This window comes from Carex rostrata, chromosome 5 (assembly GCF_964058835.1).
Source record: "Carex rostrata chromosome 5, lpCarRost1.2, whole genome shotgun sequence".
Classification (NCBI taxonomy): domain Eukaryota; kingdom Viridiplantae; phylum Streptophyta; class Magnoliopsida; order Poales; family Cyperaceae; genus Carex; species Carex rostrata.
In genome coordinates this window covers 14,806,845-14,878,933 of record NC_135922.1, presented here as the reverse complement: position 1 = coordinate 14,878,933, position 72,089 = coordinate 14,806,845, and the positions used below count along the sequence as shown (strand labels likewise).

General features: G+C 33.7%; 1 protein-coding gene and 2 long non-coding RNA genes across 3 annotated transcripts; 1 reads left to right on the top strand and 2 right to left on the bottom strand.

Moving 5' to 3' along the window:
- Positions 1-18,549: 18,549 nt before the first annotated feature.
- LOC144553913 (uncharacterized) lies at positions 18,550-33,925 on the bottom strand. The gene is made up of 6 exons (XM_078302093.1): positions 33,434-33,925; positions 33,151-33,330; positions 32,977-33,042; positions 32,829-32,894; positions 32,188-32,260; positions 18,550-18,713 (listed from the first exon to the last, which is right to left on the bottom strand). The coding sequence occupies exons 1-6, from the start codon at positions 33,923-33,925 to the stop codon at positions 18,550-18,552; spliced, it is 1,041 nt and encodes a 346-aa protein (XP_078158219.1).
- A 12,355-nt stretch (positions 33,926-46,280) lies between these two features.
- LOC144553681 (uncharacterized) lies at positions 46,281-64,720 on the top strand. Its single transcript, XR_013511432.1, has 3 exons — positions 46,281-46,381; positions 46,461-46,662; positions 64,581-64,720. It is a non-coding gene; the product is annotated as an uncharacterized LOC144553681 (long non-coding RNA).
- On the bottom strand, positions 47,492-49,635 carry LOC144554592 (uncharacterized). Its single transcript, XR_013511658.1, has 4 exons — positions 49,497-49,635; positions 49,245-49,320; positions 48,650-48,731; positions 47,492-47,720 (listed from the first exon to the last, which is right to left on the bottom strand). It is a non-coding gene; the product is annotated as an uncharacterized LOC144554592 (long non-coding RNA).
- Positions 64,721-72,089: the final 7,369 nt, after the last annotated feature.

Below are 72,089 nucleotides of genomic sequence, written 5' to 3'. Positions count from 1 at the left end.
TAAGAAGGAGAAATTTTGTAACACTCGATAATTTTTACTATTTACCTATAATCTACTTTTGGACTTATTTATAAATTGAGAAAAAATAGGTTTAAAATAAAAAAGGGGTAACTTTGAAAAAAAAAACCAAAAAGAAAAATGAGTTGGAATTATTTCCACGTGGCTAATGCATGGTAAAATCTTTAACCGCCATTGACCTCATATATCATCATATATCTCTCTTTTTCTTTTTCTTTTTGAAAACCTACAAAGAAGTTGCGAAGTCGTGAGAAGGAATCAAACTCTCGACCTTTGAATACAACAACTCTAGGATTTTTTTCTAGCCAATTGTGCTACCTCCCCTTTCATCATATATCTCTCTCTCTCTCAATAAAATTCAGAACAACAAAAAAAAATTAAACAATGAAAACCGAAAAAAAAGAGTGAAAAAGAAAGAGAAAATGAAAAGAAATATTTTGATAAATATTATAATATTTGATTTCATATCCGATTGAAATTCCGACTACGTCGCATTGATTCTAAACAGTTGTTGCAACTTGAATTGGATTTCTGAACTGATCGCTAACATGTAATCAGACTTCTCTATAATGTGTGTTTTCGATTTGTTTGGTTTAATTTGATTTTGATTGGGTATTGAATTGGGTAATCAGATTATGATAGTATATTTAGCCGAAATATGGGGTCTAGATACTAAAATTGTTTTTAATGGACTGGAATACTGAGAATCGCCTGTTTCAGGGATTTCAACTGGAATGGAACTGATTTTACTAAAAATCTAGACCCAACTGATATTGTCAGTTAAATATGCATACTTAATTTGATATTTAATTGTGTGGATTAATTCAGTCCTGTTGAAATAGTTGTTTACTGTTATTAAGTCAATTATAGAGAAGTTGCGTCGTTAAATAATTGGTTACTCGACTTTGTAGCTGACCCCGTATTGTTTTTGTTTCTTTCTGTTGCGACGTAGGTTGACAAGACGATGGATGGATGCGAGGATGTCATTCTATCATGTCGGGTGACAAATTTTAAAAACAAGAATGCAGTATCGTGGCATGGCGTCCCTGCGTGCCATACTTCGGTTCTACGGGAAAAAAAAAAACCAATTAATTTGCTGCGGGACGCCATGCGCTACATCAACCCAAAAAAAAAAGATTAATATAGGACGCCATGCTATACATCAACCCAAAAAATAAGTTAATGTGGAATGCCATACCCTACATCAACCCCCCCCCCCCCCCCCCCCCACACACACACACACACAAAAGAAGTAACGTTTACAGCAAAGCAACATTGTTTCTATACCTTTTGTCAAAGCAATAATTATTGGTTTATACCTTTTATCAAATTGCGTTGTACTTGTACCAGATTGTAATACACACCTCTCTTGGGCTTCTCCCATGTAATTGGTTTTTTTTTTTTGGGTTCATGTAGCACATGACATCCTGCAACAAATTAACTGATTTTTTTTTTCCCGCAGAACCGAAGTATTGCATGGTGTCCCTGTGGGACGCCATGGCACGATACTGCCTTCTTATTTTTAAAATTTCTCTGCAACATTTCTTATTTTTAATATTTTTAATTTTTTTTTCTATCCATAAAAATTGCGGTGCCTGTCACATACTACGTCCAACTCCGCTGCTTTTCAAATAAGAGAGTAGGATTCTATTATTCTAAATCCGACGACTCATATGTGCATGTTACGATTCGTACATAAAAAAAATTCAACGGTTAGATTTTGAATAACAGAATTCTGCTCTCCTAATAAGAGAGCAGCGGAGTAGCATCCGTCACATGCTCACATGACAAAGTCTAAGGGCCGCATGAGGTACGGATACAACTTTGTAGGATGAAAATAAAACAGAGCTAATTATAAAAAAAAAAAAGATGCTTCGAATGATTACTTTAGATTTAGTAGTACTTGTATATTGTTAAGCAAGAATGCAAGATAAGCTAGAATAGTCTGCATTAACTCAAAAAAGAATCTGATAAGCTAGTCAAATGAGGAATTTACCTGTATAATGTACCTGGACTGTTTAATTCATTTTAAGATGCTTATAGATTAGATCTACAATAATATAAAAAAAAAACTCTTGAATTTACCTGCTCATGAAGGGAAAACAATAATTTTTCTGTTAACAATTTTGTAGTAATGATGTGATAATTAAACTTAGTGACACTACTACAAAATTTCAAATTTGCACCGGTTTTTTTTTACATTTAAAATCGGTTTTCAAACCGGTGCTAATCGGGCCGGTGCTGATTCCATCGATTGATTAGCACCGGTGCTAAATGTAATGCAACAACACCGGGTTTTACGTAAAACTCGGTGCTAAATGTAATGAAACAACACTGGTTTTTACGTAAAAACCGATGCTAAATGTTATAAGCTAAACCGGTTTCTTCATAAAAACTGGTGTTATAAGCTATATTCAACACCGGTTTTGTTAAATAACTGGTGTTATATATCAATTGAATTATTCAATAATTTTTTTCTTATTATTTGGAATTCAGTTTTATGTCTGAAATTAGTCCATATTGACTGGTCTATTTGTCCATATTGTCTGAAATTCAATAATATTTTTCCACAAAGAAATTAGTCCATATTGTCTGAAATTGTTTAAGATCTTCCATCGAATACGGCGACGAACTTCTGCATCAAATTAAATTTAACTAGTACCTTATTTTCATATCTCAAAATAAGGGGGGGGGGGGGGGGGGGGGGGGGGGGGGGGGGTTAAATCAACTTTCTTCTTTTCCTCTTTTTCGAATTAGAGCTTCTGGAATCGCCGTTGACATCATGTGACAGATTGAGGATGCCAAATTGTTGCATCCTCTCCTTATTAGACTTTATCCTCTCTGCCCTGACCTTTTCATAACCCACTAAAGCTTGATCCATCTCTTCAGATTCCATCAACGGATTAATTCCCATTTGCATTTATTTTCTACAGATTAAGAAAGAGGTAAATTTGTGCTTAAGTGAATCAAATTTATATGCTATGACTATTATAATTTGTCTGATCCGTTGCCTACAAAAATGATTCACTGCCGTCTATTTGTGATCATACATACACAAATCTTGATGCCAACTCTATGGTTTATATAAGCCCTGCATGTCTCCGCAAACTCAAGTTGACATGTGTGTCACATGACAAAGTCTAAGGGTCGCATGAGGTATGGATAAAACTTGAAAATTGTGGAATATATTTTTTAATGATGTGCAAAAGGAGAGATATTATATGTTTACATTTTCAATATTGATTGATAAGAACTCGTTACTTTCCATTGCGTTCTTCTTTCTGCCATATATTGCCTCAATTTTTTTCCCCATCTTTTTGAACATTTTTCAATTTCTTAATTCTTTTTTTTTTTAATAAAAGTTGGAAGTCAAGCCATTTAACTATGTAATATCTACAAAGAAATCTTCCATTTAGATTTGAACCCGCAATCTCTCACGCAGAGATCTTTGCATTTGCCACTAGATTAAAGACTGGTTCTCATTTTTTTAATTTTTTTAAGATTATTTCAACTTTGTTTATTGTAAAATATTAAAGTTCTTAGGTGGAATTTTTTATGTGGACTTCTTAAAATTCTCGAAATTATGTATTTCCTCCTCTAAAATTCTTAATTTCATGTTTACTCTTTTAAATTTCAAAAACACACAAATTAACCTAACTTCTCTCAGAAAAATTATTTATTATTTATAAAATGTCCATTTTATCATTTATTAAACGAAAAAAAAATTAAATAATATATTTAAAAGAAATATTTAATCTTCTAATTTATTAAAATAATTAATTTTCTAATTGATGACATACACACAAACAAGCATGTCTAAAGCAGCTGGTAGAGAGATAATTGTGAGGGTTGCTAAAAATTTTGACCATTGGAGAGTCCTCCAGTACCGGGAACTATTGGTGTTCGTAGTGCAGCTCCAGAAAAGGCTGCATAGATTTTGGATGCAGAAGAACTTTCCTGGTCATTACCGGTAGTGCTCTACATACTGAAATTATCGGGAAGAATTTGGAACTGTTTAATTAGGTACTATTCTTGAAAGGGATCAACTAACTATCCCCTAGTCAATTTTCCTCATTTATCCCCCAGTCAATAACTACTTGTGGGGACCATTAACTAACTGCACTTCATTAATTACTTGGGGACCATCTAATATTTGATAGATTTTATAACTAACGCGTGCAAATATGGATACATATGCGCGCAAGTGTTAATATATAATATATCAAGTATTGATACCTACGATACTAAGTAGTTCGAAAAAAAAATTGGACATCACACACACATCTTTTACACGTTTTTAGAGTTGTTTTTTTTTTTCCGTTCAATCTTATCAATATTTCTGACGATCTGTGAGGAAATTTGCAAATCTAAAACCATAGACATCTTCTACATAATTTTTTCTTTCAAATGAGATCCATGATGACATATTTTCGAGCTGTCCTTCGTGAAAGTATTCATACCTTGTCGTAAAAGTATTTATACCTAGTAATGCAAGTATTCATACATCGTCGTGAATACCTTGTCATGTAAGTATTCATTTTAGATATGACGCTTGATACATAAACTATTAACATTTGCATGACAAGGTATGAATACTTGCATGACGATGTATAAATACTTGCACTACTTAATATTAATATTTTTCAAACGTCATCTTGTATCATATAGAAAAAAAATTGATAAAATATGTTAGGTACAAACACTTCAGACATGAATTATATACACATGCATTACAAGAGATGAATACTTGAACGACGATGGATGAATACTTGCTCGACAAGATATGAATACTTGCACGACGGACAACCCGAAAGTACGTTATCATGGATCTCATTTGAAAGAGAAAATTACGTAGAAGACATCCATGATTTTAGATTTGCAAATTTTCTCACATATCGTTAGAAATATTGAAGAGATTGAACGGAAAAAAAATCCAACTCTAAAAACGTGTAAAAGATGTGTGTGCAATGTGTCCAGATTTTTTTTCGAAGTACTTAATATCTTAGGTATGAATACTTGATGTATTATATATTAACACTTGCGTGCATAGGTATTCAGATTTGCATGCGTCAGTTATAAAATCTATCAAATATTAGGTGGTCCCCCAAGTAATTAATGAAGTGCAGTTAGTTAATGGTCCCCACAAGTAGTTATTGACTGGGGGATGAATGGGGGAAATAGATTGGGGGATAAAAATCTTTCTTCTTCTTGAAAAGCTTCTTCTTTTTGTCTAAGCTTAGTTTCCATTTTCTTTTCTGTTTTTTCTATACGTCATGGGAAACATTTTAATTTTATTCTTGTGGTAAAAAATATGGGAGCTGATAATTGTCCCCGCAATATCTCCGCACGTACTACCAAAAACAATTATGGGGGACCAGTCAATAAAATAATAATCGTTAAATATTTATTCTAAAGAATAAAAGTATTTATCATTGGCTGTAGCAGTATTAACTACTATTTGATGAACTCTATTTCTAAAGGGCCATGATAATTGTCCCCCTCCCCCCCCCCCCCCCCCACTCTCATCCTCCCATTATATCTCCAATTTTATTTGTTCAATCTCATCCACATTTAATTTTCACGATCTATAAGTAACTCTATTTCTAAAGGGCCATGATAATTGTCCCCCCCACTCTCATCCTCTCATTATCTCCCCAATTTTATTTGTTCAATCTCGTCCATATTTTTCACAATCTATAAGTAATTTTGCAAATCTAAAACCACGAACGTATTATACGCAATTTTATCTTTCAAATGAGATCCATGATAACATACTTTTGAGCTCGTCATCACACAAGTATTAATATCAAGTATTACAAGTATTTTATACCTATTCACTGAAATATTTATACCTATGTTGTCAACTTTTTTTTTTAGAGAAAGGTTGACGTAGGGATGATTGGAGAAGGTTGATGCGGAGATGAGGGGTCCACGATTGGGGAAGATAAATACTTACAAGTATAGGTATAAATACTTGCACGATGAGGCATAAATACTCGTGTAACGATGAGCCCGAAAGTATGATATCATAGATCTCATTTGAAAGATAAAATTGCGTAGAATACGTTCGTGGTTTTAAATTTGCAAAATTCCTCATAGATCGTGAGAAATGTGGACGACATTGAAAAAAGAAAAAAACAAAAACCCATCTCTAAAAACGAGTATGATTTTTCTCCCCATGTAGTTTGAGTGGTCCCCCCATATAGTCATATCAAGTTAGACATGTAAGTATTAATATCTTAGTTTGCAAATATTAATTTATTATCTTTCAAGTATTTATACCTATGAATTTAATTAAACTTGGAAGACCACATTGTTTTGAATAAATTTAATTAAACTAGTAATTAGTTAAGTTATTTTATGGAAGTTAAACAAGATTGGGGAAGATAAATACTTACAAGTATATGTATAAATACTTGCACGATGAGTTATAAATACTTGTATGACGATGAGCCCGAAAGTATGTCATCATGGATCTCATTTGAAAGATAAAATTGCATAGAATACGTTCGTGGTTTTAGATTTTCACAAAATTTCTCATAGATTGTGAGAAATGTGGACGACATTGAAAAAAAGAAAAAAAAATACACCTTTAAAAACGTGTATGGGGGTTTAAGAGATTGGAGGATGATGAGGGAATGGGAGTGGGAGGATTCATATAATTATTCAAAAAATATAGGGGCAGAATTAGTCCGAATGGCTTTAAACCATAAGCTTGTTCATATATCTACTGCACCGTGTGATACTATTTTCATTACTGGATCATCAAATTATATTAAAACTGTTCAAATTAAAAATAGAAATACATTAAATACATATAGCAACTGGATCCAGTACCTAAGCAAACAGAAATCCATTAATTCTTTCCAAACACATTTTACAACTTTTCATAATAATTTTCTCCCTCAGATTTGTTGTTTTTTTTTAACCAAATTCAAAAGAACATTTAAATCATTATTAGTCTTTTATATATCTGTTTCAAAGGAGGTATAAAATTTGTAATCCTGAGAAAAAAAAAACACTCTTCAAGTTGTCACACCTCTGATTCGGACAGTGCAACAATTCTACGACCTTATATTTATCATTCAATATACGTATACAAAGCACATATATTTTGTATGCAGTGCCAATATCATCTATTATATTTACCACATCCCAATTTAATTTATAATGGATGATGCTAGATAAATATTATCTGCATCCTGTCATATATATAACATAAGCAAAATCCATTTTTTAGTTGGCCCTGCTGTCAATTATAATTATAAAAGTGCTTCTTTGTCTTCGTATAATAAACTTGTAAATCCTACAGGGGAAAATGGTTAAGAAATAATAAATTATTCCTTAGTGCTAATTGCCACTCAGATTATTGGATTCGAAGGAAATCCATATTCATAATGAAATCTGCACACGAGAAATTGATAGTTCATTTCATAATGACGAATACAAATGCTCAATAACATTATCCAATTGAACAATAAGAATTACATAAATAAATCAAAACACCAAGAATCTTATCAGAATAAATAGTTTGTGTCAAAATCTTTTAAACCATAAAGTTTGGTAACGTTTGGAACCTAATCTTTACAACTACTAAATCTGCTAACTTTTGGTTTCTTAACTTTACAATTACTAGTCTGGTAACAGTAACATATATTATAACAAGTGTCTGTTGTGTCAGGTATTATACTGTTCTAACTATCCTGACAATTTGTTAACAAAACTAATATGAAAACAATATTACAATACTGTCATTATTGAAAAGAAAATCAACGATAAGACAGTTATCACAATTAATTAGTTCTACAGTCATAATAAATATTTATTCAATATCTCCTACCTAGCTGGTACTGGATTCAGTTGGGGTTATTCACTGTATGCGCATAAGGGTCCTGGAGTAAAGTCTAGTAGCTAGCTAAATTTTATGATATATTAATTATTTTTCTCCACTATATGGACATTCAAGGATTACAATATTCCATATTCAATCAATTCAATAATGGTAATCTAAAATCTCAATCAATCATTTGTAATAAGAATCAATCAATCGATAAACAATATCAACATGACGATCAACATACTTATCTGTAATTCAGATTCAATTTATTGGGTTATGCATATGATGCAATAGTTAGATCAATGCAGTCAATCAAATAATTAAATTACATAGCAAGTTACGATTTAATTCCTAGTCATGAATCTCAGACTAATTCAATAACCCCGCACCAGATATCGTAGGGCAACATGTGAAGTCGCTAATAGTCTGTTCTTCTTGATCATTCTGTCTCGTCAGTCTTTCTTAATTATACCGAATAGCTACACAACACGGCTGAGGAAGACCAAGAGCATACACAACCATCGATTCAATCACTTCAGTCAGCGAGAGAGAAACTCTTATGTTTTCTTTCATTTTACTTTTCTTTTCCTTGCTCTTATCGTTTCCCGTTTATTTGGTTCTCTGTTTTTTACGGGAGAGGGAAAGAGAAAAAGCCGTTTAAATTAAGTTAATTTAACTAGGTGTTCCAACCACATGCCGCGTGGGTTTGGCCATTTGGTCATTTTTCTTTATTTAAAGTATGCATTTATATATATTTAACCTTCAACTCTTCTATTTTCCGTAAAATAGTCCAAAGTAATTAAAAGAAGACCAAAAATATTACAAAGTTTTAGTTCTATATTTTTGTATCTCATTGAGTTCTACTTCTAGCGTTCAATATTTACCATTTCAACTAATAATATATCTTTATTAGTCAAACATAATTCTAAATGATTGAATTGACAGTAATTCATTTTAATGTAGCTTCATTATCTTTTTAATATGTACCAAAAATATACTTGTTCTTTAAATGTAACATTTTTGTCTGAAAAAAAAATACATTCAGACAGTTCGTATATTATTTTTAATCATTAAATCATGTATGTAGTTTGGATAATGTTACAGAAAGTAGAAAGATCAAGTATAGAATTATTGCTCAAAATATAATTAGCTTTTATTGTTTTTTCTAAATCATGTTAAATAAAGAAACTATTAAAATTCTTTGTTTGAATAAAATTGGAGTGCGTAGTTTTGAAGATCCGTTGAAACTTTTTGTGATATTCAAAGTTTTTTTCATTTCTTCAAAGCGAGTAAAGACATTTGTGATCTTTATCTCTTTTTTTGTTTTGTTCTCATGACTACTTGCACGCATAGTGACAAATGAATTATTCGGATTCGGTTCGGCGAGATCAAAAATTCGTGATTCGGGTATAATTCGGGTATAATTCGGGAATGATTCGGAATTATCCGGATCAGAAATCTTATTCCTGCAAGGGAGCAAAAAAATAAAAAACCAAAAAAATATTTGTTCTTGGAAAAATTCAGGAAAAATTCGTGAATAATTCGTAAAATTCGGGAAAAGTTCGTAAAATTCGGGAATTATTCGGGTTTAATTCGGTCAAAGTTCGGTCAACCGAATAATTCGGTGTTCGGTTCGGCATCACCCCAAAAAAGAATTAAACGGGTATAATTCGGGTATCTTGTCACTATGCGTACAAGTGGGGAGATAGTAGTATAGCACTGCAATATTTCTATTTAAAAATTTCTTGAGTTTGGTTTACATAGTAAATAAGAAATAAAAAATTATTTTCTTACAAGTTTCGGGGACCATTTACAATCTCAAATATTTAAAACAGTTAACTTAATAAGACGAATAAAAAATACTTTGGACGGTGATATAGTCCAAATGGCTTCGGACATAATTCCCTCCCAAAATATAGTATATATATTTAAACATGGACATAGAATTGGTAACATTTTATTGTCTTGGAGTTATCTGGTATATATCTTCAAGAAGGTACATTTTCTTTAAGCGACGAGGGATCTCTCAACAAGTATAATAGAAGCGAAATTAGTGTAAAATTGTTGACACTAAGTATGAATCGTATTACAGAGATTACAAGAAAGCTAAGTGAAAAGGAATGCAATATGTAAGAAGTCACTTGGACCATTCTGATCATTACTCTTTTGATATTTTTGAGAAGTTCAAATATAAAAACAAAGAAAAAGGAAAACATCACAGCAAGTAAAAGTAAATAAATTGTTTGTATTTGTTTATTCCTCCCTCATTGGTGTCAACTCTCCATCATTTTGTTACTGAAGTTACTAGCTATTGACATATATATTCTGTCATCAATATTAATGTTGACTCCGTTATAAGCAAGAGGAGCATACATCCATAGATCGTCTGAACTCAGAAGCTGCATTAACCAAAAGTTCAAAAAAAATTAATACAAAAAGGATAAGTACGTACCAAAACTTACATATATTTATATAAGAGATATATAGTCTTTTTGAGCAAAGCTAGCATGTGTTGTGCTCACCAAGAGATTTAGTGAGTACAACATTGAAAATCTATCGGATTGGATTCAAATGATAAATCTAAACAATTCAAAACTGATCTACTTCACAAGTGAATCATGTACTTGCAAAATTTTAAAATTTTCGAATTCATTTTGTACAAAGTCAACCGATTAAAAAGTGATGAAAAATAAATGCATAAAAGAACTTATAAAATAACTTGCACGTAGGTAACATTTTTACCAGTTGACTAAATTTGTTCTAATTGAATTCGAAACATTTAAAATTTTGCATTTACATGCATTAAGGTCGATCGGATTCAATGGTTTGGATTTATCACTTGATGAAGCCAATTCAATAGGTTTTTGAAGTTATACTCACCAAACTCTCTTGATAAACACAACACACACGAACTTTGCTCTGCGTTTTATTGTTATATATTTTTGTATTATTTTCTGTTTTACACTAATTATATATCGGATACCTTAATTTGCATTTGCAAGAAATTCACATATCTAATTGCCTCTTCCAACATTGTGCTTATGTCAACCTGTCAATCAAATTCAATCCATTAGAAGCAATTTATTCAAAAAGGAAGAGTAAAAAAAAAACATAAATAATTCAATCAAACGCACCTTTGTTCCATTCGGTACAAGATTTTGGAGAATTCTCAGACGCTGATTGATCTTCGCTCTACGCTTCTGCTTAATGATGGAACATCAATTAGGAATGGCCAATAAACACTATACGGATATTTTATAACAGTACTATGATTTGATAATTAAGTTATTATATAATGATAACATACCCTTGCATATAGCTTTTGAGAGTCTGTTTGGGATCCCCAGCTGGCCTTTAATTTGCTATATGAATTACAATTTACATTTGATTTCCCGTTCAATTCATCCTCTGAGCTGCATGAACTTGACTCTATATTGCTACTCTCTTCTTTGCTAGTTTTAGCCCTTCTCGGTGCCTGGAATTTTGAAATACTAAATCAAAACCTGATTCATATTGTTGAGTATATGCATCAATCCATGGTTGAAACAGTATTGAATGTAAGAAAGACACAAACCCGAACAGACGGCCTTGATTTCTTTCTTGGCACATTGTTTGATATACTTTCAGTGACATCATTGGTTTCTTTCTCATTGCAATTGATTTCAAGCTTCCTTTTCTCCTTCAGCTGCAGTACATTATCGGTGTCCACCACCCCATTGGTGAAAACTTGACTCTCGCATTGTTGGTTGACATCGACATCAAGATATGAGTATGACATGGCATGCGGATCTTCTGCCATGCATTCCATGCCTTGTTGGTGGCTCTTGTAACCAAGAGAAGGGAGGAAGGAGCAATTGATAGGATTTGACTCGTAGAAATTACATGGATAAGCATTGTAAAACTCTGGGTTGGGAAAAGAGTTATATGTAGAATCCTCATGGAGAGGTAAGAATTTGGGTTGCATTGGAATGGATTGATTGAAGTATTGCGAATTAAGCCATTGTAGCATTATTTCTGGCTCATCAGCGCAAATATTTTGTTCATATGCTACTGCACAGTGATCCATTTCGTCAAACATTTTTTGGGACTTTTATATTTGGGAGAATGGTAGAATTAGATCAATGCATGTTATGTCTCTTTGGGGTGTTGATATTTATAGTCTGCTGCTCAAGATAAATCTGACGGTCTTATTTGACTAAATATTACAAAAAAAAATTATTCAATGTAAAAAATGTATTCAATTTCTTAGTATTTTTTTTTATTTAATGTAAACAAATTATTCCTTTATTAGTATTTAGTTCCTCTTCTTCGGGCTTTCTGGAAGAGGGAAAAATAATTTTCAGAGAGAGGCAAGATTAGTATGGGCTTGTAATTCTCTATATAATTTCAAAATTCAAGGGGGACAGTTGCCTCCTTCTAGGTCTTACTGGATTTGTTCCCAGCTGAACCTGTGGGCATATCCGAGAATTTTGCCCTGTTTTCTTGTAACAATTTGTGCCCCCATTCTTTTGGTTGTTTTTAAATATCCAATAATTCTGCCCTTCAAGTCCTCATTTTTTTCAAAATCGGATGTTTTTAAGGCTTTGACTAGGTTTTCTCTTCCCCTTCACATTGTGATTGAAGTTGCTCTTGATAGCTCATCTCTTTATTAGGTTCACCACTTTTGATAACATGCTCAGCAACATTTTCATTTAGTTCATTGTACAATGTTTCAAGCTTTATACTAGCAATGACATACAAATCTAAGGGCCTCCAGAAATCATCAACAATCTTCATGGCCTTCACACAAAGATGTCCATATCTATCAAAATGAAACCATTTTTAACTTGTGACAGCAAGCACAAACAAATTGATGAAATATAAGCACATAAGAATTTTATTCAAAAAAAAAAAAAAAAAAAAGCATAAAATGTGAACACATTACCTCTCAGCATCAGACCATGTGGTTTCAACTGATCTCATATCATGATGATATTTCCTCAAACCATAATTTGCCTCTTTAGTCCACCTTGGCAACATGTAACAAGGATGAAGGTCCACTGCATGGAGTTGATTTGACAAGAATGGGAGAGTATTCGTGAGGGTAAAAGTGACTACCTATGAGGGTATACCGACATAAAAGTATTTTTTTTTTCTATTAGCGGCGGTAGTATCTGCGAGAGTATACCGACAATATCAGTCACGGATACTCTCTCATTCTTGTAGTTATATATGACTGTTAAGGAAAGTGAACATAGAAGGCATTTAAATTCAAAACCCTTGCAATTATAAATTACCTCAGTGACTGCTTTATTCACTTGAACTTGGTATGAATATACTTACCAATTAGAAGTTGTAGGACCGTGTATCCTCTTCATCTCTTATAGTTCATCCTAATTCTCTACTTCTTGTACGTCATATCTTGTCCTTTCCCTAAAGAGATTCTTAAAACCAGAATAAATTTGTCAAGTGTAGACCCAACGTGCTTCAACTTATATTGGAGAAAAGGACCATAGTTTCAGTTGTTTTGTGCAAGATCTAAAGTCTCCTTCATCTTCTTTGCCAAAAATCTCCTCAACCATATTTGTAAATTGCAAGACATACTTGTAGATTGACGTGTGTGTGTCGGTCCACAACCTCAAAAAAAAATTAGCACTTTCACTTCATTGTGAAGTGGACATAAATTTCCCAAAAATAAGGGGGAATCCACCTTTTCTCGGGTTTTAAACATGATTTCCAAATGGTGGTAATCTTGTAAGTTGTACTTGTCAAGCATATCTTCCCACCCTTCTTCAAAACCTTCCATCGCCAAGCTTAAATTAATGCAAGCTTGTAAGTCATCTTTGAATCCTTTTATCTGGTCATACAAAACCCCAATTTGTCTCTTGCTTTCCTCATAAGTCATAATATGCCATTAACAACACCTGTGTTTGTATTTGGAAAGATCTCAGCTATTGCTACTCTGATTAACGAGTCTTGGTCAATGATGATAGTTTTCTATTAAGATTACACTCGGTTCCAGCATAACTTGGGGATCAAGTCGAATCCTCTAGAAGATCTATATCTACTCAAAAGAAGGAAATAAGAAATTCAAGGATATCAATCATATCTAGTGAAATAGGCAATAGATAGTATTTGATTATTTGTCATTAATTCTAAAGATTGGTTTCTATGTTTAGCATGATATACAAAATATTTCTAAATTGATAAATAAGCATGTAAGAGCCGTGTAATTCATACAAGGAAAAAAAATCTGGAAGGGAAGGGAGATTCATCGGAGTATTGTGTTTTTGAGTTCTTAAGTTGTTCTATTAATTTTGACATGGTATCAGAGTGTGGTTGCCTGGTCGTATAGCTAAAGAAATTGTTGCCCTTCTTGTCTTTAACTTCAATTTTTCGTGCTATACTACTCTAACGAGCGATCAATATTTGGTAGAACAATGTCAGAATCCAAATCCCAAGAATCAACCACCATTGTTGCGCTAATTGAGCAAATGGCGAGAATGATGACTCAAATGGCAGCTATGCAAACTGCTACCATAAACAATCCTCAACCGACGACACAAATCATATCTCAACCTGTTGCCATGATCGAGGGTATAATTCATTCAAGTGTTATTGATGTAAAATTTGATAGTACAAAACTAAGGTGCACAAACTGTGGCAAAAACCGGCACACAAAAGAGAAATGTTTCGAAGGGATAGCCTACCCAGATTGGTGGAAAGGTGACAAGAAGAATAAGTATGAGGAGAAAGGAAAAGGTGTAGCAGCAACAACTGTGGTTGCAGGTAGTCGGGTAACCAGTAAGCAGCAACCTACACTTGTGTAAGGAGTAGCAGCTGGACCCGAACCAGAGCCAAGGTAGCAGCTAGGACCGAACCAATCTGTTCAGCAAGTAGCAGTCAGAACTAAGTCAAAAACAAAAGAAGATCTTTGTGAAGGTGAAAATGGTATTTTCAAAACTAGTATGGGTAAGTGTAATATCTCGAATTTGAGCAAAAACAGAAAAAATGAAGGTTGGGTCATTGACTCGGGTGCAACCGACCACATGACACATGAAAAAACTGAATTAGAAATCATATGCACTTCACATAAAACTGGAATCATTAATGCAAATGGGGAAGTTTATCCTGTAGAAGGTGCAGGAGAAATTGTATTACCAAATCAAATAAGGTTGAAAAATACACTTGTGGTTCATTCCCTTGCAACAAAATTGATATATGTTAGCCAACTTACAAATGATCAAAATTGTGTTGTACTTATGTTTCATGACCACTGTGTAATTCAAGATATTCTCACGAAAAGGATCATTGGCCATGGTACTAGACATGATTGGTTGTATTACTTGGATGAAGTCAAAACTAGTAGCAATTATATAGTAAGGGGAGATCATATATCTACTAAGAATAAAATTTGAATATGACATAAAAGAATAGGTCACCCGTCTTTTGGATACATGAAAAAGCTTTTACCCGATTCATTTTTGCATTTAGATCCTAAAGATTTTGTTTGTGAAACTTGTATCCAATCTAAGAGTCATAGAACAACTTATTATAGTAGTCAAAATAAATGTAAGAATCCTTTTGATTTGATACATACAGATGTATGGGAACCATCCTCTATAATTTTCAAATCTGGTTATAGATGGTATGTTTTTTTTATTGATGATTGCTCCAGAATGACTTGGCTCTATTTACTTAAAACAAAAGACGAGATTTCTAAAGTTATTCAAGATTTTCATAAATTGGTAAAGACTCAATTTGGGAAAGAAATAAAAACCATAACGAGCGATAATGGGACAAAATACTTGAATCAGAGGGTACAAAATTTTTTTTAGAGAAAATGAGATTATTCATGAGACAACATGTGTAGGAACACCTCAGCAAAATGACATTACCGAACAAAAAACAGACATCTCCTTGAAATGACTCTATCATTACTACTTGAAAATAAAGTACCTCCTATGTTTTGAGATAATGCCATTTCATTTGCTGTATACCTCTCAAATCGTACACCCACAAGTGCAAATAATTACAAAACTCCCATCCAAGTCCTATCATCTCGTATGACCATACCATCTGTCTTAAATTTGCCTCTAAAAATATTTCAGTGTGTTGCTTATATCCATATACAAAAACCATTTCGTACAAAGCTAGAACCTAGGGCTGAAAAATGTGTTTTTCTGAGAATGGAAGCAAATCAGAAATGTTATAAATGCTATAATCCAGGTACTAGATAATTCTCTACTACCATGGATGTTATTTTTTTAGAAAATGAGTCATCTTTTAACAAAATCCAAGATCCGATTCAGGAAGGCAGCAGTCATGATGAACCGGACTTTGATCTAACTTTTTTATCCGATCCAGTAGTAGCTGATTTAGGTCCAGGCCCAGCAGCTGATTCGGGTCCAGGCCCAGCAAATGATTCGGATTCAAGCCCAACAAATAATTCGGGTCCAACAGCAACTGATTCGGGTCCAACAGCAGCCGATTCGGGTCTAGCAGCAGTGGATTCAGGTATAGGCCCAGCAGTTGATTCGGGTCGAGCAGCAACTGATTCAGGTACAGATCTAGCAAATAACTCAGGTCCAGCAGCAATTGACTCAGGTTCGAAAAATGATGAAGGTTATGAGCAACAAAATCCAGCAGAAACCGATCAGTCGGGCTATTCACCAAATGAAAATAAGCCATGGATAGATCTTACTGAGGCAATACCACGAGAGGATAACAACGATGTATGTTCTTCTGAAATCCAGCCTAGATATCCTTCACGTGTTAATCGTGGCAAACCACCAAAAAGATACATCCCGGAAGATGGGACGAGTAAAGACAAGATCATTTGTAATACCAGAGATAAGGTCCTCTGATTTCATTATTTAGTTGCTGGTATTTTGTAAAAGATACATTCCGTCTTTTACCCCGATCCTGTATCGGTATCGGGATCGGGATCGGTCCTCTGATTTCATTATTTTGTAAAAGATTCTATTAGTTTCTAATAAAACTGGTGAGACCCACTTTTCAAAAAGAAAAGGAAAAAAAAGACGGAAGATGCTTGAAATGAAAATCAAATGAAACGAAAATTCATATTAATAAGTTCAGTTTGCATCCTCCTCATTAACGCATCGTTTGAGTTTATTTTCTGACCGTCTTAACAAAATTCATATTAATTAGTTTCCGTCTGTAATGCACTAGTTCTCTTTAAAATTTATGATAATATGTAATAAACAGATAGGATCTAAATTCAAACGGTGCTTTAATTTAATGAAGAGAATATAAATTGCTGTTGCGATAACCGAGGAAAGCAAAAGGATGGATGTCGACATGTATGTCTCCCCAAACTGAACTTACATTTACCTGCCTAGGACTAAAGGGAAGTATGCAAAAAAAAAAAAAAATTTGAAAAGTGTGAACATATTAAAAAAAAAAAGAAAAAAAAAAGAGAGAGAGTAAAAGATAAGCTTCGGAGCTAGGGTTCCAACCGGAATACAGCGTTGGATAGGCTTCGGAGCTAGGGTTCCAGCGCCGAGATGTAGCTCGATTGATTGGAAGTCGCCGCTGAGCTAGGGTTCCAACGACGTGCTAGTGTTCAGAGCTAGGGTTCTAGGGCCGAGCTACTAGTGTAATCTTCTTTGATTCACTTTTTGTTTTTATAATTTATTATTTAATGCAATTCTTATTCATTACTGGACTGAGTTTATGAACTTTTTGTATATGCCCTCAATTAAAGAATTTATTAATTGAGTTTACTAAAATAGTTCATCTCACATTTTTTCAATTTTTCAACAGGTGATTAAAACCATTCCTCATATGTCAGAGTATTCGAAAAGTAAGCCTTACCCTCTTGATCTGTCAGCATAGACTCAGAGATGGATATTACTTGCAGTATATTCCTATTGATATTACTTGCGCATTCAATATTTGTGATAATTTCCTTATTGTAGACATAGGCAAGAATTAATGGTGTCAACTGGTTGGGTCACACATCATCTTTAGATCAAATAGTAACAATTTATTTTCATTCTTATACTGGTTTGATGTGTGACATGAATCGGCCTGGAAGTGAAACTGGTTAATTTGTATCCCACTCTTCGAAATATGTTGGTTTCTCATTTTATCTAGTTATTAATGTGTGAGCATAGTAGGAATAATCGGCCGATACGGATCGGTATCGTCCGACCCTGAGCCGATCCTCACGTAGCAAATCATAAAGAAAAAAAAAATCCGATCCTGAGCCGATCCCGATCCGATACCTTGATCCCGTATCGGTATCGGCCAGGACCGATCCCGATCCCGATACCGATAATTTCTACTATGTGTGTGAGGCCACCTATGAGCCATTCAAATGGTATGGCACTGTTACTTGAAGGTTTCCAGCATAGGTAAGCACAGACTACGACATACTATTACTTCAATATGAGTGTTCTAGGAAATGTGGAGGTTTTATTGACCTCACCTTGCAGGTATGTCACTGATCCTGCACCGTGGTAATTTTTTCCTACATATATGAAAAAATAATTTTGGTTGACAAGTACACAGTTGGTTATTTTGAGAGAATCTGATGCACTCACCGAGTAAAAAAATTCAAAGACTAATTAGGTGCAAATACAATTTTGGGTGCTAATAAGGTAGGTATTCGAGGGTTCAATTCTTCCTTGATGTAAATCTCTACTTTCTTGCTCATCCATACTTTTTTATTTGCTTGCAAGTCGGTTTTTTTACTTTTTGGCAATGAATGACATGGTCGCCTTGCTCTCTGTATAATTCGGAGGCAATTTTTCTGCCAAGTTCTGAGGCTTTGTGTTGAAATTGATAGTGTTGTGTACAGTTGACATAGGAGAATTACTGCAAACTTCTATGGTAATCAATCTTTCAGCATGACCTGTAAAACAAAAAGAAAGCAAAATTAGGAATCCTTCTGTCCTACTTGTTAAGTCTTTTAATTACATTATCTTCTCTATTAAAAACTTATTATTTTTAGAAAATACTTTTTAATAATTTAATTATTTAGGACGTGCTGCGAAAGCGAGGCAGCAAAGCGACCGGCCCCACACCGCAATCCACGTCTCTAGCCTTTGCCTCCATGGTCCTAGGATTTTGGTCTTCTCCAAAGTTTTTTTCTCTAACTCTCTCTCCCAATTTTCTGATCTTTGAGTCGCTCAACACTCAACCCGTTAGGGTTTTCTTTTTCTTGTGTGCCTCGGTCGCTTGTGCTCCTTAACTTTAAATTTACTTGTGTGTTCTCAATTTTCTTTGTTGAGCTTTGGCGGAGTCGATATTCAGTCTAATTGGGAAGGGGAATGAGGGAATGAGGGCCTTTGCTAATACTTAGGAGACTGAAAGTGATTTTGATTTTGAATTGATTTGTGTGGGAGTTGGATCAGTCACAAAGGTGAGATAATATTAGCATAAAAATAGATTCATCATTGCTTTGGATACAGTACTGATATGCATGACCTAACAGAACAATCTAGGTATCAAGTATTGATATTAGGTGATATTCTTTGGATACAGTACTGATATTAGCATAAGTATTGCAATGGAGCTGGCAAAGGAAGAAAGTTGACGGCTTTTCAAATTAGATTGATGGCATAAAAGTACTGATACGGCAATAAATATTACAATGGATACAGTACTGATACCGCAAAAAAAGTTGAGGGCTTTTCAAATTAGATTGACTGCTTTTTCTTGACTTGGTTGACATCCTCATGGGTTGTATGATTAGTGGCTGATTTAGGTTTGAGCCCTCAAACCAGTTGTTGTAATTGTATGATCTAGTATTCTCTTAAGATGGATTTTTTATTTGCAATAGAAGTAGTGACTACAGTGCCAACATTGAACTAATGCATTGATTTCATTTGTTTTAACAGTGACTAATTCACTATTGGTGAATTTTTGTTTTAGGATAAAGGTATTGGGATTAGCACGGATTAGCATAAGAACAAAAAATGTTCTTAGCGGGTTTTGGAAATACTCAGGTGGGATCCACCTACATTGCCGTTGGAAAAAATCAAGTTGGCCCCACCTTAATCATCCTTGGAAATACTCAGTGGGTCTCAGGTTTGACGCCCTTGGAAATAATCAAGTGGGCCACCACACGATGCTCTTGGAAATAATCCAGACATGGGCCGGGTGTCAAACTATTTTCATGCGTCCTTTTTTCCAAGAGCCTTCGGTTGGAAAAAACTAGATAAAACTATTTCCAACGGATGCCATTGAAAATGACAATTTTTGGGCTTATTCCAACGGAATCCTGTTGGAAGAAGTCCTTTTTCTGTCCTTGGTAAAAACGAGAATTCTAGTAGTGTCATATATATCTATCAAAATCTTTAGTTTCAAAGTTGTCGTTTTGTTGCGTAACAAATGAATTAAGATGATTTTCTTTAATAATAATAGATCATCTGAATATTATTACTTGTGCAATAAAAATTCGAGAGTACAGAAAAACTTATATTTTATCAAATAAACACAATACGGATAATATATATTCGCAATAGTAGATATTAAAATACTTCTATCCGAACGGTATTATACCAATAAACACCTCTAGTTTCAAAGTCGTCCTCTCATCGTGCAACAAATGAATTATGATGATCTTTCAAAAATAATAATAGAATATTATTACTTGTATAACGTCAATAAATAAGAATACGGGAGTACGGAAAAATATTTTTTATCAAATAAAAAAATATGAATAATATCTATTTTCAACGGATATATATAAATATACTTCTATCCGAACTGTATTATATATGTAAACATCTCTAGTTTCAAAAGTCGTCGTCGATCTCGTGATGCATCAAACAAATTAAGATATTTTTCAAAAATAATAATAAATTAATGTGTCAAATGAAGTCGACATTCTATTGGTAGAAAAAATTATCACAATTATCTTTTATAATTACACGCAGACAATATAGTAAATTTATTAAACACAGGATTCAAGACATTAATGATTCTGTGACTGTTTTTTTTTTTTTTTAATGTACTAGGCTAGTTGATCATTTGTAATACCAAAGCTAAAGGTCCTCTGATTTCATTACTTAGTTGCTGGTACTTGCTTAAGTACCGAATTCTGTTAAAAAAAATATATTACTTTCTAATAAAACTGGTGAGACTCACTTTTCAAAAAAGAAAAAGAAAAAAAGACGGAAGATGCTTGGAATGTGTACTGTATATTGTCGTGAGAGTTTGCATTCTCCTCATTAATGCATCGTTTGAGTTTGCATTCTCCTCATTCATATTAATTAGTTTCCGTCTGTAATGCACTAGTTCTCTTTAAAATTTATGATAATACGTAATAAACAGATAGGATCTAAATTAAAACGGTGCTTGAATGCAGAGAATATAAATTGCTTTTGCGGTTACCGAGGAAAGCAAATGGATGGATGTCGAAATGTATGTCTCCCCAAACTGAACTTACATTTACCTGCCTAGGACTAATGGGAGGTATGCAAAAAAAATTTCTGAAAAGTGTGAACATATTTAAAAAAAAAAAAAAAAGAGGAAAAGATAAGCTAGATAAGTACTACTGTACTAGTAGTACTTGTGTTAAGTTGTACTAGTAATACTTGTACTTGAAAAACTGTCATCTGCTTAGTAGTACTTGTAAGTTGTATATTGTGTTTCCTAAAAAACTAAAAGTTGTATATATTGTTGAGCAAGATAAGGTATTCAAATGAGATACCATGCATGTGTTAATTAATGTATCGCCTGCAGTGGATGGAAGTCGTCATGCATTTCTCCGCAAACTCAATTGACATGCTTGTCGCATACTGCGCCCAACTCCGCTGCTCTTCAAATAGGAGAGCAGGACCCTATCATTCTAAATCCGACCGTTCATTTGTGTTGCAATTCGTGCATGAAAAAAATTTAACGATTACATTTTGAATAACAGAGTCCTGCTCTTCCATTTAGAGAGCAGCGGAGTGGCATCCGTCACATACTCAGATGATAAAGTCTAAGAGCCGCATGAGGTACGGTTACAACTTTGTAGGTTGAAAATAAAACAGAGCTAATTATTAAAAAAAAAAAAAAAAGTTGCTTCGAATGATTACTTTAGATTTAGTAGTACTTGTATATTGTTAAGCAAGAATGCAAGATAAGCTAGAATAGTCTGCATTAACTCAAAAAAGAATCTGATGTGCTAGTCAAATGAGGAATTCGGATCCTCTTTATTAACTAAAAAAAATAAAAAAATTTGAGTTAATGTATCTGAACTGTTTAATTCATTTTAAGATTTTTATGGATTAGATCTACACTAATATAAAATAAAAACTCTTGAATTTATCTGCTTATGAAGGGAAAACAATTATTTTTGTGTTAACAATTTTGTAGTAATGATGTGATAATTAAACTTAGTGAATTAAGTGAATTTTTTTATAATGACAAGCTGAATTTTAATAAATGAATATTTTTCTTTTAATTAGTTAAATTAAATTAGCAATAGTTTTTAGTTTAATTGTTTGTGAATCTTGTAATGAATGTCAAAATACGACTTATTCAACCATGATATGTTGTTAAACGTGTTGTGTTTATCTCCGGTACTATGCAACATGGCACGTTTAGAAATTTTAATGTGTTAGCCCGTCACGTGTTTCAAATATGGCGTGTCATGTTATGAACATGTGGAAACACGACACACATGACACGTGTTCCAACACAAGTGACATGTACCATGTTTCAAACGTATCGTATCGTGTTGTGTTCTAGACAAACTGAAAATGGCACCCATTCGAAACATAACACAACACGGGTGTTGTGTTTCGGACATACTAAAACAAGTCACACGTTGGACATGATTTAGTATGTCATATTTTAACGTGTTGCATGTGCAACATTTACTAGTAATTAAAATTAAAAATATTAGTAATTTCATTTAACGAACTAAAAACTAAATATTCATTTGCTAAAAAAACCACTTAATTCACTCAATTTAATTATAAAATCATTACTACAAAACTATTAACAGAATGGCTGTTCTCTTCTTTTTTAAAAAAAATTTTCTACTGATTTTTTTTTAATTATTTATTTTTATGATTTTCTATCAATAAAAAATTCGACAAAATATGAGATATCTCACAGAATGCGAATTCTGCAATGGATGGATGCCGTTATGCGCGCATGTCTCCGCAAACTCAATTTGACATGTGTGTCACACGACAAAGTCTAAGGACCGCATGAGGTATGGATAAAACTTGAAAATTGTGGAATATATTTTCTTAAGATCACTTCGTTTAGTATTTTTCAAGAAAATGATAGATAATGATGTGCAAAAGGAGAGATATTATTTACATTTTCAATATTGATTGATAAGAACTCACTTTCCATTGCTTTCTTTTTTCTGCCATATATTGCCTCAATTTTTTTCCCCATCTTTTTTAACATTTTTCAATTTTTCAATTCTTTTTTTTTTTAATAAAATTTGGATGTCAAGATTTAACTATGTAGTATCCACAAAGAAATCTTCCATTTAGATTTTGAACTTACAATCTCTCATGCATAGATCTTTGTATTTGCAACTAGACCAAAGATTGGTTCTCAATTTCTTAATTTTTTTAAGATTATTTCAACTTTGTTTATTGTAAAATATTAAAGTTCTTAGGTGGAATTTTTTATGTGGACTTCTTAAAATTCTCAAAATTACGTATTTCCTCCTCTAAAATTAATTATTAATATCATGTTTACTCTTTCAAATTTCAAAAACACACAAATTTACCCAACTTCTCTTATAAAAATTATTTATTATTTATAAAATGTTCATTTTATGATTTGTTAAAAGATTAAAAATTAAATAATACATTTAAAGGAAATATTTGATCTTCTAATTAATTAAAGTAATTAATTTTCTTACTTATGACGTACATACAAACAAGCATGTCTAAAGCATTTGGTAGAGAGATAACTGTGAGGGTTGCTAAAAATTTTGACCATTGGAGAGTGCTCCAATACTAGGAACTACTAGTGTTCGTTGTAAGAATCAGTCTTTGGCCTAGTGGCAAAAGCACATGGTCTCTATGTGGGAGGTTATGGATTTGAAACCCAGATGAGCTTGCATTGCCACCAGCATTGGACCGGGTTCATCCGGTGTTTCATGTGTCACAATTACGCCGATACGTACGAGATCCATCTCATTGCATTGATCACTCCGACTTGCATGTCCAAGATGACTTGTCCTATCAAGAAGAGCCAATGCAGATATTGGACCGAAAAGAACAGCAACTTCGGAGCAAGGCGGTCAAACTTGTTCTGGTCAAATGGGGACGCCATTCGACTAAGGAAGCGACGTGGGAACATGAGAAAAGCATACGTGAGAAGTATCCGGAACTATTCAACGACTCAGGTACGCAATTTAGTTCAGAGGACTGAACTTTATTCTAAGGGGGGAGAAATGTTACGTTACGAAATTTTTACAATTAAATTCAAATGAATTAAAAGCAAGAATCAAGTTAATTGTGCTAACAAAATGGAAGTTAAAACCTTAATTTAGATTCCTCTAATTAAGTAAGTTAAGTGTGAATCGAAACCGCGTCGAAATTTCGAGAATTTGAGACTTTACAGGCTCACTGCGTCCGCACTGGTGGTGACTGCGGGTGACTGACCCGCACTGACTTCTGTTTTTCTTAAATTGCCTTTAAAATTTCTGTGAGTGCGGGTGGGTGCGGCCGCACTCATGAAGTTTCTGTGTTGAACTGAAATTGGCTAAGTACTGAGTGCGGGTGAGGCCACCCGCACTGCGGGTCAGTGCGTTCGCATTACGCTCGGACTTTTTTCTGAAATTCTGTCAAAAATCTACTAAGTTCTGAGTGCGGGTGAAGTGACCCGCACTGTGGGTGAAGCCACCCGCACTGCGGGTGATTTCTGTGTTAAAATTCATTCTGAAAACTGACTAAGTGCTGACTGCGGGTGATTTCTGTGTTAAAATTCATTATGAAAATTGATTAAGTGCTGACTGCGGGTGATTTCTGTGTTAAAATTCATTCTGAAAACTGACTACCCTCACTGCGGGTGATTTCTGTGTTAAAATTTATTTCTGAAAACTGGCTAAGTGCTGAGTGCGGGTGAAGTGACCCGCACTGCGGGTGGAGGACCCGCACCGACACCGATGTTTGCACTGGAAAGTGCTGGAAGGACCTACAAACTGCTGAGTGCGTCCACACTCAGGTCCAGTGCGGGTGAGTGATCCGCACTGGATGAATCTGAGGACTTATTTGCATAATTCCTTTGCTCTCTCTCTCTCCCACTTCATTCCTTTCACATATTTGAGTAAGATTTTGCCTAGAGAGAAGAAAAAGAGCGAGAGAGTTTCCCGTCTATCTCAAACCCCCAATTGTTACGAGAAATTGAAACTGGAACCGAGTAAGCGCCCGTGAATCTCTCCCAACTCCCTGATTCGGTATTCTTTTCTCTCATTTTCTTTTTCTAAACCTCGATTTTTCTCGATTTCTCAGATTTTCGTTTTAAACTCGAGATTTGTGTTCGAATTGCTCGAGGACTAGTTCCTCTACACTCCTTGCTTGTTTACTTGCCAATCTTTTCCCGATTTCCTTCCGATTTGTGAATTCTGATTTCTAGGGTTTCGTGCCAAAACTGAAAGTTGGCATAATCGTGATTTGATTTGTTTAACCCAACCAATTAGACTTGTAATCGGTAGGGTTGCTTCCTGATCGTGAATTTTTAGAACGTTTAACGGTTAATTTGAGGTTTTGACCAAATTAGGGTTTAACCAATCGGTAAATTGAATTGATCCGAGAACCAAAGTAGTGAAACGGTGATTGATTGTTACCAAAGTGAAATGGTATATGGCTAGAGGGCCTAGATGCAATTGTGCACCGTTATATGAGATTTTTAATAAGAAAGAAGGAACCGAAAAGAATTGATTTAGGACTATACAAACCCTAAGTAAACGTATAGACCACTGAACCCGAATTAAACCAAGTAAACGTATAATATAGGTGTAGGCTCGGTCGAGCAAGATATCGCGAGGCAATTCGAGACGCCCGATCCGTAACTAAGCGGTACGCTCGTCTTAAACAGGTGCGGGATTCTTGGACTTGTTTGATACTTTATTTTCAGGAATTAAACTGTTTATTCGTTTGTCATGTTGAATGATTAATTGTTGCATATTTTGGAATTCATGCTGTAGATTGATTCTTGCATAACTGAGAATGATTTGGATTGTTCGGTTAAGGTTAATTGGCATGTTGGTATGGTTATTATTTGATTAGTTCTATTAATTGTTCTTGATGTGAATGAATCTGCCAGGCCGACCTGTTTAGGTGGCTGGATAAGGTAACGGTGACCTATCCGTTGACCTGTGTTTACGAATTTGCCAGGCCGACCTGTTTAGGTGGCTGGATAAGGTGACGCTGCTGACTTATGCGTTGACCTGTTCGAATTTGCCAGACCGACCTGTTTAGGTGGCTGGATAAGGTGACGCTGCTGATTTATGCGTTGACCTGTTATGAATTTGCCAGACCGACCTGTTTAGGTGGCTGGATAAGGTGACGGTGACCTATCCGTTGACCTGTTTAATGAATTTTGCAAGGCTGATAGTTGTTTGTGATTCTATTTGAATGAAATTGCAAGGTTGAGCGGTATGGCTGACTTTGATTCCGTGTGTTTGCATTTGTGTCAAGTTGACCTGTATAGGTGACTTGTAACCAGACCTTAGGATATGGTTAAGCCAAACAGCTACAGATGGGTGTCAGATAAAGGGTCTAGCTTGGTTGGCCATCTGTAGGCGCCTGTAACCCTACAGATGTGGGTTTGATAACGGTCCAGCTCGAAAGAACATCTGTAGTTGCTACAAGCCCTAATGAATTAAGTTAAGCCAAATATATGTTGTGTTTTGAAATTCATCTTGGAAGTTCCGTGAACTGTGTTTCAGGTTGATTAATTGTTGTCGAGCATTGGCATTTTGTTATTTATTATTATATATATCTGTTTGCTTTGTTATTGTTTGGGTTTCATTTTTGAATATGAAGTTTGATTGCAAGTCCAATAATTCAAACTGTGGCAAATTCGCACTGAGAATTTATTCTCACCCCCACCCTCCCGGTTATTTTTACAGGTACGGGTGCGACTGATTCTGGAGAGGCATGCGAGTAGTAGGCCATAGTAGCTTACCATCTCATGACCTTAGTACATTTTGTTGTATAGTCTTAGGGTAGGCCTCGTGGTTGGTATCCGGATGAGATACTTTTTGTTGTATTATATTCTGACCAGACTGTGTACTCTGATTGGTGTATATATAAACTTGGTTTATATTATTTCATTTTGAATTGTTAAGTATAAATTGAATAGCCTTGTAAGCATACACGGCGTTGTATGCTTACGGCGGGAGACTGTCGCATCCCGTGACCGCGGGGTGTGACAAAAGCTGCATAAATTTTGGATGCAGAAGAACTTTCCTGGTCATTACCTGTAGTGCTCTTTATACTGAAATTATCAGGAAAAATTTGGAACTGTTTTAGGTACTATTCTTCAAAAGATTCTTCTTTTTCTCTGAGTTTAGTTTCCATTTTCTTTTCTATTTTTTCTGTACGTCATGGGAAACATCTTAATTTTATTCTTGTGGTAAAAAATATAGGGGAGCAGAATTAGTCCGAATGGCTAATCATAACTTGTTCAAATAGCTACTTCACCGTGTGATACTATTTTCATTGCTGGATCATCAAATTATATTAAAACTGTTCAAATTAAAAATAGAAATACATTAAATACATATAGCTACTGGATACAGTACCTAAGCAAACAGAACTCCATTAATTCTTTCCAAAAACATTTTACAACTTTTCATAATAATTTTCTCCCTCAGCTTTGTTGTCTTTTTTTTATCCAAATTCAAAAGAACATTGAAATCATTATTAGTGTTTTATATATCTGTTTCAAAGGAGATATAAAATTTGTACTCCCGAGAAAAAAAAAACACACCCTTCAAGCTGTCACCCCCCTGATCCTGATGGTGCAACAATTCTACAGCCTTATATTTATCATTCAATATATGTAACACAATGCACAGATTTTTTGTATGCAGTGCCAATATCATCTATTATTTTTACCACATTCCAATTTAATTTATAAGAGTTTTCTAATCATTTATAGTGGATGATCCTAGAGAAATATTATCTGCATCCTGTCAGATAACATAACCAAAATCCATATCTTTAGTTGGCTCTGTTGTCAATTATAATTCTAAAAGCATTTCTCTGTCTTCGTATAATAAACCTGCAAATCCTACATGAGAAAACGGGTGAGAAATAATAAATTATTCCTCAGTGCTAATTGCCTCTCATATTATTGGATTCGAAGGAAATCCGTATTCATAATGAAATCTGCACACGAGAAACTAACAGTTCATTTCATAATGATGAATACAAATGCTCAATAATAGTATCCAATTGAACAACAAAAATTACATAAATAAATCAAAACTCCAAAAATCTTATAAGAATAAATAGTTTGGGTCAAAATCTTTTGAACCATAAAGTCTGATAATGTTTGGAACCTAATCTTTACAACTACTAAATATACTAACGTTTGGTTTCTTAACTTTACAATTACTAGTCTGTTAACAGTAACAGATATTATAACATGTGTCTATCGTGTCAGGTATTATACTATTCTAACTATCCTGATAATTTGTTAACAGAGCTAATACAAAATCAATATTACAAAATCAATGATAAGATAGTTACCATAGTTAATTAGTCCTACAGTCATAATAAACATTTATTCAATATCTTCTATCCAACCGGTACTGGGCTAAGGGTCATGGAGTAAAATCTAGTAGCTAGCTAGACTTTACGATATATTAATTATTTTCCTCCACTATATGGAAGTTAAGGATTACTGTATTCCATATTCAATCAATTAATTCACTATGATCTCAAATCTCAATCAATCAATCGATAAACAATATCAATATGACGATCAACATACTTACATGTAATTCAGATTCAATTTTATTGGGCTATGCATATGATGCAACAGTTCAATCAATGCAGTCAATTAAATATTTAAAATGCATAGCAAGTTACGATTTAATTCCTAGTTATGAACCTCAGACTAATTCAATAACCCTGCACCTGATATCATAGGGCAACATATGAGGTCGCTAATAGTCTGTTCTTCCTTATCATTCTGTCTCATCAGTCTTTCTCATAATTATAGCCAATGGCTGCATAACACGGCTGAGGAAGACAGAACATAGTCAACCATCGATTCAATCGCATCAGCCAGCGAGAGAGAAACTCTTATGTTTTCTTTCTTTTTACTTTTCTTTTCCTTTCTCTTCTTTTTCCCGTTTATTTGGTTCTCTGTTTTTTTCTTCTTTCTTTTACGGGAGAAGGAAAGAGAAGAAGCCTTTTAAATTAAGTTAATTTAACTAGGTGTTTCCCAACCACATGTCGCGTGGCTTTGGCCATTTGGTCATTTTTCTTTTCATTTCTATTTATTTAAAGTTTGCATTTATATATATATATACATATTTAACCTTCAATTCTTCTATTTTCCGTAATTAAAATAGTCCAAATTAATTAAAGAAGACCAATAATATTACAAAGCTTTAGTTCTATATTTTTGTATCTCATTGAGTTCTACTTCTAGCGTTCAATATTTACTTCTAAATATTTTACCATTTCAAATAATAATATATCTTTATTAGTCAAACATAATTCTAAATGATTGAATTGATATTAATTCAGTTTAATGTAGCTTAATTATCTTGTTAATATTAACCAAAAATATACTTGTTCTTTAAATGTAACATTTTTGTCTGAAAAAAACATACATTCAGATAGTTCGTATATTATTTTTAATCATTAAATCATGTATGTAGTTTGCATAATGTTACACAAGCAGAAAGATCAAGTATAGAATTATTGCTCAAAATATAATTAGCTTTTAATTTTTTTTTTCTAAATCATGTTAAATAAAGAAACTATTAAAATTCTTTGTTGAATAAAATTGGAGTGCGTAGTTTTGAAGATCCGTTGAAACTTTTTGTGATATTCAAAGTTTTCTTCATTTCTTCAAAACGGGTATACACATTTGTGAACTTTATCTCTTTCTCATGACGACATGCACCTACAAGTGGGAAGATAGTAGTATAGCACTGCAATATTTCTATTTTATATTTTCTTGTGTTTGGTTTACATAGTAAATAAAGACATAATCCCCTCCCAAAATATTTAAAACAGTTCATCAGATGGATAAAAAATATTTTGGACGGTGATATAGTCCAAATGGCTTCGGACATAATCCCCTCCCAAAATATAGTATATTTAAACATGGAGATAGAATTGGTAACATTATTGAGTTGACCTTTACCGTGGCTTTAGTATTTTATTGTCTTGGATTTATCTGATATATATCTTCAAGAAGGTACATTTTCTTTAAGCGACGAGGGATCTCTCAACAAGTATAATAGAAGCGAAATTAGTGTAAAATTGTTGACACTAAGTATGAATCGTATTACAGAGCTTACAAGAAAGCTAAGTGACAAAGAATCCAATATGTAAGAAGTCACTTGGATCATTCTGATCATTTAGGGGTATCAATGGGTACGATACGGGTATATGGAACCATTTTCACACCCATACACACTAATAATTAACCTTATCATACCCTACGCATATCCGTTAAGAATTTGTCTTATCCTGCCCTACTCATACCCATTAAAATTACCGGGTAACGAACGGTAGTGGGTGAATAACAAATAATACAAATATAATAATTTTATTAATTTTTCAAATAAACCATCAAAACTTATCCTGTCATACATATGCAATCACAATTACTAATATAAAATTAAAATTAAAATATAAATATACAGTTAATTCTAAGTAATAGTTTTTTATTAAGCAAAAAAAAAATCAAAATCACAAATATATATTCTAACAAATTCAATTCCTTAACTAAATAATAAAACATTCAAATAAAAAAACAAAATATTTAGCATAATATTCTTCTTATGATATAATTTATTTTAGGGTAAATTTCGTGGGAGGTCGCTGAACTTTAGTCTTTGTTACTAATTGGTCACTCAAGTTTGTTTTGTATCTTGATAGCCATTTAACTTTCAATTTGTTTCAATTAAGTCACTGTGTAATTATTTTTGTTTAAAATAATAATAAAATATGACATGGCAGTCTATTCAGCATATTTAATAAATTATGCAACTTATTTTGGGACATGAAGTATTTCTCACCCTCTGATCTCTATCCCAGCACATTTCTACTTTTTTTTTTTTTTACCCAGTCATCCATTGATGTCGTTCTTCACTGAAACAAGTTTTCACCACAAGGGATCTGAGTTCCACCATATTCCCAAACTTCACACATCGTGCCTGCTCTAAAGCAACAGATCAAGCAATCAGAGTTTCTCTTATTTTCTCGTTGTGAAAGCTAGACGCTTGTTAGGGTTTGGCTTAAACGAAATTTCAAATGAAATAAAGAAGTGGTTGTTTACTTAAAAAATGAAGGTAATTAGCTAGAACATAGTGTTTTAATTGATATAAATGTTATACCCTTATTTCTTATACTCTGATCGGGTAGAAGATGGCAAGCGTTCAATAGAATAAGAGAGCAGCCTTTTGAATTAAATTGATTTAATAGAAGATTTTTGAATTAGCTAGAATTTGTTATGTACTTGTGTATGGAATATAATGGAGAGACACATTGGCAATGGATGGCCGAGAAAACAAAGATAAACAAGTGCAGAGTATAGACGTGCTGGAAGAGAGGAAAAAGAAAGAGAGAAAGTGGGTGAGAAATACTTTATGGCCCCAAATAAGTTGCATAATTTATTAAATATGCTGAATAAGACTGTTATGTCATATTTTATCATTATTTTAAACAAAAATGGTTACACAATGATTTGATTGAAACAAATTGAAAGTTGAATGCCTACCAAGATACAAAACAAACTTGAGTGACCAATTAGTAACAAAGACTAAAGTCCAGTGACCTCCGACAAAATTTACCCTTTATTTTATATAATTACCCGTTACCCAACGGGTACGAAATAACCTTTATCCGTACCCATATTCGTTCATCTAATGAAAAAAAAGTTCTTACCCATACCCATACCCAATAAGTTAATGAAAAAAAAAAATATTACCCATACCCGTCTTATCGAATACGATACGGATAGGATAAATGGGTAAATGGGTGTCATTAACACCCCTATGATCATTACTCTTTTTATCTTTTTGAGAAGTTCAAATATAGAAACAAACAAAAAGGAAAACATTACAGCAAGAAAAAGTAAATAAATTATTTGTATTTGTTTATTCCTCCCTCATTGGTGTCAACTCTCCATCATTTTGTTACTGGCTATTGACATATATATACTGTCATCAATGTTAATGTTGACTCCGTTATAAGCAAGAGGAGCATACATCCATAGATCGTCTGAACTCAGAAGCTGCATTAACCAAAAGTTCAAAAAAAATTAATACAAAAAAGGTAAGTACCAAAACTAACATATATTTATATAAGAGATATATAGTCTTTTTGAACAAAGCTAGCATGTGTTGTGCTCACCAAGAGATTTGGTGATGAGTACAACATTGAAAATCTATTGGATTGGATTCAAACAATTCAAAACCAATCTACTTCACAAGTGAATCATGTACATACAAAATTTTAAAATTTTCGATTTCATTTTATACGAAGTAAAAATATTATGGAAAATAAATGCATAAAATAACTTATAAAATAACTTGTACGAAGTTAACTTTTTTACCAGTTGACTAAATTTGTTCTAACTTAATTTGAAATATTTAAAATTTTGTATTTACATGCATTACTTGTGAGGTTGATCGGATTCAACGGTTTGGATTTATCACTTGATCAAGTCAATTTAATAGGTTTTTGGAGTTATGCTCACCAAACTCTCTTAATGAACAAAACACACACGAACTTTGCTCAGCTTTTTATTGTTATATATTTTTGTATTATTTTCTGTTTGACACTAATTATATATCGGATACCTTAATTTGCATTTGTAAGAAATTCACATATAGAATTGCCTCTTCCAACATTGTGCTGATGTCAACCTGTCAATCAAATTCAATCCATTAAAAGCAGTTTCTTCAAAAAGGAAGAGTAAAAAAGCATAAATAATTTAATCAAACCTACCTTTGTTCCATTCGGTACAAGATTTTGTAGAATTCTCAGACGCTGATTGATCTTCGCTCTCCGCTTCTGCTTAATGAGGGAACACCAATTAGGAATGGCCAATAAACACTATACGGATATTATAACAGTACTAGGATTTGATAATTAAGTTATTATATAATGATCATAACATACCCTTGCATATAGGCTTTGGGAGGCTGTTGGGCATCCCCTGTTGGCCTTTGATTTGTTATTTGAATTATTTTTTGAATTACAATTTGCATTTGATTCCCCGTTCAATTCATCCTCAAAGCTGCATGAACTTGACTCTACATTGCTACTCCCTTCTTTGCTAGTTTTAGCCCTTCTCGGTGCCTGGAATTTTGAAACACTAAATCAAAATTAACCTGATTCATATTGTTGAGTATATGCATCAATCCATGGTTGAAACAGTATTGAATGTAAGAAAGACACAAACCCGAACAGACGGCCTGGATTTCTTTCTTGGCACATTGTTTGATATACTTTCAGTGACATCATTGGTTTCTTTCTCATTGCAATTGATTTCAAGCTTCCTTTTCTCCTTCAGCTGCAGTACATTATCGGTGTCCACCACCCCATCGGTGAAAACTTGACTCTCACATTGTTGGTTGACATCGACATCAAGATATGAGTATGACATGGCATGTGGGTCTTCTGCCATGCATTCCATGCCTTGTTGGTGGCTCTTGTAACCAAGAGAAGGGAGGAAGGAGCAATTGATAGGATTTGACTCGTAGAAATTACATGGATAAGCATTGTAAAACTCCAGGTTGGGAAAAGAGTTATATGTAGAATCCTCATGGAGAGGTAAGAATTTGGGTTGCATTGAAATGGATTGATTGAAGTATTGCGAATTAAGCCATTGTAGCATTATTTCTGGCTCATCAGCGCAAATATTTTGTTCATATGCTACTGCACAGTGATCCATTTCTTCAAACCTTTTTTGGGACTTTTTTATTTGGGAGAATGGTAGAATTAGATCAATGCATGTTATGTCTCTTTGGGGTGTTGATATTTATACTCTGCTGCTCAAGATAAGTCTGAGCGGTCTTATTTGATTAAATATTACAAAAAAAAAATTATTCAATGTAAAAAATGTATTCAATTTCTTAGTATTTTTTTTTATTTAATGTAAACAAATTATTCCTTTCTTAGTATTTAGTTCCTCTGCTTCGGGCTTTCCAGAGGAGGGAAAAATAATTTTCAGAGAGAGACAAGATTAGTATGGGCTTGTAATTTTCTATATAATTTCAAAATTCAAGGGGGACAGTTGCCTCCTTCTAGGTCTAATTGGATTCATTCCCGGCTGAACCTGTGGGCATATCCGAGAATTTTGCCCTGTTTTCTTGTGACAATTTGTGCCCTCATTCATTAGGTTGTTTTTAAATATCCGAGTCTTCATTTTTTTTCTCAATTGGATGTTTTCAAGGCTTTGAGGTTTTCTCTTCCCCTTCACATTGTGATTGAAGTGGATCTCGATAGCTCATCTCTTTATTAGGTTCACCACTTTCGATAACATGCTATGCAACATTTTCATCTAGTACGTCATACAATGTTTCAAACTTTATACTAGCAATAACATACAAATCTAAGGACCTTCAGAAATCATTAACAATCTTCATGGCCTTCACACAAAGATGTCCATATCTATCAAAATGAAACCATTTTTAACTTGTGACAGCAAGCACAAACAAATTGATGAAATATATATTTCACATAAGAATTTTACTCAAAAAAAAATAAAAAACGCGCGCATAAGCATAATGTTGACTTTGAGAGGAAAATAGTGGCCATTTTTATTAATATCCCTAAAACAAATGTAAATTTTAAAAATGCCCCTGTTCCCAATTTTTTTTTAAAAATGCCCTGACCGCCTGGGCCCAGGGCGGCCCAAAATTCCCCATGGGGCGCCAGCCCCTGGGGCGGCCCAGAGCACAAGTGAGGCGCCACGCCCTGGGGCGCCTCATGTGTGTGTGTTTTTTTTTTTTTTTTTTTTTTTTTTTAGAGAAATCTTAGTATTTTGATTTGAATAATTTTGTGAAAAAAGTTTAGGGCCCAGCATATTTCTACTTTTTTTTTTTTTTTACCCAGTCATCCATTGATGTCGTTCTTCACTGAAACAAGTTTTCACCACAAGGGATCTGAGTTCCACCATATTCCCAAACTTCACACATCGTGCCTGCTCTAAAGCAACAGATCAAGCAATCAGAGTTTCTCTTATTTTCTCGTTGTGAAAGCTGGACGCTTGTTAGGGTTTGGCTTAAACGAAATTTCAAATGAAATAAAGAAGGACATAATCCCCTCCCAAAATATTTAAAACAGTTCATCAGATGGATAAAAAATATTTTGGACAAATGGCTTCGGACATAATCCCCTCCCAAAATATAGTATATTTAAACATGGACATAGAATTGGTAACATTATTGAGTTGACCTTTACCGTGGCTTTAGTATTTTATTGTCTTGGATTTATCTTATATATATCTTCAAGAAGGTACATTTTCTTTAAGCGACGAGGGATCTCTCAACAAGTATAATAGAAGCGAAATTAGTGTTAAATTGTTGACACTAAGTATGAATCGTATTACAGAGCTTACAAGAAAGCTAAGTGACAAAGAATCCAATATGTAAGAAGTCACTTGGATCATTCTGATCATTCTGATCATTTAGGGGTATCAATGGGTACGATACGGGTAGGATGGAACCATTTTCAGATCCATACACACTAATAATTGACTTTACCATACCCTACCCATATCCGTTAAGAATTTGTCTTACCCTACCCTACTCAAACCCGTTAAAATTAACGGATAACGAATGGTAGTGGGCAAATAACGAATAATACAAATATAATAATTTTATTAATTTTTCAAATAAACCATTAAAACTTATAATGTCATACATATGCAATCACAATTACTAATATAAAATTAAAATATAAATATAAATATGCAATTAATTCTAAGTAATAGTTTTTTATTAAGCAAAAAAAAATCAAAATCACAAATATCTATTCTAACAAATTCAATTCCTTAACTAAATAATAAAACATTCAAATAAAAAAATAAAATGTTTAGCATAATATTCTTCTTATGATATAATTTATTTTATATAATTACCCATTACCCAACGGGTACGAAATAACCTTTATCCGTACCCATACCCGTTCATCTAACGAAAAAAAAGTCCTTACCCATACCCATATCCAATAAGTTAATGAAAAAAAAAAATCTTATCCATACCCGTTTTATCAAATACGATACGGGTAGGATAAACGGGTAAATGGGTGTCATTAACACCCCTATGATCATTACTCTTTTGATCTTTTTGAGAAGTTCAAATATAGAAACAAACAAAAAGGAAAACATTACAGCAAGAAAAAGTAAATAAATTATTTGTATTTGTTTATTCCTCCCTCATTGGTGTCAACTCTCCATCATTTTGTTACTGGCTATTGACATATATATACTGTCATCAATGTTAATGTTGACTCCGTTATAAGCAAGAGGAGCATACATCCATAGATCGTCTGAACTCAGAAGCTGCATTAACCAAAAGTTCAAAAAAAATTAATACAAAAAAGGTAAGTACCAAAACTAACATATATTTATATAAGAGATATATAGTCTTTTTGAACAAAGCTAGCATGTGTTGTGCTCACCAAGAGATTTGGTGATGAGTACAACATTGAAAATCTATTGGATTGGATTCAAACAATTCAAAACCAATCTACTTCACAAGTGAATCATGTACATACAAAATTTTAAAATTTTCGATTTCATTTTATACAAAGTAAAAATATTATGGAAAATAAATGCATAAAAGAACTTATAAAATAACTTGTACGAAGTTAACCTTTTTACCAGTTGACTAAATTTGTTCTAACTTAATTTGAAATATTTAAAATTTTGCATTTACATGCATTACTTGTGAGGTTGATCGGATTCAACGGTTTGGATTTATCACTTGATCAAGTCAATTTAATAGGTTTTTGGAGTTATGCTCACCAAACTCTCTTAATGAACAAAACACACACGAACTTTGCTCAGCTTTTTATTGTTATATATTTTTGTATTATTTTCTGTTTGACACTAATTATATATCGGATACCTTTAATTTGCATTTGTAAGAAATTCACATATAGAATTGCCTCTTCCAACATTGTGCTGATGTCAACCTGTCAATCAAATTCAATCCATTAAAAGCAGTTTCTTCAAAAAGGAAGAGTAAAAAAGCATAAATAATTTAATCAAACTTACCTTTGTTCCATTCGGTACAAGATTTTGTAGAATTCTCAGACGCTGATTGATCTTCGCTCTCCGCTTCTGCTTAATGAGGGAACACCAATTAGGAATGGCCAATAAACACTATACGGTTATTATAACAGTACTAGGATTTGATAATTAAGTTATTATATAATGATCATAACATACCCTTGCATATAGGCTTTGGGAGGCTGTTGGGCATCCCCTGTTGGCCTTTGATTTGTTATTTGAATTATTTTTTGAATTACAATTTGCATTTGATTCCCCGTTCAATTCATCCTCAAAGCTGCATGAACTTGACTCTACATTGCTACTCTCTTCTTTGCTAGTTTTAGCCCTTCTCGGTGCCTGGAATTTTGAAACACTAAATCAAAATTAACCTGATTCATATTGTTGAGTATATGCATCAATCCATGGTTGAAACAGTATTGAATGTAAGAAAGACACAAACCCGAACAGACGGCCTTGATTTCTTGGCACCTTGGTGAGCTTAAGAACACCCTAGTTTTACTCTATATCTATCTCTCTCTCTCTCTCTCTCTCTATATATATATATATATATACACACACACATACATACATACATACATATATATGTAGAGTAAGACTACCGTACATTGCAATGCATAGGTATTTTGTACATTGCACTATAAATCACTAGATTCAAAGTCCAAATAACCGATTCAAACCGTTCATCTTGTTCTCCATATTAATGTGTTTGGAGACCAAATTTTACATTTTTTGGTAATTTTTTACTATTTTTTTTATTTATTGAAAGATTGTTGTTTTCAGACAAATCTGAATCATAAAAAAATAGCGATTTTCAATAAATTTGCAAAAAAAAGTAAAAAATTTCCACAAAATATAAAATATGGTCTTCAAACACATATTAATATGTAGAAACAAGATGAACGATTTGGATCGGTTATTTGAACTTTGAATCTAGTGATTTATAGTTTAATGTACAAAAATGACTATGCATTGCAATGTACGGTAACCTTACTCTATATATGTATATATATATGTATATGTAGATATACATGTATGTGTGTGTGTATATGTATATGTATATATGTGTGTATATATATGCATATGTTTGTGTGTGTGTGTATATATTATTAAATTAGTTTTCTTAGTTTCTACATACTGATAAAACAATCGAATATAAACTCCTTCAATTTGAATAAAATTTTATTTTATTTTTATTGTCGAACGTACTCAAATGTGTCACTGTTGTACTTAGTAACATCATTTATTAGGTTAGTACATCATGTACTAACATATCGTGTAGCCGACAGTACAGTACAGGAATTATGAAATTGATTGAATAAAAATTCTTAGCAACTTATTTGAACCAAGTGAACTAGTTTATGCGACGGAAGCATTTTTTTTCAAAACTATAATTTAATTTTTTATAAAATTAATTATATTAATGATAAATTTATTTGATGACGGCGACGACAACCGATCAAACATTTAAATGTATAAAAAAATACTATTACACTTCTCTTTCTATATAATTTAGATAGACTACACATTAAATTTGATGTTATTTAAAAACTTGCTGATCAACCAACAAATAATTAATTAGAAAAGTCGGTGGCGGTTTATGCGACAAAAGCAGATTTTTTTCAAAATTATAATTTAAGTAGTATGATTTGTTGACATTTCTATATAAGAAGAGAAGGGGTTTCAAATCTTTCGATCTGCGTTAAGATTCGTGCATCTCATTTAACAGTTTATAATTTTAATTGTATGCATAAATCTCAACATTATGAATTGAAAGGCTTAGGCCGAACATCAGACTTAATTTGATCCAATGTCTCACTTTCGATGGTCATAACAAACTCCCTGCTTCCATATATATCATAATAGCTTTGGTGACAATGTAATACTTGCCATCGCTTAATTCTTCTGAATGCCGATTTCTTAACGAGAATTAAAGTCACCTCCTTTATTCGAAATCTTAATCCGTTCCAGATTTTAAGAAACCTCGGTCTATCTCTGGATTAGCCTCCTTAGTCTCAGCCTCTTTAACATGAATTAAATTTTTACAGTCCAATCAGAGACGAATCCAAGTTGATTGAATGGGGTCAAGTGACCCCCATTTATTTTCAATTTTTTTTATAATTATATTTGATTTTCTTTATAATTTAGAATAAAATGCTACAGTACTGTAAAATTTACCCCCATATACTGTATGTAAATTTGATATGATTGACCCCATTCACGTTTGACCTCCATAACTTGAAAGTCTGACTCCGCCCCTGAGTCCAACAACTCAGATCGATGTGTCATTGTTGTAATTATTAACATCATTGGTAGGTTAGTACATGATGTACTGATCACATATCATGTAAACTTGAGTACAGGAATTAAGAAATTGACTTCCATATATATATATATATGCTGTATGTAAATTTGATATGATTGATCTCATTCACGTTTGACCCACATAACTTGAAAATCTAGCTCCGCCCCTGAGTCCAACAACTCAAATCGATGTGTCATTGTTGTAATTAGTGACATCATTAGTAGGTTAGTATGATGTACTGATCACATATATATTATGTAGACCTGAGTACAGGAATCATGAAATTGATTAAACAAAAATTCTTAGCAACTTATTTGAACAAGGTGAACTAGTTTATGCGACAAAAGCCATTTTTGTCAAAACTATGATTTAATTTGATATAAATTAATTATATTAATGACAAATTTATTTGACGACGGCGACAACCGACCAAACATTTAAATATTAAAAAAAAATACTATGACACTTCTCTTTCTAGCTATATAGTTTATAAGATAGACTACATATTAAATTTGATGCTATTTAAAAACTTGCTGATCAACCATCAAATAATTAATTAGAAAAAAAAAAATCTACTGATGAGACATTGAAAGCTTCAGCTACAGCCCCTTGGAGTGCTGACAGCTTAGTATACGTACCCTTCAAATTTTGAATTTTTTTTAATTATTATTTGAGGTCTGATTAGGATTACTTCATATATATATAGAGTTAGGCTGGGGTGCTATGGATAGCATAGTGGCCTCCCGTGCTACGGCTCAATATTCGAGTTTTCAAAATCCAAACGGTCGATCCGAACCGTTCATCTTATTCTCCATATTAATATCTGCTTGGAGACCAAATTTTACATTTTTCTGAATTTTTTTACTATTTATTAAGTATTTTACAAAATTGTTGATCCAACGGTGGCTGCACAAAACAGTAAAACCATTGGATTAGCGATTTTCAAAGTGGCTTAATAAATAGTAAAAAAATTCAGAAAATTATAAAATTTGGTCTCCAAGCAGATATTAATATGGAAAATAAGATGAACGGTTCGGATCAACCGTTTGGATTTTGAAAACTTGAATATTGAGCCGTAGCACGGGAGGCCACTATGCTATCCATAGCACCCCAGCCTAACTCTATATATATATATATATATATGTATATATGAAAATAAGTCCCCAAACCAACTTATAATTCTACATGTATATTTCTCAACTTACAAACCACTACTACAAAAATGGTCATTGTACACTGCACATTGTACACGGATTTGATAATTTTACCTAAAAACCGTGGAGAAATTGTAATTTTTTGGAAGCCCAAAATATCTGTGGGATCTCTACACGGATGTTTATTAAAGAATCAGTGTAGAAAGCCTTGAGAGAGCTACACGGACGTTTATTAGGAACTGTACACGGATTATTATTTAAATAACAGTGTAGAAAGCTTTAAGAGAGCTACACGGATATTTATTAAAGAACCATGTAGAAAGGTAAGAATTGTACACGGATGTTTGTTTAAATAGTAGTGTAGAAAACTTGAGAGAGCAACACGGACGTTTAATAAAGAGCCGTGTAGAAAGGTGAAAATTATACACGGTTTTTTGTTTAAATAACAGTATAGAAAGCCTTGAGAGAGCTACACGGATTTTTAAGTAAAAAATCTGTGTAGAAAGGTTATTATAGGGTTTTGGTTATATAAAAGACCTCCTTCTAGCAGCGCCGTTTTGATCAATTAATACTCTCTCTCTCTCTCTCCTTCCAGAAGTGTCATTCTGATTTCTGTGCACAAAGAGCCAGGATCTGAGATCTTTGAAGTTAATTTGTATTTCTCCTCTCTATCTTGCTAAGCTTAGTCATGTATATATATATATTTCTCTTTTCTGTTACTAGCTTATTATTGCTTATTTAGGTCAATTATTAATTAATGCATGCATACTTGATTTGTTAAGATAATGTAAATAATTAGTGTAATGTGGACCATTTTTTGAAAGTGAGAAGTAAAGAAAATGCCTAAGGTCTCCATCATCAGATCTGAGAAAAACCGTTGAAGATCAGTACTAACGCTTCCGTCTAAAGATGTCTGCACTTCAGAACTGTAAAATTTAAATTACTTTGCTATTTTATTTTGAATTTACAGATTCTGGATTGCTTGTGTTTTTTTAATTGCAAAACACGTCATGAATTATTAAGACTATCATTTGGTATCAGAGCCATCGTAAATTAATATAAGATGCAATAATTTTTTTTTTACGAAATTGATTTTCAATGGTTCGTATAAAAGCTAGACAGATTCAACTAATTTTATATATAAATATTTTCTTATAATTTTGGATGAAAATTTTAAAGGAGAATTTTTATTCCCTATTATGTATGCACATATATGTTGATCAATGGATTCTTATTGGAGATGCAATATGTTGGAGACCTTTAACCAAGAGGCATCATGTCATGGATCACATGGGTGCTCCTTTTTTGATATGTTGGATCTAATACGCCTTAGTTTGTATGAAATTTCGGTCCAAACTAGATCATAACCAAGAGTTTTGGCAATTTGAGCCCAACTTAACGAATTTTGGGCCAAAGCTTGATCATGTGATTACTAAGTGGTAAGGATATAACTTTTATACAAACATTGTATTAGATCCTGAGGAGTATATGTTATGTTTTATCACATGAGATTGCATGTACAAAAGGCTTTGTATATATATATGTTGCATGAATTGTAATCTTCTACCTTTTCTTGTTACTAACTAGTACCAAATTATAATTGTAGTATGGACCAAAGCAAAAGTGTTACATCAAGGAGCAAATTGACGATGTCAGATGTATGTGGACAAGGCAGTTTCAATTTAAATTTTGTAATGCTCAATATGGATTTGTATAATTTTGTATAATTTAGTGTACACAAATTATTTATACTGTTGTATAGTTTTGGAATTATGAGTTTAAAAGACCTCTGTTTAATGTTTCTCTATTTTGGAATTCTAATTTTAAATGGCTAACAAAATTGGAAGCTAGCCACAAAAAAAAATGGGAAAAAAGGAACAATTCTACATGGACATTTAACTAAAGTCCGTGTAGAAAGGTATTTAAACATTAAAAAAATTTGAAAAAAAAAATAATTCTACACGGACATTTAACTAAAGTTCGTGTAGAAAGGTATTTAAACATATAAAAAAAAATAAGAGAGCTACACGGACATTTAGCTAAATATCCGTGTAGACAGAGTAATTGTACACGGACATTTAGCTAAATGTCCGTGTAGAAAGGTATTTAAACATATAAAAAAAAATAAGAGAGCTACACGGACATTTAGCTAAATATCCGTGTAGAAAGAGTAATTGTACACGGACATTTAGCTAAATGTCCGTGTAGAAAGGTATTTAAACATATAAAAAAAATAAGAGAGCTACACGGACATTTAGCTAAATATCCGTGTAGAAAGAGTAATCGTACATGGACATTTAGCTAAATGTCCACGTAGAAAGAGTAATCATACACGGTTGTTTATGTAAATATCCGTGTAGCTCGGTTATTTTGAGAGCGACGCTGGCAAGCGTTTGTACACGGTTGTTTATGTAATAATCCGTGTAGCTCTCGATAATCGCACACGGGTAAATATCCGTGTGTAAATATTCAGGGATTTCTAAACCCTCACATTCCACACGGTAGGAAATCCGTGTAGCTCTCCTATTTATGTCCGTGTACAATCACTTATTCTGTAGTAGTGAACTCATCTTGATAGTAAATTATAAAAATGCGCAGGATGAAATACGACATAAGTACAACACAGGTTCTTGAACGTGTCGTGTGACGTGTCCAAGTACTATGCCGGTAGACGTGCATGTTAGAGAGAATGAACTATGGAGCATGGCATGTGACACGCGAAAACATACACGGACACATGTACTTAAACACAAAGAACACCGGCATATCCGGGAATTTTCACTCTTATTCTATTTTTTCTCAACATTTTTTGTCTTTGAGGAGAGATGAGGAGACCAACTTTTTTTCTTCCGAATTTAAAGAAAAATAAATAAATAAAAATACTCCAAGACATGTGCATGTAGATAAACCATACAAGAACGGAATCAGACTTTCAAACTATGAAATTCAGACATAAATGTAGTTAATCATATATAATTTTCTTACCGCGAATGGAAATTAACTTTACACTACCCGTAACAATTTACCTTGAAATATATATATATAATAAGACATAAGTATAAAAGTTTGAGAAAAAATGAGAGTACAATTAATCTTCATTTCTTTCAAGTGGTTTCGTTACTGCATGCAACCACAACATATACGTACTCTATTCTTATAAGTATCGTACTCAATTTTCATACTTTTAACACGGTACGACACAACATATATAAACCCGCGATATACGTAAACCGTGTCATGTTAGAATTCAGATCAAATGAGGTACCTCATTACAATGTCTATAAATTAGATCCGAACTATTTAAATTAAATTTGCACAAATCTTAAAGAAAAACCCTATTAGTACTCACTCTACACACTACACCGGTTACAAGTATAGTTACAAAATTCGCGAATTATATCCGAATAATTCATTTTTTGGGTGATGCTGAACCGAACACCGAATTATTCAGTTGATCAAACTTTGACCGAATTAAACCCGAATAATTCACGAATTTTATGAATTTTTTCCGACTTTTTACCATAACTTTTTTTTATCTTATTATTTTTACTCTCTTACAGGACTGAGATTTCTGATCTGAATAATTCCGAATCATTTCCAAATTATACCATAATATTCCCGAATCACGAATTTTTAACCTCACCGAACCAAACTCGAATAATTCATTTGTAACTACGGTCACAGGTGCCCTGAATTAGTGAAGAAGGGTCGCTGCTCAGTAGTCAGTGCTCACAATAAGGTCCGAGTCCGAATGATACAAAAGGAAAAAGAAGAAAAAGAAAAGGGATGCACTATGGAATGTTGTATTCAATATAGGCCCAATAGGTTCATAGTACTAGGTTTAGGAGCATGTATAAATCATTGATTGATTCATCATGAATAACAAGAAAAGTAAATAATTCCCTTCTCAGTGAGCTAATTAAGGCCTAAAGATATGGTGGAACTTTAAAACTAAGATAAGAAACTGGATAAATAAATATTGTATAATTTTAATAGTACAATTTTTTTTTAAAATAAAAAAAATTAAATGACAAAAATACTTTTCAATTTATGGAGATGCTTAGCATTCCTTTTCCTCTATACGCTTTCATTCCCGCTCAAGACAAAAGTTTTTATATTTCGTAATATATATTGGATAAAAAATTTATGATATTTTGTTCGGAATAATATGAATAACTATACGAGATGTAGTTCTCATATTAGTATAGAAATTAAACTTGCATTTAAGATAGAGTAAGGCTATGGTCCGATTTTTTTATTTATATCCAAAGGTTAAATTAAATTTCAAAAATATCCGTTTCGTCTCTCTTTTCTAAAAATATCCAAACCGGAAAAAAAATTTCCGGAATCTCAATTCTAATACCGAAAAAAAAATTTCCGGTTTTAGAATCCGGAAAAAAATTTTCCGGACTCGGGATTACCCTACATAAGGACCCCAGGGTGGTCCTTCTGCCCCACGGCTCCCTCCTCCCCTTCACTTTCAAGGTAATTTTTTTTTTAATTTGTATTTATAATTTATTTAATTATTTAATTTTAAATGGTTTAGAATAATGTCCAAATAATTTAGAAATTTAGAAAATTGTGTAGAATAATTTAGAAAATACCAAAATGGTGTAGAATAATTTAGAAAATACCAAAATGGTCTAGAATAATTTAGAAAATACCAAAATGGTGTAGAATAATTTAGAAAATACCAAAATGGTGTAGAATAATTTAGAAAATACCAAAATGGTCTAGAATAATTTAGAAAATACCAAAATGGTGTAGAATAATTTAGAAAATACCAAAATAGTTTAGAATAATTTAGAAAATATCAAAATTTTGTAGAATAATTTAGAAAATACCAAAATGGTCTAGAATAGTTTAGAAAATACCAAATGGTCTAGAATAATTTATCAAATACCAAAATAGTATAGAATAATTTAGAAAACACCAAAAATGGTCTAGAATAGTTTAGAAAATACTAAAATAGTCTACAATAGTTTAGAAAATACCAAAATAGTCTAGAATAATTTAGAAAATACCAAAATGGTCGAGAATAGTTTAGAAAATACCAAATGGTCTAGAAAATTACCTTATTAATGTAGAAAATTGTTCGATTAGTTTAGAATTTTTTTAGGAATCTCTTTTCTTTTTGGGTCCCTTTCGGAGCTCTGACTGTCTGATCGATCGGCTCTTCGATTCAGGTTTTTTAATTTTAATTTATAATATAATTAATTAGTTCATTTTAAATGGTTTAGAATATTGTCTTATTAATTTAGAAAATACCAAAATGGTCTATAATAATTTAGAATATAGCAAAATGTGTAGAATAATTTAGAAAATACCAAAATGGTGTAGAATAATTTAGAAAATATCAAAATGGTCCAGAATAATTTAGAAAATAACAAAATGGTCCAGAAAATTGAACTATTAATTTAGAAAATTATTTGATTAATAACAAAATGGTGTAAAATAATTTAGAAAATACCAAAATGGTCTACAATAATTTAGAAAATACCAAAATGATCTAGAATAATATAGAAAAATTAAAGATGACTTACAATATTGTTCGAATTTTGTAGTATGGCAGACGAAGTACTTAAGCATAAATTTAGCCCCTTGTTGTGGATAGCTCACGGCAATCATAGGGTATTTGAGGCGTCTAAGGAGGTAAGCATTTACTTATTTCGTTTTTCATAACTCAGTAAGTAATCAAATTATATTGTAATTAATTTTTTCCCTACTTTAGAGTACATATATTTTAACCGTGAGACACTATCGGCACAAATGCAAATATAACAAGAAGTACGCACCGTTTTTAATTCAAATGGGCTTATATCAGATTGCGACATTGTCCGATATCGCCCTTGATGCGGCCCTCATTCACGGACTTGTCGAGCGGTGGCGTCCGGAGACGCACACTTTTCATCTTCCCTTCGGAGAGATGACAGGTATTAACTAATTCAAATATATATATTTTTTAATTCTTTACTGACAAGTCAAATAAATTACAGTTATGATAAGCATAAATTATATACACATTTGATCTAGATTTTATCATAAAACAACATCAAATATCTTGTATTTATAATATAAAGTGATTAAAATACACTTGGAATCAAGTTACTGCGGTTATTTGGCTTTTCATTACAGGAAATGATGAAAAATGGCGAAAATACCTCTCAGTGCGGATCAACCACACGCACTGCTGATCAGTGCAGCCGCACTGGGTACTTAGCCGCATTTCCAACATCCAAGCGCTGTGCAGGAATTTTTCCCGAGCCTAGTGCGGACGCAGTTCCACCCGCACTGCGGATGAGCCCAACCGCACTCAATACTTAGCCGATTTTAGAAATTTCAGAAAAGCAGTATCCACACGCAGTGCGGGTCATCCATCCGCAGTTCCACCCGCACTCAGAAAATTCGCAGAAGTTAAATAAGGAAACTTAGCGTCAGTGCGGGTGAGATCACACGTTGTGCGGATGAGGCCATCCGCACTGGACCCGCAGAAAGCCAAAATTGCACGTTTTTGACAGTTTTTCTATTTTTGGCGCATCATGGACGCGTTTTGACAGCCAAATGTGGACAAGGCATCCTGGGAAACAATCCAAAAATAGCCCCCACTCACCCCACAACTATGCCTCTTGATTGGGCATAGTCTTTGTGTCACACCCCGAGGCCCACGAGGCATGACAGATGCTCCTGCCGTAGGCATACGGTTGCCCGTATACCTACTAGGCAATTACGATATGATAGAAAGTAAAACATAACGCGCAAACAAAACCAATAAATAACATAAACAGATCACAAATCCCAGCTGGTCAGGTTACAGTATACAAAACCCGTATCTCGATGGATACGCATCACAAAATGACATAGAGAATATATATATATAACCAAAACATAACTATATACATAATCTCTAATGTCACAATACCAGACAAGCTAGGCAGCGGTGAAACCAGGGCCTACCGACCTCGTGCCTCTCCCGGATCAGCCGAACCAGCACCTGAAAAATTTACCCAAAAGAGGGGATGAGAAATAAATTCTCAGTGCGATAAATTGCCACAAATCGTTCCTGGACTTGCAATCACAGATTATATTCAAAAATAAAACACAAATAAAGCTCCTATCAGTTTATAACCATATATAAACAAGAATGCATAAATCCAACAACATACATCCAAATGAAATCACAATTCAGAATTGTCAAGATGAAATTCAATCACACAATATTTGGTTTAACTCAGTTTCAGAATATCTGGTAGTAACTACAAATGTTCCACCAATCTGGACCCCAATTCGTTCCCTCTCATCTGTAGGGTTACAGACACCTACAGACGGCTGCGCCAGGTAAAACCTTTTCTCATGACACTCATCTGTAGTTACAGGCCTAACCGTTTAATTAAAAGTCTGGTTTCAATTCACATCCAGAAAATCCATATAAAGCAAATTGACCATCCAAATGCATTACCCCCTGGGTAATGCCTCTGATGCACAAGTCACATATAACCACAATCATAATACAAAGTCACTTACCCCTCGTCCCAACCGGTACTGGGAACTGCCGAGGGCCAGACGATCTAAAGCTTTAGAACACTGGGCATCAAAGTCTCTGCAGAGACTTTGACAAATCCGATTTCACCCCCTGGGTAACGTCATCACGGTGGATAACAATAATACCATATCCACCAACCAATGGTGATATGAAGCACGGTGACTTTAATTCCAAAATCAGATCATTCAGATCAACACAATTAATAACCATACCAGCATGCAAATCAATCAGATAAAACAATTCAAGTTTCACTTTATTTGGGCAATGCAATGCATATGCAACACAATCCGATAATGCAATTCAATCAATAATCAACATGTCAATCGAGACACAGTTTAATTCTGAATATAAAATATCAAACAAGTCCAGAAACCCCGCACCTGATTATGAAAAGCGTATCTCGCACTTATAGTTCGGACGTCTCGAAAGATCCCGCAAAATCTTGCTCAACCGAGCCTACACCTATATTAACATATATACTTAATTCAATATTTGTTCGACGATTGATATGCTTACTTGAGTGATATTATTTCCTATATACTTTCCTTAAGATAATCCATTTTGGAATAAGTGATCAACCCTTTCTCAATAAATATTAAGCCTTTCGGAGACAATATTAGCACTTCATCAAAATATTATGACTTTGTTTAATTATCACCATACACAATAAATATTAAGCCTTTCGGAGACAATATTAGCACTTCCTCAAAAATATTATGACTTTGTTTAATTATCACCATACTCAATAAATATTAAGCCTTTCAGAGATAATATTAGCACTTCCTCAAAAATATTATGACTTTGTTTAACTATCACCATACTCAATAAATATTAAGCCTTTCAGAGACAATATTAGCACTTCCTCAAAAATATTATGACTTTGTTTAACTATCATCATACACAAAAGAGGGAACAAAGAAAAGAGATCAACACCAAATTAATTTCAGATATTAAGAGAGTGAGAGAAGAACTTACCAATCAACACCTTTGTTTGTTGGATTAGACTAGACAAATCAAAATATTTCTCTAATTTTCGGATTTGAACCAAACCCTAGATAGAAAATCAAGATTAAGATAGAATTGAGAAGAGAATCACTAAATTAACAACCTAGAAGCATAATGGAGATAGATTACTCATCATTTATACAAACATTTCAAATTTGAGCAAAACCCTAGCAATAGAGATAAAATTCAGATTTTTGATGAGAGAGGAGAGAAAGGGAGTACCAATGGGGAAGCTAGATGGCCACTAGAATGAGAGATTCTCAACAATTTCCATTCTTTTCTTCAATTTCTCAAGGTTTCTTGGTGGATTTTTGAGAGAGAAGAGATGATCTCTCCTTCTCTTTCTTTTGGCAGCAAACACACAAGGGAGCAACGAAGGGAGAGAGAGGGTTGAATTGTTTACATGCATTTTGGACATTTTTCAAAATAGACCCTCCACTTGTTTGATATTACTAAAAGAAGAATATACATATATAGATATGTATATAAAAATCTCCATATTTCTTAATAAATCTTTAATTTATGTAAGGTATAAATTTCAAGATTTGATTAAGTCTGACTGTTTCGAAATTTCAGACTAATGTTATGTTATAATTGTTTTAATCTTCAACTCCTAGTTCAACAACAAAATATATATATATTTTTTTTTTATTATGTTTTAAACATTCTCATTATTATTATTATTTTTCTATTATAAAAATTTTCTTAACGTAACACTTTGGCTATAAAAGGAGGGGTTATTTCCCATTGGAAACATTCATTATCTCATTCTCTCTCTACACACACACAAGACTTAGCAATAGATTCTGAAGTAAGGAAAGCTTTCAAGCAAGGAGAAGAAGGGTTTCCTGAGCAAGATTCGACAAGATAGAGGTTTCTGATTTGTTAAAGGGTGTAATTACTTCTTTTATTTTATTTCTTCTTACTTTGTCAACTTTTTGTAATGGATCTCTCTAAGAGAGAGTAGTTCTCTCTCTAGGGGTTTAGGTCAATGCATGAACTTGTTTAATTCTATTTTATTTGGTTATTTGTTTTTATTATGATTATTTTATGGGATTTGATTGTTAATTTCTGTGATTTAATCATTTGTGTTAATTACATAGTTAGTACTTGAATTGTAGTATACCGTTTTGGATTCGAAAGAACCAAAATTGACTGTGATCAATAGGATAGTATCAAATTATGAATGCAAATACTCTAGGTTTAGATTAAGATTGTAACCAATTTAATCTAAGCCGGAACTACAGAAATTAAGGTTAGGAACTTGGTGAAGGACCTAACCGTGAAGTCAAACCCTAATTAGGACATCTCAAATCGAATCGGGTATTGGTATGATGGACTTAATTGAGAAGTACAAATATTTGAGGAGAGGAGAGACTAACAAGAGCTTATGGTCTTGGTAGCTAGGGTGAGAGACCTAATCAAGAAGTCCGAATTACCTAGGCACGTTATTAATTTACGAAAGTAACCCTAAATAACATATTAGGTTAGAAACCTCGTCAAATCATACATGAATTCAAACAAATACCGAATAAATAGAGTTAGCAAGGGATTGTAGACCAAAGACCCCTAGATCTCTAAATCTTGAAAGCAAACCAATTCCTTTCTTTTACTTTTATTTACAATTATTGTTTCAAACTGTTACATTCCGAAATTTTAAAACTTGATTAAATTGATAAATCGATCAATTTGCTTAAATAAAAAGTTTAATTAACATAACGATCGTTCAGAAATTTTCTGACCGACTAAAACGAAACTAAAATTTTGTAATATAAATAATGTATGAAATTATGTATAATAAAATTTAGAGATTTAGAAATAAAATAAAGTATAGCACTAGGAATAAAATTATAATTATTCGGTAAATTAGAAACTTAGAAAATCTGTTACAATTCCTTTTAATTTTCATAAAAGAAGAAATTGATTTAATTAGATTCGTGTAAATAAATAAATAAATTGAATTCCAAATAAAAGCATGATTATACGAAATTATTCGTACAATTGGATTTTTGAATTTATAAAATTAGTTCATTTAGGAATTTTAGAGATTTAATGGAATATATAAAATTTATATAAAGGGAATCGATTTATTCGAATCTGAAATTTAGAATTTAACACCTGAAATATTGTAACGAATATATGATAAATTTTACGAGACTTGATTCTAATTTTTGTAACATAGAATGTCTTAAAATAACCAATTGAGACCATATATTAAAAATCAGAATTGTCTGAACCGTTCGATTCGATTTAACACAAATAGGTAGATCATCCTAACCTTTAAAATTCAAATTCATGAATTATATTATACTTTGAATTGTTTTGGCCTTTGGATTACAACCCTGCACGAATCTTAAAGCAGTCCATTTAATCCCCCTCTCCCTTCTCTCTTTCTCTCCTCTCCCTCCCTCTACGTGACAGAAACAGAAACCCCCCCCCTGTCCGCCCCTTCCTCTCTTCAGCGCCAACCCCAGGGGGGCTCCGCCCTCCCCTCTCCCATCGCCGGCGAACCCACCGAAACCGCTCCCCTTGCTCTCCTCTCTTCCTCTCTGCCGTGACAACCCCAAACCCGCCCCCTCCCCTCTCTTCTACACCGAAAACAGGGCCCCGCCCCTCCCCTTCCGCCGCTGCCACGGCCAGCAGCCGCCGCCCCCACTCTCTCCTCTCTTTCCTTCTCGGTCTGACCCACCAGACCCGCCCGAAGCCCCTGCCCCTCCTCCTCTTTTCCCGCCTCCCCTCCTCTCCCGTGAAACCCTAGAAACTAGGGTTTAGGCGGGGTGCTGCCCCGGTGTTGGCTTGGTGCCGTGATGGTGATGGCTTGGTGTTGCTATGGTGCTCGCTTGTGCTCGAGTAAGATGGCCGCAAGGCGAGACGAAACCCTCGGAACCGATCCCTTGTTTCGACCTTTTCTTTTTCGGTTAATTTCTAAAATTCTTGATTTGTGTTTTGATGAATCGATTAATGTCGTAGCACTTGAATTGACTAATTATCGAAGGACGGGTTGTTGATTTTCCCGACTCGATCGAATTGCTCGAATAAATTAAGTATAAGGGGCTATGTTGCAAATGATTTTTATTAAGGGTCGGAATTGTAAAATGTATGACCATAGTGATTTGTATGAATTAAAGGGGCTAAAATATTGAAATGAATATGACATGATGTGTATGTGTAAATAGAATTGGATTTCGGCTTTGAGAATTAAAATAATGGAATTGGAGTAAATTGTGAATTGTTAATTAGAGGCTTAAACCTTTGCTAAAATTTGGTCCTTTAATTAAAGTAAGTAGATGTGATGATTTTAAAAATTACTAGGATCGAATTGCAAATGTTTAGAGTAAAGCGGTATAATTGCAAAGCAGACGCCATGGTGGGAAATTTATATTGATTGAGGACCAATATGAAAAAGATGTGAATTTATATGGAATGATGGCCGTGACTTTATTGTTGGGCTATACTTGAATTAAAATGAAATAGTTTAAATAACTTTGCCTTTGAATTGGTTTGATTAACGACATGATATATATATATATATATATATATATATATATATATATTTGTGCATACTTGGGTCCAATGCTAGAATGTAAAAGAAACTGAAATTTGATTTAGCTTTTAAATAAGATTATGATAAGGAAAGTATAAAGAAAATAATATCACTCAAGTACGCAGATAAATTGTCGAACAATGATTTAAATTAAGTATACGTATAATATAGGTGTAGCCTCGGTCGAGCAAGATATCGCGAGGTGATTCGAGACGTCTGATCCTTAAATTAAGCGGTACGCTCGTCATAATCAGGTGCGGGATTCTTGGACTTGTTTGATACTTTATTTTCAGGAATTAAACTGTGTTTTTGTTTGTCATGTTGAATATCATTGATTGCATCACTGAATTGCGTAGAGCATTTGTAACACTATAAGAAATATTATAAAAAAAATATATATAATGGTATAATTATAAATTTTGCATTTAAAACTACATAAAGAAATTTCTATAAATAAAACATACATATATAAATATATATATATATATAAGTTTTTATAATTTTATATATATAATTGAGTGAATATATATATGTTAATAATCAAATTGGAAGGTCTAAGAAGTATAAAAAAATTTAATAAGAGGTTTTATGTGCAAAATATATAACCTTATGCAATAAATAAAAATTGAAGGACTAATTTGTAAAATACCCAAAAGCTTGTCATAAGCTTCTCTTGTACCGTCCAGTACCATGTTGGTACCGTGAGAAACAAAAAAAAAAAGAGGAGAGCGGGTGAGGGCAAGGGAAAGGAAGAGAGAAAGGGAGAGAAAGGAAATTTCGCGATCGATCGAACCGTCCGTAGATTCGAGATCAGAACGAAGCCCTCTACGCAATAAAGCAATTAATTTGGTATAAATCTCTATTTCTCAAATTCTATTTGGAACCCTAGATTTCGAGTTAAATTGCAATTCTTTCGTTTAAAGTTCGTATTTGAGTTTTGATTCGAGATTTCATGTAATTAACCTCATTCCTTGAACAATTGAGTTGAATTTATGAATTTGGGTTTAGGGTTTTTGAAACTAGGGTTTATATTTTGGAAATATTATAAGGGTTGAAAGTATAAAAGTTATGCAAATATTTAAGTTCTTTCGATTGAAACCCGAATTGCTATTTAAAACTAATTACCGAATATGTGTCGAACCTTCGAACTTTGAGTTATGAAATTAGAATTTGATATTAACTTGAATGGTTGTATGGTGTCGAAAACTTGAATGAACCAAGTAGATATACACTTTAAACTGCACCAAAGCATAGCAACCATAAGTCGTAACCGAGCATCGATCGAAACAAGTTCTAACTAAACAATTGAATTCTGCATGTGAATTGCGGGCCGCAATAGAAAGCCCTGCGGGCCGCAACATGATCTGATACTTAACCAAAAATTTGAGCTGTGATGGTTACGGGCCGCAGAGAGCCCAGTACTTAACCAATTTTTGTATTCTGTTCTGTGTGTACTGCGGGCCGCAACAACACCATTATGGGCCGCAATTACTGTGCAGATTTGTAATAATTGAGTATTTTTAAACCTAATCGAAGGGGTATCGAATCGTAATCATATAATGTCAATTATATAGCAATTATAAGCTAATTAAACCCTAATGGTATATATTCTAAATAGAATCAATAAGGCAACAGCGTACGGAACCTCGAGGAGTTTAAGACGTAAGATTTACTTAAGAGCAGCGTACTCAGGTGCGGGATTTCTGGACTTGTCTGATATTTTATTTTCAGAATTAAATTGTAGTTCTATTGACATGTTGAATATTCTTGTTGATTGCATTATATGAATTGTGCATTTGCATTTCATGCCCTAATATCATCGAACTCGAATTTTGGTAAGTTGATTGACTTGCATATTGGTATTGAATACATTTGTGTCGATCTATTATGATCTGATTGTAGATGAAAAGTCACTGGAATTGGAAATGAGATGAAATGGTATGTTATGGATCACCAAAGTGTGACCAATTTGCAAAACCTGGTGCACGGGTTTTGGGAGGATTCTAAAGCTTTAGTCTCTGAGGCTCGTGTAAGTCCCCAGACCGGTTGGGGCAGGAGCAGTATGAAACTAGTTGTGAATGGTAGTAATATGAGTGACTAGTGTGAGATGTCGTATGCATGATCTGATGAGATATGCGTTTGAATGGTCAATTGAGATTATGATTCTTAACGAATTTTCTGAATATGATCTGTAACTAGAAAGCTAGGAAATGGTTAAGCCAAGCACTACCGATGGGTGTCATATACTGTACAGTAGGGTGGCCTTCGGTAGGTGTCTGGAACCCTACCGTTGTCGACGGGTTTGCGGTACAGCTGGGTGGTACATCGGTAAGTGCTACCAGACTTATTAAAATAATTAAGCCCAATTGTTGTTGATTTGAAATTCGATTTAATACTCTTGTGTTGTAATTCATTCGATTATCTGCTGTCAGGTATGCATTCATGTTTATATAATGTTATACATGTACAATGCGTTGTTGATAATTTCTTTTTGAAAATAAAGTTTGATTGCAAGTCCAGGGGTTCGTATGTGGCAAATTATCGCACTGAGATTTTATTCTCACACCCGTTGGGTTATCCTTTTCAGGTTCTGGTGCAGTAGGGAGCGGTGAGGCACGACAGTCTTAGGCCTCGGTATTTGTCCTTCTACCAGAGTTTCTATGATACCTGTTAGATTTTGGTTTTGTGGTTGTGATATGTTATCTACGTATATGTGCATATACGTAGTTTTTGTATGATGTGATGTATATTGGTATCTTTTGAACTGAATCAGGAGTTATGTTTATATTTGTTTTCTCAGAATTGTGTTGAATTGTTTAATTGCTTGTTGAATGGGGTTATATATTTGGGATTTATGGGAATTGAGTAAATGAATCGTAATTGCCTTGTAGGCATACGGGAAACTGTATGTTTACGGCAGGGACCCTGTCGCATTTTTGTACAGGTTTGCTACGGGGTGTGACAGGTCTCCCTTTGGTGGTATCAGAGCATGGTTAAGCCTCAACCTGAACCAGTCTAATAAGATACGTGAGAGTAACACGTAATAAGGGAATCGTAACGAATAATGAGGTATTTCGTATAATAATTTGAAATATACATTATTATAATGTTATTTTTGGTATAGTACAGAATAATGGAGACACGTAGAGGCCGAGGACGACCTCGAGTGAACCCAGATGTACATATCGAGCCGGCTGCTGAAAGGGTTGAAGAACCGAATAGGAACCAAGAACTGGATGATCGCTTGATAGCGGCCTATGAAAGGGGTCGTCAAGCAGCAGAAAGGCGTAATATAGTACCGGAAGCACCGGTAGCTCAAGGAGGTGGACCTGAGGATTTCCGCAAGTTATATGATTCATTCATGCGACTAAATCCATCGCAGTTCGATGGCACCGGTGGGTACTCAGAAGCAGAGGAGTGGCTAGAGAAAATGAATGCAAAGCTCGTATTGTGTCGGGCACCGGAAGAGGATATGGTGGAGTTAGTAGAGCAACAGTTAGATGGAGATGCACGCTTCTGGTGGAATGGGGCCCGACGGAATTATGTCGGGGAAGCTGTCAAGATCCCGTGGGAATGGTTCGAAGAACAGTTTACTCGAAGATTTCTAAGCAATATTCACCGAGAAGCTTTGCGAAGAAAGTTTCTAGAGTTGAAGCAAAATAGGCGACCGGTAGCAGAGTACAACAACGAGTTCTTAGCATTATCCAGGTATGCTACCGATGTACAAAATGATCGAGTAAGGTATCACAGACAATATCTGGATGGACTGGACGGGAGCATCTCAATGATAGTTGATACTCCAATGGTTACAGAATTGCAATCGATAATGGATCACGCTGAACAAGTAGAAATGCATGCGAAAAGAAGGAATGAACAGTTTGCAGAGCGAAATGTGAAACAACGGGCTGATCAGAGTCGGCCGGTTGTAAGGTCAAGGGGAGGCTCGTCAACAGCTAGACCCTCTCAAAGGCAAGTTTTTACACCTAGACCATCTTATGCACCAGCAGCTACCTCAGGATTTCGACCGGGATTTCAGCCTGGTTCTATGTGGTGCCGTTCTTGTAACCAGACGCATAATGAAATTGAATGCAGACGCCGTACTGGTGTATGTTACTTATGCGGTAGTGCAGCTCATTGGGCAAATGAATGCCCGAATGCTATGGGAAGATTTCAGAGAGATAGTGGTGCAGGAGGATCAGCTAGTATGGGACGTGGCGGACCGTCATTCCGTGGACGAAGCGGTTCTCAAGTAAGCGGAGGCAATACTAGCCGAGCGGGCAGCGCCAATAGTACTGCTAGGACGGGTGGACGAGTAGCGGTACATGCTCTAGATGTAGCAGGAGAGGTGCCAAGTACTTCAGATGTGGTTCCGGAGGGTGAAGAAGAAACTGGATACCAGACAGATATGATGACAGGTATAATTTCTATATCGGATCATGATACCTACTGCTTAATAGATACAGGGTGCAGTCATTCTATCGTATCAAGAGCGTTAGTGGAGAGTTGTAAATGGCCCGTCGAGACGAATAGTCAAGTGTTAAATGTTCAGACTCCTTTCAATTCCACCAACCAAACCATTATGATCTGCCGAAACCGAAAAGTTAGAATAGACGGAAGATATTTTGAAGTGGACCTGTTAGTAATGGAAATTGCCGGGTATGATGTGTTATTGGGGATGGATTGGTTAACTCGGCACGAAGCAACAATTGATTGTATGCATCGCCGGATTTATTTCTCAACCGCAAGAGGTATGTCATGTATACTTAATTGTAGAAAAATGGGAGGGTTGATACCTTTTATTTCGGCCGTAGAAATGAGGCGGCTGATAGAGTCCGGATGTACTGCTTACTTAGCAGCCGTGGTTTATACTATTACAGAAGTTCCGAAGATTAACACTATTCCAATAGTATCTGAATTTGTAGATGTATTTCCCGATGAGATAGCAGGGCTACCACCAGAACGGGAAATAGAGTTTGGCATTGAATTGATACCAGGGACAACACCGATTTCGAAAACCCCGTACCGAATGGCTCCAGCTGAATTAAAGGAACTCAAAGCACAATTAGAAGACATGTTGGAACACGAGTTTATCAGACCCAGTACATCGCCATGGGGTGCTCCGGTATTGTTTGTAAAAAAGAAGGACGGGACGCTGAGGTTATGCATTGACTACCGGGAGCTGAATAAGGTAACCGTGAAAAATAAATACCCGTTACCTCGTATTGACGATTTATTTGATCAGCTACAGGGTTCTTCTATTTACTCAAAGATTGATTTACGGACCGGGTACCATCAGTTGAGGATCCGGCCGAGTGATGTAGACAAGACCGCATTCCGTACAAGGTACGGGCATTATGAATACCTGGTCATGCCGTTCGGGCTAACGAATGCTCCAGCAGCATTCATGGATTTGATGCATCGGGTATTTCACGACTTGTTAGATTCAACAGTGGTGGTTTTCATAGATGACATACTCGTTTACTCGAAGTCGAGGGAAGAACACGAAGTACATTTGCGCATAGTGTTACAAAGGCTACGAGAACATCAGTTGTTTGCGAAATTCTCGAAGTGCGAGTTCTGGTTAGAAAAAGTGGCATTTCTCGGGCATGTGATCTCGGGAGAAGGGTTAGCAGTGGACTCAAATAAAATTAAAGCTGTGACAGAATGGAAGAAGCCAAAGACAGTTACGGAGATTCGAAGCTTCTTGGGGTTAGCAGGATATTACAGAAGATTTGTACCCCGATTTTCGCAATTAGCTGCTCCACTTACAAGATTGTTACATAAAGGTATAAAATTTGATTGGGGTACTAAACAAGATCAAAGTTTCCAAGAGTTAAAGAATCGACTAGTATCCGCACCAGTGCTTACTATGCCGATAGCTGACAAGGAGTATACTGTGTTCACTGATGCATCCCGATCAGGACTCGGGTGCGTATTGATGCAGGATGATCACGTGATTGCCTACGCATCTCGGCAGTTACGACCACATGAGCAGAACTATCCGACACATGACTTGGAGCTAGCAGCGGTAATATTTGCATTGAAAATTTGGCGGCATTACTTATATGGAGTAAAATGTCGTATATTCACCGATCATCAAAGTCTGAAGTATGTTTTTACACAAAGAGAATTAAATCTGAGACAAAGGAGATGGCTAGAACTTATGAAAGACTATGACCTCGATATCCAATACCACGCGGGAAAGGCAAATGTGGTAGCAGACGCACTGAGTAGAAAGAGTCAGGTAAACCTGGCATCTATCATTACAACCGAAACTCATCTATTAGAAGAAATGAGAAGAATGAATTTATATGTTGGGGCTTCTCGAGAATTTGCGTTGGAGATAGCTGGCAAACATATCGGAGGTAGATCTGAAGCAAGTACATCGGCAGTTGTGTCGGTGATTATGGCAGCAGTTGAAATCCGATCAGAGTTACTAGAGCGAATCCGAACAGAGCAAAACAATGACCCAAAGTGCCAACACTTTCGACAACTCTATGAATCAAATCCAGATTCACCGTTCCAAGTTCAAGCAGACGGAATTTTGAGATTTCATAACCGCATATGTGTTCCGAATAATGCTGAGTTAAAGGATCTGATTTTAGCGGAAGCACATGAGTCGGGGTATGCTATTCACCCCGGAGAAGTGAAGATGTACCAAGACTTAAAGAATTATTTCTGGTGGCCGAAGATGAAACGAAATGTGCAGAGCTATATTGAGAAGTGTCAGACGTGTCAGCAAGTCAAAGCCGACCGAAGGACAAAGGCGGGATTATTGAGACCGTTGGAGATACCGATGAAGAAGTTTGAATCAATCACGATGGATTTCGTGACCGGACTACCAAGGACCGTAGGAAGGTATGATGCTATATGGGTTATCGTAGACCGATTGACGAAAATAGCCCATTTTATTCCACTTCGGATTGAGATTTCCGGTAGAGAGTTAGCAGACTTGTTTCTGAAGTATCAATTCAAGTATCACGGTTGTTCAAGAACTATCATTTCAGATCGCGATCCACGGTTTACTTCACATTTTTGGGAAAGCTTTCAAGAGGCAATGGGTACTAGATTGAGGTTTAGCACAGCACACCATCCGCAAACCGACGGACAATCTGAACGGACTATACAAACACTGGAGGATATGCTCAGAGCTTGTGCGTTAGAATTTCGAGGTTCGTGGATTGATCATTTATACTTGGTTGAATTTGCATACAACAATAGCTATCACTCGAGTATCGGCATGTCGCCGCAAGAAGCGCTAACGGGACAACAGTGTCGTACTCCGCTCTGGTGGGGACCAGCGGGTACGTATGTACCTACAGGACCTCAAATGTTAGAAGAAGTGGCGGCCAAAACAAAAGTTGTGTTAAATCGGCTCAAATCAGCTCAGGATAGACAGAAAAAGTATGCGGATATACATAGAAGACTGTTGGAATTTCTGGATGGAGATCACGTGTGGTTACGGGTCTCACCTGTCCGAGGTGTGCATAGATTCGGAGTTTCGGGGAAGTTAAGTCCCCGGTACATTGGGCCGTTCCAAATTACTCGAAGAGTTGGACCGGTAGCGTATGAATTGGCATTACCACCAGTGCTGGATAGAGTACATCCAGTGTTCCATGTATCGCAGTTACGCCGGTATGTGAAGGACCCGTCGCATTGCATAGATCACTCGAATCTACATGTGCAAGATGACTTAACTTATCAAGAGGAACCGATGCAAATCTTGGATCGAAAGGAACAAAGGTTGCGGACGAAAGTGATCAAACTGGTGTTAGTCAAATGGGGCCGTCATTCGAATAAAGAAGCGACATGGGAAAGCGAGGAAAGCATACGAGCGAGGTATCCGGAGTTATTCGATAATTCAGGTACGTAATCAAGTTCAGCGGACTGAACTTTATTTTAAGGAGGGAAGAATTGTAACACTATAAGAAATATTATAAAAAATATATATATAATGGTATAATTATAAATTTTGCATTTAAAACTACATAAAGAAATTTCTATAAATAAAACATACATATATAAATATATATATATATATAAGTTTTTATAATTTTATATATATAATTGAGTGAATATATATATGTTAATAATCAAATTGGAAGGTCTAAGAAGTATAAAAAAATTTAATAAGAGGTTTTATGTGCAAAATATATAACCTTATGCAATAAATAAAAATTGAAGGACTAATTTGTAAAATACCCAAAAGCTTGTCATAAGCTTCTCTTGTACCGTCCAGTACCATGTTGGTACCGTGAGAAACAAAAAAAAAAGAGGAGAGCGGGTGAGGGCAAGGGAAAGGAAGAGAGAAAGGGAGAGAAAGGAAATTTCGCGATCGATCGAACCGTCCGTAGATTCGAGATCAGAACGAAGCCCTCTACGCAATAAAGCAATTAATTTGGTATAAATCTCTATTTCTCAAATTCTATTTGGAACCCTAGATTTCGAGTTAAATTGCAATTCTTTCGTTTAAAGTTCGTATTTGAGTTTTGATTCGAGATTTCATGTAATTAACCTCATTCCTTGAACAATTGAGTTGAATTTATGAATTTGGGTTTAGGGTTTTTGAAACTAGGGTTTATATTTTGGAAATATTATAAGGGTTGAAAGTATAAAAGTTATGCAAATATTTAAGTTCTTTCGATTGAAACCCGAATTGCTATTTAAAACTAATTACCGAATATGTGTCGAACCTTCGAACTTTGAGTTATGAAATTAGAATTTGATATTAACTTGAATGGTTGTATGGTGTCGAAAACTTGAATGAACCAAGTAGATATACACTTTAAACTGCACCAAAGCATAGCAACCATAAGTCGTAACCGAGCATCGATCGAAACAAGTTCTAACTAAACAATTGAATTCTGCATGTGAATTGCGGGCCGCAATAGAAAGCCCTGCGGGCCGCAACATGATCTGATACTTAACCAAAAATTTGAGCTGTGATGGTTACGGGCCGCAGAGAGCCCAGTACTTAACCAATTTTTGTATTCTGTTCTGTGTGTACTGCGGGCCGCAACAACACCATTATGGGCCGCAATTACTGTGCAGATTTGTAATAATTGAGTATTTTTAAACCTAATCGAAGGGGTATCGAATCGTAATCATATAATGTCAATTATATAGCAATTATAAGCTAATTAAACCCTAATGGTATATATTCTAAATAGAATCAATAAGGCAACAGCGTACGGAACCTCGAGGAGTTTAAGACGTAAGATTTACTTAAGAGCAGCGTACTCAGGTGCGGGATTTCTGGACTTGTCTGATATTTTATTTTCAGAATTAAATTGTAGTTCTATTGACATGTTGAATATTCTTGTTGATTGCATTATATGAATTGTGCATTTGCATTTCATGCCCTAATATCATCGAACTCGAATTTTGGTAAGTTGATTGACTTGCATATTGGTATTGAATACATTTGTGTCGATCTATTATGATCTGATTGTAGATGAAAAGTCACTGGAATTGGAAATGAGATGAAATGGTATGTTATGGATCACCAAAGTGTGACCAATTTGCAAAACCTGGTGCACGGGTTTTGGGAGGATTCTAAAGCTTTAGTCTCTGAGGCTCGTGTAAGTCCCCAGACCGGTTGGGGCAGGAGCAGTATGAAACTAGTTGTGAATGGTAGTAATATGAGTGACTAGTGTGAGATGTCGTATGCATGATCTGATGAGATATGCGTTTGAATGGTCAATTGAGATTATGATTCTTAACGAATTTTCTGAATATGATCTGTAACTAGAAAGCTAGGAAATGGTTAAGCCAAGCACTACCGATGGGTGTCATATACTGTACAGTAGGGTGGCCTTCGGTAGGTGTCTGGAACCCTACCGTTGTCGACGGGTTTGCGGTACAGCTGGGTGGTACATCGGTAAGTGCTACCAGACTTATTAAAATAATTAAGCCCAATTGTTGTTGATTTGAAATTCGATTTAATACTCTTGTGTTGTAATTCATTCGATTATCTGCTGTCAGGTATGCATTCATGTTTATATAATGTTATACATGTACAATGCGTTGTTGATAATTTCTTTTTGAAAATAAAGTTTGATTGCAAGTCCAGGGGTTCGTATGTGGCAAATTATCGCACTGAGATTTTATTCTCACACCCGTTGGGTTATCCTTTTCAGGTTCTGGTGCAGTAGGGAGCGGTGAGGCACGACAGTCTTAGGCCTCGGTATTTGTCCTTCTACCAGAGTTTCTATGATACCTGTTAGATTTTGGTTTTGTGGTTGTGATATGTTATCTACGTATATGTGCATATACGTAGTTTTTGTATGATGTGATGTATATTGGTATCTTTTGAACTGAATCAGGAGTTATGTTTATATTTGTTTTCTCAGAATTGTGTTGAATTGTTTAATTGCTTGTTGAATGGGGTTATATATTTGGGATTTATGGGAATTGAGTAAATGAATCGTAATTGCCTTGTAGGCATACGGGAAACTGTATGTTTACGGCAGGGACCCTGTCGCATTTTTGTACAGGTTTGCTACGGGGTGTGACAGCATTTGCATAGCCCAATTAAATTAAACTCGAATTGATCTGAATTGAATGATTTGCATGCTGGTATGGTTATAGGTTATGTTGATCTATTGTGATCTGATTTTGATTGAAAGTCACCACGAGCTGTGTATGTGAATGTATGTGAATGGATTTACGAAGTTAAGCACTTGGATCCAATGAATTTGCCAAGTCGGGCTGTATGCTGACTTGGATTCCCAGGATCCTAAATGGCCTTAGGTGAACGGCCCTCGATATTCCCAGTACCGGTTGAGACGAGGGAGGGTGATTATGTTATGAGATGTGTGATTGGAAATCGTGGGTGACATGTGTAACGTCTATGGCTCGGTGGCATTTTCCTACGTGTTAATGCATTTGAAAGGTCAATTGAATATTACGACTATTGGAATGATTCCAAAGTGGATTTTCTTTATATGATTCGAACCAGACCTTAATAAACTGTTAAGCCAAGCGATTGCAGATGGGTGTCAGATAAAGGGTCTAGCGGTTGGCCATCTGTAGGTGTCAGTAACCCTACAGATGTGGGTTTGATAAAGGTTCAGCTCGAAAGAACATCTGTAATTGCTACAAGCCCTAATGAACTGAGTTATGAATCGAGTTAAGCCAAAGTATATGTTGTGTTTGAAATTCATCTTGAAAATTCCGTAAACTGTGTTTCAGGTTGATTCATTGTTGTCGAGCATCGGTATTATGTTATTTATGATTATACATATATCTGTTTGAACTGTTATTGGTTTGGGTTTCATTTTTGAATATAGAGTTTGATTGCAAGTCCAATAATTCAACTGTGGCAAATTCGCACTGAGAATTTATTCTCACCCCCACGCTCCCGATTATTTTCAGGTTTGTCACTCGGACGCAGCAGATGAGGATATTGGCAATACATATAAAAGATCCACTGCCTTGCGTGTATATGTGACGCTTGATTTATACACGCGGCAGGCTGTCAGACCCGGTGGATTTGGGGTGTGACACAAACTCCTTTCTTTTGGGTATTGAACTCAACCTTAGGAATCATTAGAACCCCCCCCCCCCCCCATTTACTTTATTGCACTTTACTTTCTTCCTTTTCTGAAATTTATTATTTAAAGTTTAAGCATAGTATTTACCATACTCCTTGTGGTTCGATACCCGATAATATACTACACGGTAGGATTGTATACTTGCAATCTAAGCCGAATGTGTATTTGAGGATAAAGCTTTTTACCATACCCTTTGGATGTATCAAGTTACGCTGGAGGATGTGAGTTGTCTGTGGGGTTTGCCTATTACGGGGGATCCGGTAATGGGAATTATAGACTCGGCGAGTATCCAAGGCCGACTGTATTAGTTGCTAGGCGTTAAAGATAATGAAGTCAAGGGGTTAATGAAAAAGAGGGGAAAGGATACGTGCGACATGCTTGTGGCCAAAAAAGTGCTCCGTGAGCGCTTCAAAAAATTACCAACAGATGCGACCGACGAACAATTGAAGTGGTTAGTATTTTTTATTTACAACCCTATTCGTATTTGATATTTTCAATAAAGTGCTCACATTCTACAATTGACGATTAGGTATGTCCGTGGATTTCTCCTCGACATGCTAGGGAATACCATGTTTGCTGACAATAGCGAGGACGGAATACCGCTGTGGTATCTCAGCATGGTTGAAAATTTGGACGAGCCGAGGAATTACAATTGGGGCGGAGCTGTTCCATGCATGGTCCCACCATGCTTCTGCAACACTGGTCTCATTGGTACATCCATAGAGTGCCGACCGGTGCTAGGTCGGGATCTAACTGGAATTGGGTTGGGATCCACAGGATTTCGACTGGTACTGGGTCGGGATCGAGGTCCAGGAATATGATTGGCATAGTTCGGTTTCAATTCTACATATAACTCCAGAACCGGTAACCTTTGTGGAAAAGACGACACAATTCCTAAAATCATTTCGAACGATTGTTGCTTTATTACCGGTACTAATTGGTAGTCACGTTGGCCATCGGTGGACATGTTAAACTTGGCTTGGATTTCCATATTTGCTTGACTATAATTGTACCCAACAAATTTATAAATCTCATTCTGAAGATAATCAAAACTGTGGTTCACGGTTAGCGGTAATGAGTATTTAGCTCAGGTACTGTAATAGACCCCGTCATCATTGTATTGAATTTCCCCTCCAATAAAAATTTTCACACAAATAGTTGTCATTTTTATTTTTGATTGATCTGGCAATTTCAAAAATAACAACATATAAGTAATTAAAAATTGTCCGGCCTCTGAAGAATATTCTAGACTATTTTGGATATTCTAAAATTATTCTACACCATTTTGGAATTTTATAAATTAATAGGGCAACATTCTAAACTATTTTGGAATTTTTTTAATTATTCTAAACCATTTTGGAAGGTTCTAAAAAATTCTAAATTTTCTGGACAATATTACAAAAAGAAATTATTTTGGAATGAACTAATTAATTATAATTTAAATTAAAATTAACATAAAGAAAATAAAATAACCTCAATCGAAGAGCCGATCGATCAGACAATCAAAGCTCCGTAAGGGATTCGAAAAGGAAAATGGTTCCTAAAACAATTCTAAATCACTTTAGAATTTTTAAAATTATTCTAGAGTATTTTGGAAATTTTTAAATTATTCTATACCATTTTGAATTTTTTTTAATTAATAGGACAATATTCTAAATTTAAATAATTATTAATTTAAATAAATTAAAATTAAATTTATTAAATTTAAATAATTTAAAATTAAATAATTATTCATTTAAATAATTTAAAATTAAATAATTATTCATTTAAATAATTTAAAATTAAATAATTATAAATTTTAATAATTTAAAATTAAATAATTATATATTTAAATAATTAAAAATTAAATACTTATAAATTTAAATAATTTAAAATTAAATAATTATATATTTAAATAATTAAAAATTAAATACTTATAAATTTAAATAATTTAAAATTAAATATATTAAATTTAAATAATTTAAAATTAAATATATTATATTTAAATAATTTAAAATTAAATATATTAAATTTAAATAATTTAAAATTAAATATATTAAATTTAAATAATTTAAAATTAAATAATTATAAATTAAATAACTTACTGTCAGAGAGCTGAGAGTGAAAGCAAGAGACGACACTTCGCGGTTTTTATAAACGAATTCACTGCGATTATGGAAAAAAAATTTCCGGAAATTTAATTGGAAAACCGGAAAAAAAATTTCGGATTCTAAAACCGGATATAATTTTTATGGTTTTAGAATTGAGATTCCGGAAATTTTTTTTCCGATTTTAGAGGTTAATTACGGAAAAAAAATTTCCCGTTTGGGTATTTTTGGAAAAACAGAGGCGAAATGGTTATTTTTTGAAATTTAATTTAAATTTTGAATATAAATGAAAAAATCGGGGCTATGGTACTATGCATAGCATGGATTGGTCCACTGTATGAATCAATATCTCCTTTTTTAAAGTTCAAACAATCAATCTGAACTATTCAATATGATCTCCATATATATACAAATATAATGGTAGATCAAATTTAACAATTTTTACATTTTCTCTATTTTTATAGATAAGTACAAAATCACTTGATCTAAAAATTCTAGACCATTCAAAGTAACGATTTTCTACTTATCTAAATAAATAGTAAAAAAAGTTATAAAAAATCTACATGTATATTTTATGTGTTTGTCATATTGAATGATTCATATCAACTATTTGAACTTTAAAAACAAAGATATTGATCCATAGTACAGACCAATATGCGTCATATACATAGTACCAAAGCCTTACTCGTGATATTTCAATTTGGTTGTGTTTGTCATCAAGAGCTTGTAAAAATGTACTGATGTGGATAATTTCTAGACTTTCATTATTCAACTTACTGATTCATATAAAAACAAAATCAAAATGTAATAAGTTTTTATAAGCACGTAGTGAAAATCATATAGATCACATCTAATGTTTTATTTTGCCGTTTATATTTAAAATTTTGAGTTATTGACGTTTTAAAATTAGAAACCCAGTAGAAGCACAAAAACTGGAGGCATTTGAACCCTCCTCATAATAACTTACTATTTGAACTATTAGTTAAATTTACATCCTAATTTATTCATGTATTTCTTTTGAGAAACTTTTCAATGAAAAACAAATTTCTAATCAATACCATTTATATATGCACTGAAACTTTTCTAGTGAAATATATATGATACAAATTCCCTACAAAAACCTATGAAAATCAATTACTGTAAAGATCATTCAAAACAAAATTTTGATAGCGAAAATTGGAAGGCAGTGGAAGCCGTTCGATCTGCATCAAGGTTCGTGTACATCTGATTTGAACAAATTCTAAAGTTGTTTGCGTGCATCTTTATACAAATTGAAAAATTCCGAATATTTATATATATCATACCAAAATTTGATTCGATGCAAATTTGTCATTACAAAGTTGGAAACAATTGATGGTTGGGTGAAGTAAGCTGATTGGCTGTGTTGCTTTCAAGCAACACATAAAATAATTTGTACGATAAGATATTGTTTTTTTTTGGCGTCATACTTGCAACATAAAATAATTTGTACGATGAGAATTTTATTTTTATTTTTTTTGTGCCAGAATTGCCCATGGGCAGATAAGATATTGTTAGTTAAAGTGTTCTAATCAAGCTCCATCCATCATTGCAACAATTATTGGTAATTTTTGCAACATTTATATATTTTTACTATTTCCAGAATTTCTTACTACTATTAATATATAATATATAGTTAAAAAATTTAAAATGATTTCTGACTCCAATTATTAACATTTATCAGACATGTTTTTTCTGTCTAATCCGATTTTGGACAAATTCAAAAATTAATTTATTTTAGAGAATAAAAAAATAAATCCAAAACCCATTCTATATATAATTTTTATTAAGTGTCAGGTGTGTCTAAATGATCCAAAACATTCAATTTACACAAACATCATCATTTCTTTTCTGATGTCTTTTCAATCTACTCCTATTTTAATGAATTTTAATCAAGGAATAGTTTTTTTTTAATAACAAACAAGGACAATTTATTTATCCATACAGTGTTTTACTTTTGCTCATTGTGATTTCATTTTCTTGACTTATAAGATAGTTTGTAATGTAGTAAAAGGTTACTATATATGACAATGCCTTCATTTTATTATTATTATTATTATTTTACTTTTTACTGTTTGATATTTATCAACTCATCTTTCATCAAAGAGCCAAAGAATATTAAAATTTGAAAATAATAAGAGACTGAATATTTTAATAGTATGATTTTAAATTTTATAAAAGGGCCAAAGAATATTTATATTTGAAAATAATGCAAAATCTAAATTAAAATAATATATATATAAGTTTTCAATTCATAAGAGAAACCTACCTAGCTTCCCCTCTCCCTAAGGAAATAACTTCAAAATTTTTGAAAAATAAAATAAAATAGAGGTGACTGCAAAATTTCATTGATCATGACAAGATCAACTTGCACATCCCTGTCTCAATTTTATGTCAATATCTAAGATCTCTATCCGTTTATATAGAAAACAATTGTTTAAATAATAGCCCTTTTATAAATATATCCTACTGATTAGAAAATATCTATATTTGAAAATAATGCAAGATCTAAATTAAAATAATATATCTATAAGTTTTCAATTCATAAGAGAAACCTACCTAGCTTCCCTCCTCCCTGAGGAAATAACTTCAAAAAAATTTTAAAATAAAATAAAATAGAGGTGACTGCAAAATTTCATTGATCATGACAAGATCAACTTGCACATCTCGGTCTCAATTTTATGTCAATATCTGAGATCCCTATCCGTTTATATAGAAAAGAATTGTTTAAATAATAGTCCTTTTATAAATATATCCTACTGATTAGAAAATATCTATATTTGAAAATAATGCAAGATCTAAATTAAAAAATATATATATCTATAAGTTTTCAATTCATAAGAGAAACCTACCTAGTTTCCCTCCTCCCTGAGGAAATAACTTCAAAAAATTTTAAAAATAAAATAAAATAGAAGCGAATGCAAAATTTCATTGATCATGACAAGATCAACTTTGATGCATTTAGAACATAAAAAAAAATGAGAGAGAGAAACAGAAAGAAGAAAAACATACAACCATTAACCGACATTTTTATTTATATCCATTATTTAATATATTTTATCACAAATAACCAAGGTTTTGAACTTTTTTTAAAAATACCCAAACCGCAAAAATTTCTTGCTATTTGAGATTTTTTGTTTTGTTTTTTGCACTATAAAAACCCTGTTGCACTATGTCTCTTTGAATTTTGAAAAAAAATAATTATCGTGTAAAGGACATATATTGAACAATCATAGATAATTTTAATGATTTTTGAATAATAAATGAAACCGTATTCCATTAAAAAAATAAGCAAACACACACAATAAATAGTAAATGTATTTTAAAATAATTGTATAGATAATTCTTAAAAAATGTCTTAGGCTTTTGAAAAAAAACTAAACTCGGTCGTTGTATGTCTACCATTGATAGAAAACTTAAATTGAATTTTTGAAGCACTAAATGACGTTCTTTGTTTTGCAATTCTGATTACGTCGGATGCCCGGGGATGATCTCCGGACAAAATCCGGATCCGTCTCGTCCCCCCTTTCTGAATTGGGGTCATACGTGCAAATCCGACTTTCCTAACCAAAGTTATGGTTGTTTAAAGTTAAAAAAAAAAAAAAAAACACACACACACACAATGCTTCCCTCAGAAGCATAATAGCCTATCTCTATATATATGTATGTATATGTATATTAGCATTTAACACAGAAAACTTTGCAATACATCCCTCAGAAAATTAACCTTGATGCAAGGATTGTTTTCTGAAGAACATATCAAAAGTTTTATTTTTTGCATAGGATTTAAATGCAATTTTAGCAATAAAATAGGCATGTGTAGAATAATTGACCTGACCGTACCGATTTTCTTTGTCTATCGCATTTTTGAAAAAGAAAATTATACACGTGGCATCAAATTGAGACCATAACGGTGACATAAATGTTGTTATCGTTAAATTTTTGGAACTGATGTGAAATGTTAGTCATGACAATAATGTTTCACAATTTGTCTGGTCAAACGCTGGTGAAATACATTTCAAAATTTTCAAATATAATGGGTAAAATGTCGTTATCGATAATATTTCAACCTGAGGTGGAAATTTTCCTAATTTTTGATGCCAAACATGCTTAATATTTTTTAAATGCTAAAGATAAAAAAAATCGGTTGACCGGACAATCATATTAAATTGTGAAGTTTATAGCAACATCTTAACTGATAGTTTTTTATGAGGTGAGGTGATTGATAATTTTTTATCCATAAAAATTATTCAAATAAGATATATGGAAATAGAAAGAGTACTTCGATTTTAACATATTAGAAAAGAAGAATCAACGTTCTTGACTCAAACTTTTGAATCGGATTTAACAATTCCGATCCAATAATTTAAAAAAAAAAAAAAAACTCTACATATATATACAAAGGATTTGATGCCATAGAAATTCAACCCTTTAATGGATCGGGATCAAGGTGCCGTACCATTAATTTTTTTTTTTTGCAAATTCCCTACATATCCGCAGTTTATATTTGAAAAAATTATTAATGAATCAGAAACAGTGATCCCGATCCATTAACTAACTGGTTGATTTTCTGCAGCATCAAATTCTCTATATCTGTAGAGATTATAAAAAAAGTTATTGAATCAGAACCATTCAGTCTGATCTTTCTAAATATTTTAAAATCAAGATACTCTTTTTATTTCTGTATATCTTATTTTTAATCATTTCTATCAAGATACTCTTTTTATGTCTCCATTTATACATGTAAGGAATGGATGAGACTGATATTTTCCAATCAGTAGGATCTATTTATAAATGGGCTATTATTTAAACAATTCTTTTCTATATGAGGAGGGATCAACTTACAACAATTTATGAGGAGGGATCAAGGTACAACAATATTTGAGTTACAACAAGTTACAACAACTATTTTCTACATTTTCGAAGTCCAAATTGTCGATCCAAACCATTAGATGTGATCTCTACAATAAAATGTGTTAGGAGACCAAATTTTATATTTTTTTGATTTTTTTACAATTTATTAAGATGGGTACAAAAAACTAGTCAAATTCAGACCATTGAATTTTGTACCCATCTTAATAAAGAGTAAAAAAATTCCAAAAAATGTAAAATTTGGTCTTCAAGCACATTTTATTGTGGAGATCATGTTGAACGGTTTGGATCGACGATTTGGACTTTGAAAATGTAAAAAATGGTTGTTGTAACTCAAAAATGGTTGTAACTTGATTCCTCCTCATTTTTGAGTTACAACAAGTTACAACAACCATTTTTTACATTTTCAAAGTTCAAATCGTCGATCCAGCAAACCGTTCAACATGATCTCCACAATAAAATGTGCTTGGAGACCAAATTTTACATTTTTTGGAATTTTTTTACTCTTTATTAAGATGGGTACAAAATTTAATGGTCTGAATTTGACTAGTTTTTGTACCCATCTTAATAAATAGTAAAAAAAATTCAAAAAATATAAAATTTGGTCTCCAAGCACATTTTACTATAGAGATCACATCTAACGGTTTGGATCGACAATTTGGACTTCGAAAATGTAAAAAATAGTTGTTGTAACATGTTGTAACTCAAAAATTATTGTAACTTGATCCATCCTCTTCAA

Excerpts from the sequence above, each read along its gene's own strand:
- LOC144553913 (XM_078302093.1), bottom strand. The coding sequence starts at position 33,925 with ATGGATCACTGTGCAGTAGCATATGAACAAAATATTTGCGCTGATGAG. Across the intron at positions 32,895-32,976 it reads TTGTACCGAATGGAACAAAG|GTTGACATCAGCACAATGTT; the intron begins GTAGGTTTGATT and ends TTTGATTGACAG. Across the intron at positions 32,261-32,828 it reads TCTTACAAATGCAAATTAAG|CTTCTGAGTTCAGACGATCT; the intron begins GTATCCGATATA and ends TGGTTAATGCAG.